The 72089-nt window shown below is 46.2% G+C and overlaps 2 long non-coding RNA genes across 2 annotated transcripts in view; one reads left to right on the plus strand and one right to left on the minus strand.

Annotated features, from left to right (window-relative positions):
- The first annotated feature begins 13884 nt into the window (after positions 1-13884).
- Positions 13885-34981, plus strand: LOC132344120 (uncharacterized). Its single transcript, XR_009493234.1, has 3 exons — positions 13885-19285; positions 19582-30057; positions 32170-34981. It is a non-coding gene; the product is annotated as an uncharacterized lncRNA (long non-coding RNA).
- Positions 34982-66288: 31307 nt separating this feature from the next.
- Positions 66289-72089, minus strand: part of LOC112444737 (uncharacterized) — a 10124-nt gene continuing 4323 nt past the window's right edge. Inside the window, exon 3 of the long non-coding RNA XR_003033084.2 lies at positions 66289-67368. This is a non-coding gene — a long non-coding RNA (uncharacterized lncRNA). The remainder of the gene's footprint in view (positions 67369-72089) is intronic.

Here is a 72089-nt window from a genome sequence, read left to right on the forward strand (position 1 = left end):
AAGGAATTATCGGGATAAATTGAGCAAAAATAAAAAGAAGTAATGGGATTTGGGGACCTTTCCAGCCAAAGCCAGTTCTACCATAAAAGCCACCAGATAATTACTTAAATTTCACTACACTGTGAGAGCAAAAACAGACAGAGGGTATGATGGTTCTAAAGGCCCATGACTATTTCACGCATCTTAGCAGACTTGTGACAGTAAATCAAGCCATTAGTCAAGATGGGAACACACGTAGACTATTGCATATAGGACAGATAAACACCAAGGTCCTAGTGTATAGCCCAGGGAACTGTATTCAGTATCCTGTGATAAACCATAATGGAAAAGAATATTTTAAAAAAGTGTCTATATGTGTATAACTGAGTCTCTTCACTCTACAGCAGAGATTGGTACAGCATTGTAAATCAACCATACTCCAAGAAAAAATTAAATTAGGAACTTCCCTGGTGGTCCAGTGGCTAAGACTCTACACTCCGAATTCATAGGGGGCCAGTTTAATCCCTGGTTGGGGAATTAAGATCTTACATGCTGCACAGCATGGACGAAAATAATAATCAATTTAAGAAGAAAAGAAAAGACCATTCTACCAAAAGGGGGAAAAAATGGGAACACTAACCATGAGCAAATTGTCAATGTTATTACAGGAGAAAAAAGGAGCTGATGAACTGTTCTAGCTACAATTGTCACCCAAATAGTACTACATAGGCTGGTGATTGGAAAGAACCACAGTTCAGGTTTTTCACAGTTTTGTTTGTTTGTGTAGAGATCAGTTGACCATGTTTGTAGGGAAAGGCCTAATATGAAGGGAGAGAGTGAAGATGCTTTATCATTCTAGACATGTACAGAGAGAAAGATCACACAAGTAAGGGCTTGCTTTTGAGAAGATGTGGGAAAAAAAAAAAAAGTCTGACAATGAAGAGAAATTAAAGGTGGAGGACCATGGCAGACCAGGCAATTTTCTCCCAATCTTCCCAAAGAGGACAAACATACTAGTTACACAAATATAAAAATCATCTTTCTAGAGGCATTGGATAGTCTTCACCACAGTTAAGAATTAGCAAGCCAGGAACTGGGGGAAATGAGGGCAGAGGAAACCTGCAGCTGGAATCTGAACCTGCTCTTCCTCTGGACTGTTCTTCAGCTCCAGATCAAGCAGGAAAGAGGCTGAGAGGCCAAGTTGTGCTTTTCACTACATCCTGTGGCTAGAGGATCAGGAATGGAATCCAGGGCCCACTCAGTTGGATTGCTGTTGTTCAGTCACTCAGTCGTGTCTGACTCTTTGTGACCCCATGGACTGCAGCACGCCAGGCTTCCCCTTCACTATCTCCTGGAGTTTGTTCAAACTCATGTCCATTGAGTCGGTAATACCATCCAGCCATTTCATCCTCTGTCGTCCCCTTCTCTTCCTGCCTGCAATCTTTCCCAGCATTAGGGTCTTTTTCAATGAGTCAGCTCTTTGCATTACGTGGCCAAAAAATTGGAGCTTCAGCATGAGTCCTTCCAATGAATATTCAGGGTTGATTTCCTTTAGGATTGACTGGTTTGATCTCCTTGCTGTCCAAGGAACTCTCAAGAGTCTTCTCCAGCACCACAATTTGAAAGCATCTATTATTTGGATCTCAGCCTTCTTTATGGTCCAACTTTCACATCTGTACATGACTACCGGAAAAATCATAGCTTTGACTAGACAGACATTTGCCAGCAAAGTGATGTCTCTGCTTTTTAATACACGGTCTAGGTTTGTCATTGCTTTTCATCCAAGAAGCCAGTGTCTTAATTTCATGGAAACTGCATCCCTAATTTAAAACCTTTCCACAAAGAAAACCCCAGGTCTGGAGGTCATACCCTCAGAAGTGCATGCACTCATGCACCAGTGTATAAACACAAGAAGGATCCCAGCAGCACTATTTGCACAGATAAGCCAATCATGTCACATTTATAAAATGGAATACTATCCAGTGATGAAACGTACAGACTAAAGCTGAACACAACAACACAGCTGAATTTCACAAGTATAATGAATGAAGGGCATCATGTGTAATAGACTTCATACTCTGTACTTACATTTATATGAAGTTGTAAAAACAGGCAAAACAAAACTTTTTTTTTTTTGGACTGCATCGTATTTTGATGGTAAAACAATAAAGAAAAAATCAAGGATGTTTTACCATTAAAGTCAGAATAGATGTTACCTGTAGTGGGGAGGGAGGAGGGGAGGCAAGAAGAGGCAGTGGGGAGAGACTTACCTGGTGGTCCAGTGGTTAAGACTTTGCTTTCCAATGTAGGAGGCAAGGTTTGATCCTCCTGGCAGCTAAGATCCCACATACCTCAAGGCCATAAAACCAAAACATAAAACAGAAGCAATATTGTAACAACTTCAATGAAAACCTTAAAAAAAAATGGTCAACATCCCAAAAAATCTTAAAAAACAACAAAAAAGAGGGAGTGCTTAGAGCTTCCAGAGTATGGCATGGTTATATTTGTTGTCCTGCCTGGTAAGGACACTGATGTTGACTATAATAAATCATTGATCTATTGATCTTGGATTTGAACACTCTTTCAAAGGCACATTTTATTTTCTAATTTTTAAAGTGTTGAAAGAAAGAGAAAGAAAGGATGGAGGGAAGATGGAGGGAGTGATCAGGAAGATTCCAAGGCCTGGAAGAATCAGGCAGGTCCTCCATGAATGAGGTACGTTGGCGGGGAGGAGGCAGAGAGAAGCCCACTGATCATGAGCATCTCATACTCAGTATGTGTGTCCAGAAAGATCCTCACTGTTGTTGCAGAGATGGTGACAAAGTAGAGTGTATGTGCCACATGTCAGGGGAGCCACTGCCTCTCAGTGCCAGAGTTAGCAAAGATCCAGGCCTGCCAGTTCACCAACTTTTCAAGAATAGCAAAATATCTGGATTTTCTTATAATCCCCTGTGTCTTCATTGTTGATAATGAAATCAAACTATTGTAAATATTTTTCAGGTCAAACAAAACCCATTTTCTTTTCAAGATGAGAGCCTTGGGGTTTAAGGCCTCTGGGTGAAGCACTCAGAGTTTGGGGACCAGTCACCCCAGGGGCGTGGCTTTCTCCAGCATGGTTCGGTAGCCACCCATCAGCCGGTGGCAGGCTTGGTGACTAAGAATGCCAGAAAACAGAACAAAAGAGGGACAGGAAATCAAGGGCGGACCTCATTGAAAGGGTTCACACCAAGATCCAGGATGCCAGAAGGGCCTCTGCACTCAGAGTCTCCAGAGAGATCAGAGACTCAAAGTCCCCAGGAGAACAAAGAGCTGAGTTAGAAGAAGTGAGAGAGACGGTTTTGGACTGCAAGCGCTCCAAAAATAAACCTTTGCCTTTTATCACTTTTCTCTTTTTACTTGCTCTCGACTTGCCTTTAAAAAAAAAAAAAAAAAAAACACTAACAATTCTACAAGCAACCAGAAATGGGGAAAAAAAATAAAATAAAGCAACCATAGGTTTTTGTGAAGCTGCTTTGTTCATCCTGGCTTAAGCCCACTGGTTTCCAAGGGAGGCGCACACCAGCTCTTTCCCAATGACCCAGCGGTGGATTCCGACCACAAGCCAAGGCCACAGGCAATAGCGGAGCGCTGCATCTGCCTCAGCCCTGGTGGCTGGCTTCCAAGAAGTGCTGGAACATCGGAAGCAGCTAGCAGGGCGCATAAGAAGTGGTCAGCAGTTGGGAACAGCTGGAGGGAGGAGAGCCAGCAAGCAAATATCAGAATTTGGGAAATATGGCTTTGACTGAACAAAGTTCACTGTTGTTTTCCAAGAAAGCAGGACCTGGTTGAGCCACCCCAGAGAACAGGGCGAGGAGCCCAGGAACTGAAGGCTGGCTCTCCAAGGCCTGGGATGCTTGGCCACCCAACAGTGACCGGGGCCATTGCTGTTCCCCTCTGGGCAGAGGACAGGCTCAGCATAAAAGGGGAAAGATGGACAGGCAGTCAAAGCAAGACCAAACTGCAGAGATAGAGGGCAAGATAAAAGGAAAAACAACAAGGCCGTTGGCGATTTCCATGTGCTCTATGCAAATTCACTTTGATGTATCTCCATTAATTAGTGCACCTTGATTATTTAGAGTTATTCAACCCCACAGGTACCTACCTTTTGTAGTGAGCTTTCTGCTCCTAGCAGAGTTGGAGCAGAAGCCCAGCTATTATCTATCAGAAACTCTGCTACAAGGATGAGAGATTGGACTAGCTCACTTCTCATTCTTCCAACTATAATTTAACAGAACTGGATAATGATGTCCTTATGACAAATGATATTTTTTTTCTGAGTATCCACATGTCATGAGTCTTAAAGGCACTTAGACCAACCAAATTTTTGCCAATAGGTCTGATTATCTGCAAATCAGCTGATTGAAGTTCTCAGATCTGAAGCGCGGCTTATTTTAAGAAATTAAGTTAATTTAGGTAATAGTTTTATTGAAAAGCATTGAATTCCAAATTAATTAGAAATAAGATAGTTCCCTTGTTTAAAATTTTTTACGTTTTTCAAATCATTTGTAATAGACCCTCTGCTAAGAAAAGCGGTTTATACATTAATTAAATATTCTTGGGAGTCGTTATTTTACTCAAAGGAACATTTCTATTTATCTAACAGCAGGAGTTTCTATGCTTTACATGTTTGTAGCCCTGCCTCACCCAGCCCTGCTCCTGGAACATAATAGGTGCTCATTAGATGTTTGTTGAATGAATCAGTTGTAAAGGCAAAACATGTAAATGGTCCATTTCTGCTTAACTGGCAAAAATAAGAGCATTTTGAAGACGTACTGTGTGCTAGAAACCTGGCCAAACAAACTTAACACGTGCTAGTAATTGCTCTCGATTCTAAGACATGATTACTGTGATAATCCCCATTTTACAGAGGACTCAACTGAGGCTGGTGAGGGGCAGAGCCAAGATTCAAGGCCAGGCCTGTCCCACTCCTGAGCCGAAGTTCTCAGCCACCATTTGAAGCTGAATCTCAATCCTCCGCTCCGTGGACACAGTTCTAAGAGCCACGTGTGATGAGTTCAGCAGATGGAAACCACAGCGTCACCCCACGGAGACAGACGGCGGGGCTAAGAAGGCTGACTCCCCCTGGGTAGGCAAACAAACTGCCCCCCCAACTGCTTCTGCACCAGCCATGCAGCCTCCCCTCCCCCAGCCCCTAAATCACTGCCTGGGCCTTTGTTCTTCCCACAGCTGCTCGGCAAATTCCTTGATTTAAAATTATGATCACAGGTTGAAGTGCTACTTAAAATAATTTTGCCAAATGTTCCATCTCTCTGCGTTGATGAATATAATGGATGAAAATTTAAAGAGAAAAAAAAATTTAAGAATTCACTTTGTGGAAGACAAAAAAAAAAAAAAAAACCATAGGCTGCATGTATGGCATTGCTTTGGGCCTAAAGGATTCTCTCCCACAGGAAGTAGCCCAGAGGCTGGGCGTTCAAGAGCCCTCCACTGATGGGGAGAGTGAGCTGCTGGCAGGTCCGGCTGCCCCAGATGCAGGGAGCAAAGGTCAGGGCGGGTGTTGGGTTTGTTTAAGCATGAGTCAGAAGTAGGGTGGGGGTAGACCCTCAGGTTTCCAATTTCCAATTTCCTGTGCAAGTTACTGATGGACACTGCTTCCCACCCGGCCAGCCTTTCATGCTCACCGCTCTGTAGAACAAAGGCGGATCCACGGACACATAAATAACCTGGACAAGCCAGGTCTTCCTTCTCTAATTGCAGATTTCTCTCTCTCCGATTTGGAAGAGTTCAAATCCTGAGGGAGACAGGGCAGGAAGGCAGACCTCTGCCAGCACCTGAATCCCTTGAGGCCTAGGGCATGTGGGCTCTTGGTCTCTTCCTCTTGGCCCAGCCCCGAGCTCTGGTTGAAGCCTGCAGCTGACCCATCCTTCAGACTGGCCCACTGCTGCCCGGGATCCCAAGGACAGGGTGGCCCCTCGGGTGCCTGTGGCTCAAGGGACCTGGTAGATTTGGGCCATGATGAGTCTTGACAAGGGGTCTTGCATTACACCAGGTTATGTCACATTAGCTGGACTCCACTTAAGATTTTTTCCCCATTTCTTTTTTTTTTTTAAGATTTTTTAATATGGACCATTTTTTTAAAGTCTTAACTGAATTTGTTACAATATTGCTTGTGTTTTTACGTTTTGGTTTTTTGGCCTCAAGGCAGATGGGGTCTTAGCACCATGGCCAGGGATTGAACCGGCATCGGCAGGCAAAGTCTTAACCACAGGAACACCAGAGAAGTCCCTTTGTATCCCATATTCTGAGGTTTCCTCTTTGCTTGAGAGGTTGGTGGGCAGAGAGGAGCCAACTTTGAGCTTTGGGGTGGAGGTGAAAGGCTCTTTTAAATCCTCTGGACCAAAAAAACCCAAGGAAGCACTTCAACCCGTGGGTCCCCGCAAGCAGGCTGCCTCTGAGCGAGCAAGGATTCCAGGATCCCACAGAGAACATGTGCCCCAGAGCCACCTTCAAAGCAAACTGGTCTCTAAAATCACAGGTCTGCCATTGATGGGAAACCAGTCACTCTGGAAACAGCTCATGCTCAAGTGGGGCTGCCTGTTTGTTGGGCGCTGTGCCCATCAAGGACTCTCAGAGGTGATGCCTTTTCATTTTGTGGCGCTGCAGTAAGTTTGGCCCACTGAGCTTAAGGGGAACACTGTATATTTCCCCCTGAAAGGGCTTCTGTGGGACACAAGGCCCTGGGAAGAAATGATTGCTCTCAGCCTTTGGGAGCAGGAGGCAGATTCAGGTTCCTGTCCCTTTCTGAGCCTCAGTTTCCTCATCTTTAAAAAGGACATGATTACATGCACTTCACCAGGTGGTTATGGTGGTTTAATGAGCCCATCTGCTGAGTGTAAGCAGGAGTCTTTAGCGCTATTTCCACCAGACAGGGCAGAAGCACAGCCGGGCAGAGCACTTGCTTCCAGGTGGGGGCGGAAGGAGGGGGTCTCTACATGCTGGAACGCTGCCATTCTCTGTCACACCCTCACTCTCCAGGGCCACCTGCTTTGCTGGGAAGCCCATTACCAGATTCTCTCTAAAGTGTTCCCCCATGCCCACTCCCCCAGCCCAGCACCCCCATCATGGGCTCCACTCCCAGGCCCTGCCTCTCGACCTGTCAGGGAGAGAGGAGAACCAGCTGGACCCGTCTCTCTGAGCTAGAGTCACCTCTCTCTCCCTCTCTGTCATTACTCTTTGGATGCCCAGCGTTGCCTGAGCAGTTGGCTCCTCCAGCCCGTTTTAGGGGAAAGAAACATCTCAGGTTCCTTTGAGTTCTGGTTACATTGTCTACTTTCTATGTGCTCACCCAGGGCACACAGAGCAGCAGCAGCTGCCCGAGGAAGGGAGGATTTTATCACTAAGTTTGTGTAGAAAGACTGGTACCCAGCCATCAAAAAATTTTAAAGCAGAAAACTCTAGAGACAGCGCACCCCTCATGACCACACTTGAGGTCTGCCCACCCAGCACTCTCATCTCCTGAATGACACCCTTCTCCCTTTCTCTGCTGATGCTTTTATCACATGTAAACACGCTAAGTTGCTTCAGTCGTGTCCGACTCTCTGTGACCCCATGGACAGTAGCCCGCCATACTCCTCCATCCATGGAATTCTCCAGGCAAGAATACTGGAGTGGGTTGCCATTTCCTCTTCCAGGGGATCATCCCGACGCAGGAATCGAACCCACGTCTCTTGTGCCTCCTGCATTGGCAGGCAGGTTCTTTACCACTAGCGCCATCTGGGAAGCCCTGCTTTTGTTACAAAAGGTACTAAGTCTCCACTCTTGGAGCCATGGGGAGAGAGAACTTCAGAAAAGAAGTTATGCCAGGCCCTTTGGACAAACAATTCCTCCCCAGAGATCACCAGAGATGCCTGAGAAGGGGCCTTGGTGCCACCTTTCCCTTCTTGAGTGTTTTTTTTTCTTCTTCTTTTTCTTTCCTTTTTTGCGGATGGCTGCATTTAATGAGGAAGCGCTGTCAGCAAAAATAGGAAACCTTCACCCTGGCTACTCTCAGGGTCTGCATCCCCTATTGGTGAGGCGAGAGCATCACTGCTCTGCAGGGTAGCTCCATCCACTCAGGTAGAAACAAGTAGGAAAAGCATGGAGGATGCAATCGCGATTTTTACCTTGTACAGGTGACTTCCTGCAGAAACTTCTGGAAAGAGAAAACAGACGTTTTCTCCCACCCAATAAAGTGACTAAAGACCTCTAACCCTGACGTCTTGTAGACTAAGTGAAACACCACCTTCCAGTCTCCCACGTGGCCCTTCACATCTCTTTTTTGAATCCCTTCGGAGGGAGATAGGATTTCCCCCTACCCCCATTTTACAGATGGGGTGATTGAGGCCAAAGAAATGAATCGATTTTCCCCAGTGGAACTGGAAGTGACAGGGTCAAGAATTCAACCTGTAGTCAAGGTCAGTCTTCATTTGGTCACACAGCCCCTCTAGGGTTTCCACAGCGCCACAAGTCACCCGGTTATCACACCTTTCAGCTAAAGATGCCAAAATCCCTCATCAGTAGAGAATTAACACCTTCTTGAAAACTTGGAAACTGACGCTTCTAAAAGCAAATAGATTTCCAAACTTTGGGTTAATGATAAAGCCAGAAAAAAGCAAAAGACTCCTAGTTCCCTCTCTTCCTTTATCAATATATGACTTAGATTTAGGTGCCAAGTCAAATTTCTCCAGCACCATATCCTTCATGGTAACTTATTAAAGAGTAAATCAAAGTTTGCTCTAAGAGAAAAGTAAATACACCCAACTTTCCATACCACGATGGACCAGGAGTCCACTTCCCGGTTCCCCTGCTGACTCAGGCTGTAATTGGAGATAAGTGCCTGAGGTGAGTGTTCCAGCATCCGTGTGCCCCCAGGGATGCTGGAGATGGAACTGTTGTCCCACAGGAGCCTGCTCACTTGGCGAGGAAAATCAGACCAGAGGTGATGCTGTGGGTGCAAAGCTCTGCATGCAGGTAGCAGCTGCTCGTCTTTGTGTCTCACGGAGAGAAAAGAAGTCAACCCTTTGTCACATCACCGATGAAACCCTGCCGTTCTTTGACTCTGAACTCACCCATAATTGCTGGGAGTGAGGTGGGAAGGGCTGCACTTTTGGACTCAGATGGCAGGGAGGATAAGAACAAAGTTGGCAAAGAGTCAACTCTAATCGCAAAGGGAGCATTTTCAAGGAAACAAATAAAAATAGCCAGAAATGGGTCAGACTCAGAGGTTAGAGACAGGAAACTGGGGCAGAGTCCTGAGTAGAAGGATAGAAATTTTACTTTACAGATCCAAAATCAGACAATCTTTCCCATCTGATTCCCTGTCCCCTCCCCACTTTTTTTTCCTTCTCCTGTCCTTTTGGACATACAGGAAACATACACTCAAAACACAATGAAAAAGACCAGCGTGCTATTGAATCCTTGCTCCCTATTCTCAATTCTAAAACTCTCTCCTTTTTCCTTAGGCTGAAGACAACAGGGGTTTAAGTAGAACTCATTTGAGAGGCAGGCAGGCAGGAGAAATGTCATAGATCCTTTGCTTGCCTTTAAGGTTTCTGCGGTCTCCATACATGTTGCTGACAGGAGAAAGGGGAGCAAATTAGAAGAAAAGCACTTTGTACTGAAGTGATTGACCTCTTCCCAAGCAGGCTAACACACCAGCATCCTTCCCGTAACTGCCCCCAGAGGTCTGTGATATTCCATGCGTCACACACAGTGGACATGCACGTGTGTGCAGGTACACAGAGACAATACACACACCCACTCCACGTATGCCCAGCGCTCCTGCAGTTCCACACAACACCCATGCACACTTGCATAACCCAGAAAGCGGTTCTTGCTCTCACTGTAACCTTCGGACCTTGGTGGTTCTCCTGACCTCCCGCTCTTGGCAGGATCACATTTCCCTATGACCTCAGTGACGTGACTGGGGCGACTTATTGGGCTTACCAGAGAGAGAGAAAGAGAGAGGAAGGGCAGAAAATTCTGATGTGCGATAATGCCAGGCAGATCATCGGGCCCACCACAAAGGAATCAGCGAGATGGGTTCACTTGGTAAGGATCGGCATACTTGACTGATAATTTGCTGGAACGCTGGGTGCATACCCTTCTTCCAAATGTTACGTCCTCTGAATTCACCGAAAAATAAAAAGAATTTTGCGGGCTGCGTCCAACAACACAGGTAACACACATACAAGCGTGTATACATACAGACATATACACCTACATACAAGCATACCAAGTATTCACAAGGACTCTGGGAGGAATTGGGGTGTGGAGGTGGCTTCCCCCAGGTTGCCCTCTCTCCCCACTGCAGGCAAAGTACAGAAGCAGCCTTCTAAAAGTAGATTCAGCCCGCCAAACTGTCACACCGGAATCCCCTCCCAGGCAGTCAGGGGAGCAGAAGCCCCATTCTGAAGTTTATTTCTAAAGCAGAATGTCTTTCACGCCAAGATAGCCCCACACGTCCAGCCAACAGAATTGTTTGTGTGGCGGTCAGTTAGCCGTGTGACGCAGGAATGGCACCTGTTTTCATTTATTTCAGGACACAAGCAGGGGTCCTGGGAGCATCTGTTTCTCCAAGCCTCCCACTGGTTGTGAGAGGCTTTGGTTTCCAGAACAGCATAGCATTTACCCAAGGCTTAAAATTCCCAGAAGACTCAGGATATAGAGATGTTCCTGATGGTCTTTTTTTCCAAATCATAAAATGTATTTGAAATCTGCTTGTTATCGGTCTGGCCTCAAAGCTAATTGATCAAACATAGACCCACGGAAAAATCTGCAAGAATAGACCAGACAAATTTTTTTTAGCTTGGGGTTTTCAGGGAGGGATTTTTGGGAAGTGGGAGAGAAGTCACCCAGTTAAACTCCTGAAGAGCTGGGGCAAAATTCCCTTGTCAAGTACCAGTTTTTTTTTTTTTTTTTTTTTTTAATGACAAAGTCGCACAAGAGAGGAAACGAAAAGGGAAATTTTTAGACTTCTCATCCGTCCAGAAAGCCCCGGGCCTGTTTCAGAACCCTGTCAGAGTAACTGTCACCTGCGGTCACAGCACTGCAATCCCAGGAGGCCTTGCGTCACTGGCCATTATATCAATAAGGAACTACAATCACCAAACCACAAGCCAGCTTCTTTTCTGAGCCCACATGTTGCTTTAGAGGGTTTCTGAACAAGAGACTTTCCTGTTTTTGAAACCCGTGAATCCACAGGTCTTACAGGTTACTCAAATGATCTTATCACTTGCAGCAACCACTGGCATGGATTTCAAAACTGCCTCCTCCAGCCCTGCCCTCCCCTCACTCCACCGACATCCACTTATTCACCAGCATCAGTACTTACAGGATCATGCTGCCAACTGCTGACACAGAAGAAAAACACAGTAGTTATACATTAAGCTGAACGGTTAGAGGATCTGTGCCAGGTCCTATCCAAACACCATTTATCCACTGACCAGAAGGAAGATAACCACCCTGAAGAAAACCCAACAGTAACTGCTCTGCAGTCAGATCACTGATCCGTAGCACAGCCATACTGTTTTCCATGCGAACATACACACACGGGGGCAAAGGTAGTGTCAGAAATCATCATGGTTCACGGAAAACGATTATATTCATCCCAGGATGTGCGGCACGTCTCCTGGAAAATGTTAACTACGTCCCAAACCACCAAATGAGGCTGCCGTCCAGATTGCTAGGAAGTAAATGTAGAAAAGCGTGGGGAGCAGCCTCCGAGGAACCTGGGTGAAAGATGTAAACTGGCCAATCTAAATCCTCCATGGTATGCAAGTCAGACTTGTTTTTCTCTGGAGCAAAGAGAAAGACTCAGATTACAGGGTGCACTATAGCGCGATGAGCTAAATCCACAAACAAACGTCGCTCTTTCCTGCTCAGCACGGCAGCTCAAGAGACAAGCGCCAAACCTAACAACTGCCCCTGATAGCCATCTCCTGGTTTAACTCCTACCCTGGCCGGGGGCCACTTGGCGTTGCTCAAGCAATGCCTGCAGAATCCATCCTGCACTACCTTGCTAGAGGCGTCCACCCTCTGGGCGCAGACCTGAAGTTACCAGAGAGCTTCCGGAAGGTGTTGCAAGTCCCTGCTCTCAGCAACTATCCAATCAAAGTGAAGGTAAACCAGAAAAACTTTTATTCTGCTGCTACACCCAGTGACTCTAAGCTGACTCCACAGAATCCACATGGCAATAATGAATCTAGCAGACACTTATCTAACCTCACACTTTTCAGTCTTTTTGGGTTAGAATCAACACTTAGCTCATCAAAAAAACACACATTGTCCAAAAAGAACCCACTCTCAGTTTGAGCATGCTGGTGTTTTGTTGATCTTCTTTTGTTTTTCTGCATTCCAATCAATCTGCTCTTGCTAAAATGTTGAGATAGACGCTGGAAAGCCAAAATGTTGTGATTTTTATGTTTGAGAGAGGATTCCTTCAACATACTAAAAATCCTCTCTCTCTTGAAATGCCGAGTGTAGAGATGTAGAAAGGAGATGTAGAAAAGTGTCAGAGGTGAATCTCTCAACAATGATGACAGGTCTACCGTGGCCTAGCATGATGTATCCTCAGGGGGAAAAACAGTAAAAATTAAAGAATTCTGGAGACTTTCCACCCAGATCAAGAAGATATTTTTAATTATAATCCTCATTGGCAAGTAGTCTACTTCATTTTATGGAAAGCATCCTATTCTTAAAAAATGTTTTCAAAATAATCACTTTTTCTTTCCTCCTCTGGAAAACCCATTGCTATAAAACAAACATAAACGTTGAACAGTTTTCCAGTCCCTTCTGACAGTGGTAGTTTAGGACTCTTAGGCCTAAATGGGCTTCCCTGGTAGTTCAGTCAGTTTAAGAATCTGCCTGCAATACAGGAGACCTAGGTTCTATCCCTGGGTTGGGAAGATGCCCTGGAGAAGGAAATGGCTACCTGGTCCAGTATTCTTGCCTGGAGAATCCCAGGACAGAGGAGCCTGGTGGGCTACAGTCCATGGGGTCGAAAAGAGCCAGAAAGGACTGAGTGACCAGGCATAGGCCTAAACAGTCTTGCCTGACTTGGAACCTGCTGGACAATTACCCAACCAGCCTCTCACTTTGGCTGCATGGACCACAGCTCTGTGCCCTCTCCCCAGGGGATAAATGTTGCCCAATGAAGAAAATGTTGCTTCTCCCCTTTTACATCACCACTGACACCCCATCCCCAGGCAGGTGGCACCAGGCCCGCCTCCAGAACTGTATGTTCCCTACTATCCTGGGCTTTTGAGCTCAGATGCCAAAGAGGGCACTAGGTAATGGGTATTTTGGACAAAGGACACTGCAGGACGTCTTTCCACATCGCTTATGGCAGTTCTCTACTTAGGGTCATTACCAATCCCCATTCACTCAGATCGACAGGGAAAATAACTCACATGAGCAAATGTAAGATGTCACCTTATAAGTGTGTCTATCCAAAGTCCCTCATGTTATAGAGTGCTCACTCAGTTTCTTTATTTTTGAATGACAAAATGCCCTGAAAGGCATTCAATCGATACAAGTTTAAGATGTTCATAGAGGTTGCCTAGAACAGTTGTGGGTGTTTTTGCTTTTTACAATTAAAAAAAATTTTTTTTTATTGGAGTATAATTGCTTTACAGTGTTGTATTAGTTTCTGCTGTACAACGATATGAATCCGCTATAAGTATACATTTATCCCCTCCCTCTTGAGCCTCCCTCCCAACTTCCCTTCATCACACCACTCTAGGTCATTATAGAGCACCAAGCTGAGCTCCCTGTGCTATACGGCAGCTTCCCACTAGCTATCGATTTTCCACATGGTAATGTATATATGTCAATGCTACTTTCTCAATTCGTCCCACCCTCTCCTTCCCCCAAATCCTGTGTCCACAGGTCCGAAGAACAGTTGTATTTTTTTAATTAACTCATGCGAAGAGTTGACTCATTGGAAAAGACTCTGACGCTGGGAGGGATTGGGGGCAGGAGGAGAAGGGGACGACAGAGGATGAGATGGCTGGATGGCATCACTGACTCGACGGATGTGAGTCTGAGTGAACTCCGGGAGTTGGTGATGGACAGGGAGGCCTGGTGTGCTGCGATCCATGGGGTCGCAAAGAGTCGGACACGACCGAGCGACTGAACTGAACTGAAGATAGAAGTTTTTGTAGTTATTCTTGAAGGTGTGCCTCTAACTGCAAGTAACAGATAATGTAACCATGTCTTTTAAAGCTCATTTTTAATAAACTTATTATGAAAATTTGTAAATATACCGAAAGAAGAGCATATAGTATGATGATATACTCTCTTTCCAGATTACTAATTACCCATATGTTTTCCACATTTGCTTCACTGGTCCTTCTTTTTTTTGTCTTTTCTCTTTTTCTCTTTGCTGAATTGTCTCAAGGAAAATCCCAAACCTCACGTCATTTCACACTTTGGTATCTGAGTATGCATCGCTAAAATGCATGAATATTATTTCCTAACATAGGCACAACCCTGTTAAGATCTTTAACAGGGGTTAAGATCTTAACCCTGTTAAGATTTTTAAGCAGGACAAGAAGAAGTTACTTTAGAGATATCATAAATAGTGTGTGGATATTAAGCTTGAGATAACATTTCCAGTGACTGCAAATACAAACTCAAAAATATGTGGGCAGAAGCAAGTTCTGGAAGATGGAGTGAGATCACTCAAAAGGGGGGCTCAAGTGATGACAAAGACAGGTAATGATGAAGAGTCTGGATAATGAGTCCAAAAGGGCAAGATTCTAAATACGTATAAATACACCTATAATTTTAAATAGGCATATAATGAAACCAATAAATTAAATTTTATAACTAGAATTTTGACTATTCCACTTGCATCATTATAAGTGTACATATTCAACCCAGCCAAGAAAAGAAAAACACACCCGGGTGCACACACACACAGAAGACTTTTGTAACTTGCTCGTTGGGAAATGGGGTATTGCCTCATATTTGGAGTTGCATATATGGTGTCCTCAACCCACTGCCTGCCAGCCCTGCCAAGACTACTCTTCCTAAGGAAAGGATTCCTACTAGCCGCTACTACACTCCAAGCACAGTGCCAAGCCCTGAATACATTGCCTGGAGAATCCCAGGGACGGGAGAGCCTGGTGGGCTGCTGTCTATGTGGTCGCACAGAGTCGGACACGACTGAAGCGACTTAGCAGCAGCAGCAGCCCTCCAAGGGCATCCTGCCAGCCCTGTGTTTTCACTGGGAAGAAAACTGAAGCTTCAAGAAAGTGAGTTATTCTCCAAGGAGAAAAAGACGGAACACAGGCGTAGGTCTGACTTAGTTCTTTCTACACCGCTACCTCATAAATTCTTTCTTCTCTCCCTTTCTCTAAGTAACCACTTTAGATCTGAGTTGAACCATGTGGCAATATCAAGATTTCCATTTTATACTCAATGAAGGAAAACTGGGAGGCTGAGAGAAGGGTTCCCTGCCTGCGTGATTCACAGTATAGCCATCACTCCATTTTGTCATCCCTGAAATTGTTTCCGACTATAATAGTTGGTGGATAAACAATAGATGACACCACCAAATGAGCTTGTGAATTCCGCTAAGACAACAAAACCTGTCACGGCATTTGCAGAAAGGCTTGGCTTGTGGGTGACCAGATGCTCACAAGTATTTATCATTGTCTCTCTGAGCTCTCCTTGCTTTTTGCCCATTTAATAAGACATCTTCCCAACCAGAGCATCCTTACCTGGCACCACTTCTCAAATGTGGGGTGATCCCCAGCAAGTCATTTAACCTTTCTCCACTGAAGTTTATTATTAAAAGGCGATATTGGAGGACCATGGCTGAAACAGCCAAATAACATTAACCAATTAAGGTGAAAAGCACCATACAAATGCTGTAGGGGCTAGGACTTAACTAGTCACATATGGTTTCATGTAAAACACTCCAGTACATCAGCTAACAGTAAAAGCATGCGGGAGTGAAATAGACTGGCTGGAAATGAACTGCAAATTGATAAACATTTAGTTGCTAATGCCCTGTTTATTATTTTTACTAGGATAAAAATTAACTTGCCCGGCCTTGGCCAGAAAACAGACTGAACTCTACCATCTGCGTATTGGAAACGGTATTTCTTTAGCCTCGGGTTTCATCCAGGTTACCGCTGCCAGCTCCCATTTTATTTGTCAATAGGCCCTGACTGTCCAGACAACAGAAATGGGGGAGGCTTCTGGGAAGCACAGTCAACGGAGCCAAAAGGGTGACTCTCTGGGGAAGCTTAGGACGTAGGGCCGCCCCACCACCATCCTTGGCGTCTCGCATTTCCCAAGAAAGAGGTTGCCACATGGCCCAGGAAACTGCCTTCCTCCAGCGAGGCCAGCGCGGGCTGGAAGGCGGGGTCTAAGCGCAGACAACACAGCTCAGTTAGGCGCGGGCGCGGACGCGCGCCGGGGTGGGGTGGGAGGGCGCATGCGGGGGGGCGGGGGCGGGCGCGCGCGCCGGGGGGCGGGGAGGGGTCAGAGGATGCAGGCGGGGCGGGGGCGAGCCCGAGTCAGCTCCGCGGACGCCGGCCCGGCCACGTGACCGCGCCCGCTGCGGCCCCAGCTGCAGATGCCGTCCCCTCCCCCGGGCACTTTTCCATCAGGCTGTGAGCAGCTGGATCAATTTACTCAAGCTCCAGCGCCTAGCACCAGCACGGGCTGAATTATTACTCGTGGAAATCCCCTCTGTTTCAGGAAATCAGGTAGCTTTCAAACTCCCAACAATGAATGGCCCTTTGGGTCCAGGGAGAATAGCAAAAAATATAAAACCAAAAAAAAAAAAAGACTAGGCTACAGGTTTCCAAACAGGCTGTTTGGTTTCTAGTAAATTAGAGAGTGGGCGGTTGAGGTACCAAGTAATGTTATGCTGGGGAGTGTGGTCTTCTTTGACGTCACCAAAATGTTTCTCCACTGACCGCCCCCCCACCCCGCCCCCAGCCGCCTTTCCCTGCTTTTCCCTCCTCGGCCCGTTTGCACCCTGGTCTTTTTCCTCCCTCCTCCTTCCCTCTTGCTGTCACGGAGACAGATGACATAGGGAAGCTCTGGAAAATCGCTCAGAGTTGTGCAACGGAGCTCGCAGGCTCAGAAAATTCCCATATTTTCAAAAACAAAGGCCATGAGGTTGGAGGGGCGGCGGGGTGGGGATGGGTATAGATCTTCAGCCACTGTCTCAGCCGGCCAAAAATCCATGCGACTCAGGCCAGGAGGGGAGAGGCTGCTAAAAAAACCAGCAGCCGCCACCACTGGCTGTACGTTCCTCCCATCCTCTCTCCTGATTAGCAGTTCTGTCTGAGGGAACATTCTTCCTGTGGCAAAGAACACATTCTTGCCTCCAGTCGGCTTGAAATAGAATCCTGGAGAGCATGCACCCGCCGCCCTGCTGCTGCATCCGGGGGAGGGGGAGGCAGCCCCCTCTGCTGTGCACTGATTTCTCCAGCACCCTCGCCCCCCCGCACCTCTCCCCACCCAGTTGTTTTTCCTATCCTCACGCAAGGGAGCGACAGCTGCCCCCATGTTGACATTGAACGATCTCGAATGAGCGTTCCACGGCTACATATGTAAGCATTTGTAGCCTGACCCTGCTATCTTTTTATTTCCCCTTTAAGTTGATTTTGGGGCCCAGTTGTTTCAACAAGGACCGCTGTGGTCACTCCACGGCAGGGTCCCGCCCACAGTCACATGATGAGTGTTGGTGGGGCCGGCAATTCTCTGTGTGGCTAGTAATTGTCATGTAGCTCAGCGAGACTGCTTGGTTTCTACAACATTGTAAATCAACTGTACTTCCATTTTAAAAACATAAAATGAAAAAAACGTAGATTCTGATGCAAAAAAAAAAGACTACTTAAGTTTCTAAAGTCACCTGACTCGTATTCTTTACCTAGGCAGCTCTTGAAAAGCAGACATCTGTGTCCAGATGTCACATTAGGGAGTATGGTTCCAGGCAAGGTAGGCTAAGGAGCAGCCCAGGGTACACGTGGGCCTGGTTTTTTCCATCAGTCTCTGGTGGCTCCTCCCTCCTCCCTCATCCTTTCTCTGATCTAGACAGCAAGAACCTCAGAGGACCTTGGAACAGGGAGCGCTTTCTAAATCAGAGCCTCCAGATGCTCTTTGCAGGCACTGAGTTCCCCTGAAAAGTCTACTGGCATTGAAAAAATACGCTCATACAAAAATGGAGGTCACGTGCATCTATTCAGAAATTAGACGTGGAACCAGAAAGACTAAAGAATTCATCGTATGTATTTGCAGAGGGTGGGGTGGTGCAAGGGAGTGTCATAAGTGGGTTGGGTGACACTTCTTCAGCAAGGGCACAGACCACGATCTCTGCTAGCATAAGTGTTGGGAGGACCAACGAATGAGCAAGGGGATGAACGTAAGAAATGAGCCTGGAACACAAAGAAAGCACAAAGGAGCCCAAAGTTTCTGGGAGGTAAGGCCGATGGGCTGGGGCATGTCTGCCAGACATTGGTTTGAAGGAGAACAGACTTGTAAAGTGTAAACGCAGGGATTTCCCTGCCTTCCAGTGGTTAAGACTCCACCCTTCCAATGCAGTGGGCACAGGTTTGATCCCTGGTCAGGGAACTAAGATCCCTCATGCCACACGGCACGGCCAAAAAAATTTAAAAATAAAGTTTTTTTTTAAAAGTGTAAACACAAAACGGAGTCTGACATAATGACAAGTGACAGTAACATTAGATGACACAACACATCCTATATACCAGATATTGCAAGTGTCTTACCTGGCACCACTGGCTTAGTCTCTGTAGCACCCTCCAGAGGTGGAAACTCACTGGAGGACCTGTCAGCTCTTTGGGGCACCAAGGAAGAGATTCCTGTACCTGAAAGATTTAGGAGGACTGGAAGCAGATCCAGTCAATACAGAGCAACCCATGTGTATCTTTAAAGTCTGTCCAACCTGCCTGCCTAGTTTTGCCTCCACTGTAGCTTCTGCCTCCACCGGCCATCGCTGAGAGAGGGTCCCTGCTCCCCTGCTGACTCACGGAGCAGAGATCCCTCAGAAAGGAATGAGTTCTGGTCTCCAGGCAGCCAAAGCCAGCCTCCCTGCCTCCACTCTACTGCTCCTTCCTTCTCTCAGAAACGCCAGGCCTTCCACAGATGCATCTGAGACTCACTGATGCTTCCTCCGGGAACACCCCTTCAACACCCCTTCATCAAGGCCCTGACTTTTCTGGGTGACCTCTGGGCCCTGATGGAAGCACCCTCCCACCTCCTGGGACCTTTAGGGACCCAGGTAAGCAGAAGTGATGGCAAGAGCCCTCTCCTCGGGGGCCTCGGGAGACCTTTCACCTTTGCGAGAGGAACAAGAAACAGGTTTCATCCAGTTGAACTGATCATGCCTAGAAGTTCTTGTTTATGACTTAGAAACAGGCTCTCCATTCAAGTCGTCACAAGGATCCTTTACCTCACATTTCCGCTCAGAAAACACACCTTCTTTATTTGGGGCCACTTCAGGGGAAGTCTCCTTTGTTCATGGTCTGCACACTGCCCTACTAATCGCTTCTCTTTTCTTCCAAACATGCCATATAGTCCTGGTACCAGAGAGACAGCCCTGTGTACGTGTGTGCTCAGTCGCTTCAGTCGTGTCCGACCCTTGGTGACCTCATGGACTGTAGCCTGCCAGGCTCCTCTGTCCATGGGATTCTCCAGGCAAGGATACTGGAGTGGGTCGCCATGCCCTCCTCCAGAAAGCAGCCCTGAGACGGCATAATTTGAAATCTCATCATTTCAGGTAAAATGTTTCCCTGAGGGAAGGGGGTTGGAGGAGGAACTTAAACCATCTGCTTCCTTCTGGTCACCCAGACAAGAAAGGTGACTTTCACTCTGACTTTCCATCTCCTCCAGCATCCTAGAACCCACCACCACCCACCCCCAGCCAAAGGCTAGGATGCCTGTCACCCACCCGTTGACATTCCATTAAAAATTGGGACTAACAACAGGTTCTGGAACACTGCGTCATAACTCAGCAGGTGTGGGATCAACCTGGACAAAAGGACAGAACGCTCAGCCACTGCCAGGTGGTTAAGCAAGGGCTTTGCAGAGCTGTTTGGCTGACAGCACACAGACCGATCTGTGCTCATGTAATGGGGCAAAGATGAAGCAGGTGCCCTAGTGTCCTCCTGACACGGCAAGTTGCCAGCCTCTGCTAAATACACACACCCACACACACAAACACACACTCATGACCTCCAGTGTCCCTGAAAAGATGGCACATCTCACCATCAGTGCAGGCTCCCCGCAGCCAGACACGCATGCATGCACGCTACATTGTTTTAGTCGCGTCCGAGTCTTTGCGATCCTGTGGACCGTAACCTGCCAGGCTCCTCTGTCTGTGGGATTCTCCAGGCAAGAATACTGGAGTGGGTTGCTGTGCCCTCTGCCGGGGGATCTTCCCGACCCAGGGATTGAACCCGCATGTCATGTCTCCTGAATTAGCAGGCAGGCTCTTTACCACTCGCTCCACCTAGGAAGCCCCACAGCCAGAGATGCCTGGCTCCAATTCCAGCAAGCGGTACTCACTCCTGAGCCTCAAGCTCCTCTTCTGTAAAGTGAAGCTAGTAATACCTCCTTGAGGGGCTGAGCCCATGCATATAAAACTTCAGACTCAGAGTAAGCACTTCATAACTTGAATCCAGAACAATCCCAGATTGTCAGCAGCAGCAGTTTTCACATTGGCTTGGTGCTAAAGACAATAATATAGCCACTGCGGACAAAGCAGTTTTTATGAACCAGGTGTGTTCCATGCATTATCTCATCTCGACTCACACTAGGCCTGCGAGTTGGGTAGATATTGGGATCCTCATTTTACAAATAAGGATTCTGAGGCTTAGAGAAGTTAAGACGCTTGCCCAGAGTCACACAGTCAGCGGTAAAGAGATAGCTAACACCGAGGTAATCCGCGCTTCAGTGCCAGCCCTGAAGCATGCTCCCTTCACAGGGCTGTGCCGCCTCTTGATGCAGTTAGCACAAGCCGAGCTCTGCTCTCTTTAAAAGACAATACAGAGTGCCAAGTGATTACGCAGAGGGCTGCAGCCTTGCACGTGTGTGTGTGTGCATGTGTGCGTGCACGTGCCCTTGGCCAAGGGCCACACTTTTAGCCCGCATACTGGTCTGCCAAAAGCCCATGTTCAAATCCCACCTATTGAAAAGCTCATCTCCGCTTTGGCAGGACAGGCCCTGAAAAAATGTCGGAAATAAACAAGGGCCATTCAAAAGAACTGAACTGCATTCAAATGGGAAATTCCTTCACAGGAATAAAACTTCAGAAACCAAACAACCAAAGCCCTCAGAAAACATCGGTAATGATCCATTAATTTTAAGTCATTAGAAACGGAGAGCAAGAAGTAAATCCAGTTTCTGCATGGGTATCCTCACCCCTTCTCTGAGGGAAGTGCTCACAAGCCTGAAAGGGTTGGCTTGAATAGAGAGGTCACCTCCTGGGGAGCCAGTGGGTGAAATACACTGGAAATGTGCCTGAGGGACAAGCATTTTTTAACACACAGGCTCACAATGATGAAAAGCACCCTTCTGGGGACTTCCCTCCTGGTCCAGTGGTTGAGACGCTGAGCTTCCAGTACAGGGGGCACAGGTTCGATCCCTGGTGGGGGAACTAAGATCCCACATGCCTTGAGTTGAGCCAAAATACTTTTTAAAATAAATAAATTTTATTTTTTTAAAAGCACTCTTCTGCTCTTTATCCCTCCACACCCGCTTCAGTTTCTCAAATATGGAGACTCCTTTTGAGCTTTTCCTTCTTGGCAATGCCACACTTGTTAGGAAACCAGTATCCTGGAAACCGAAGTGGCCTTGGATGTTGTTCTCTGCTGTGGCAGACCAAACTTTCCTTGCTGAATCAGACCCCATAATATATCAACTCTGAGTCACACATCAGCAGAGGAGCCACTATTAGGAAGAGAGAGAGTGCCGTGATATTTATCAGTGACTAAATCGGAGCAAATAACGAGTGTTGCCTAATCACAGGGCATGTTCACATACATGACCTTCCTACGAAGTAAGGTCATAGCTTTGCAGCTCTCAGGATGGTTTCTAACTGTCAATATTTATAGAACCAGGCACTTACCAACACACGCCAGGAGAGCTGGATGTCTCCAAGGATGAGTCATGCCAAATGAAGTCTTCTATCTCGGGGTCACTGCTCCATCCTCACTGACTAGTCATGGGATTATTGAAAAGCACATGCAGGATTGCGGGCCCTGTTCAGTTCTCTGGAAGAACCGACATTTATGAAATTGAAGCCTAGGAGGAGAGGATGTGGGTTTAAAAGTATATTCTGTGCTCAGTTGTTCAGGCACGTCTGACTCTTTGAGACCCCATGGACCGTAGCCCACCAGGATTCTGTCCACGGGATTCTCCAGGCAAGAATGCTGGAGTGAGTTGACATGCCCTCCTCCAGGGGATCTTCCCGACCTAGAGATCAAACCTGCATTTCCTGCTTTGGAGGCAGATTCTTTACCACTGAGCCACTGGGGAAGCCCTAAAAACGTAAAGGGCTATCTTTTTTTTTTTTTTTAATCTGCTAGCTAATAAATATAGCTCTGGGTCTAGGGGGAAGTGGCAGAGAGATGGCACCAAGACCCAAGTCAGCCTCCGCTTGCAGCAAGATACGTGATAAGTAGCCTGAGTGGTGTCAAAGCCATGGCTGGAAAAGTCACCTGCATCACGCAAGACACACACCAAGGAAGGTGGTGCCACTTGGCTTCGAGGGAGACTGGCCACAGTCTTGGGTATTTGGGGGTTCTTTAAGGTTATTTATTTATTCATCTTTGCTGCTGTGTGCAGGCTTTCTCTAGTTGCAGTGAGCAAGGGCTGCTCTTGGTTTTGGTTTGCAGGCTTCTCATTGAGGCAGCTTCTCCTGTTGCAGAGCGCAGAGTCTGGAGCACCAGCTCAGTGGTTGTCAGAAGTTGTGGTGCACAGGCTTAGTTGCCCTGCAGCCTGTGGGATCCTTCCAGACCAGGGATCAAACCCAGGTCCCCTGCATCTTAACCACTGGACCACCAATCCCCAGCTTGGATATTTGAGTAAGCAAAGTAGACCTGTGTGCTCAACCAGTCCAGATAGAAACCCTTGGCTCCATTCAAGCAATGGCAGATCATTTCTTTGGGTTTTGAAAGCTTAGTTGTTCATGAATCACTCATTTAAAATGCCAGTAACCTCTGGGACTTCCCTGGAAGTCCAGTGGTTAAGACTTCACCTTTCAACGCAGAGGGTAAGGGTTCAGTTTCCTGGTCAGGGAGCTAAGATCCTATATCCCTCTCAGCCAAAAAAAAAAAACCAAAATGTAAAAGAGAAACAATATTGTAACAACAATAAAGACTTTAAAAAAGACATCAAAAAAATCTGAAATATAGATAACCTCCGGAGTTGCCTCTTGTTTATCAAGTAGGGGGATTATGCTCGGTGAGAAGCAGGAAGCAAGAAAAAGAGGGCAAGGATGGAGGGCAAGCCAAGGAAGGAGGGCACTGCAGGAGGAAGTGGGGTGGGGAGAGCCCAGGACATGCAGGACATGACTATTCTGGAAGATGTTCATTTGTCTGTACACAGAAAAGAAAAGCAGCTTCAACCTAAATGTCCGTCGACAGAGGAATGGATAAAGATGTGGTATGTGTATACAATGGAATATTACCCAGCCGTAAAAAGAATGAAATAATGCCATTTGCAGCAACATGGATGGATCTAAAGAATGTCACACTGAGTCATACTAAGTCAGACCGAGAGGGAGAAGTATTGTGTGGAATCCCTTATTTGTGGAAATGATACAAATGGACTTAAAAAAGAGAGAGAGACCCACAGACTTAGAAAGCAAACTTATGGTTGCCGGCAGGGAATGGCTACGTAGGGAGTTTGGGAAGGTCATGTACACACTGCTGTATTCAAAATGAATAATCAACAAGGACATACTGTATAGCACATGGAAGTCTACCCATAGTATGTGCCAGCCTGGATGGGAAGGGGGTTGGGGGAGAATGGATACATGTATGTGTATGGCTGAGTCCCTTTGCTGTTCACCTGAGACTGCCACAACATTGCTAATCAGCTATACCCCAATACAAAATAACAAGTTTAAAGTTTGAAAAAAAAAAAAGAAAGGAAGCTTCTTTCACATCAACGTTAAATGAAGAAATTGGCACCACGCTTCAGAAACACCATGATCAGTTCAAGTGACCATGTTGCAAACTTCACCCCCAACATGCACACAGAAGCTGATTGCAACCACAGGGGCGGTAACATCTCTGCCAAAGTCCACTGGGGACCCAGCACTACGCAACTTGGGACAGGTTGGTCAACACTGAGCTCCTGGAATTCCAGTTCCCTTTAAAATCGATGAGCTAAGCTAGGATTGCCCAAGAGACCCATGAGGGCACAGGACTATTACTGAGTTGTGTGGTGCAAAATGTCTTTGACTGAAAAGTGGTGGACACCGTGGAAGAACCAGAAGTATCAAGACTTATATCCCAGGCACATTTGCAAATGGACTTAGTTTCTTAATAGACTAGGTCTGAAGGCTCAGAGATGTTGCCAGCGATCACAAGATTATTGCATGATGACAAGAGCTCCTGATTCCTGGAGACAAGGAGGTCACAGCCCCACGACCACTGGCCAGGGCCATAAACCAAAGGACATTTCTCCTGTAGCGGTTGCGTGGAGATACAACATTGGCATCATCATAGTCAAAAAGCACAACAAGGGATGTACTTCATGGTCCTGAGAAAGGTTTGCTTGTGGCCCTTTCCAGCCACCATGTATCATAAAACTGGGGCTGGCAAGCACCCTGGGGAAGGCCCTGCCAGCTGAACGCTCACAATGTGTCCACAACAGCTGTGAACCCTTTCCTGGGCCTTCCTCCGATGCACACACACATTCAGGCTGGCCATGCACATATGCATACATGCACCAAGTAAGGATGGTGGAGAGAGAGGTAGCCAGGAAAAAAAAAATGCACTTCTGCAAATACACATGGAAAAAACTTTTTGGATGAGTGCTTAAAGGGAGTTAACCCAGCAAAGATGACTTATTTACCTGCTTTATCCTTTGTGGCTTGGAATGAGGATATGATGGCTAGAGCTAAAGCAGCCATTTTGGACCATGAGGTGGTCTTTGCAATGGATGCCAAATTCTAAGAATAGAAAGAAAGGAACATGGAATACTGATGAATGTAGAACCACTAAAGCAGTCCTAGGCTATCTACTGCTAGACTTCTTTGATAGGAGACTGAAGTAAACTTCTTTATTGTGTAAAAAACAAAAAGACAAAAGTGCTTCTGATTCTATTTGCATTCTACTACAGGGCTTCTGGAGGATGCCAGTCCTTTTGCTGGGGAACCCTCTGTTTCATTTTCCCCTGTGTTTCCTCTTTCTGTTGGAGGTAGAGGGAAGGAGAGGCAGAGGAGAGAGGGGTTTGGGAGGAGAAAATGTAGAGAGAGGATGGGCCCCTAGCTGTTCCTCTTTCCCTGTATCTGTTTCTCTGCTTTGTCTCCAGACCTCCTAGAACACCTTGCATGTGGTCCCGTGCTCGGTGAATGTGTTGAAAGCTTGTACCAGTTTGCTGGGGCTGCCAGAACAAAGAACCACAGCCTGGTAGCTTAACCAGGAAACATGTATGTTCTCCCAGGGCTGGATGCTGGAAGTCCACGATCGAGGAGTCAGCAAGGTTGGTTCCTTCTGGAGGCCATGAAGGAAGGATCTGTGCCAGGCCTCTCTCCTGGGCTTGTAGACGGCTGTATTCTGTGTCTTCACACCGTCTTTTTGCTGTGTGTGTCTGGGTCTAAATCTCTTCTTTTTTAAAAAAATTTTATTTCTTTTTGGCTGTCAGGTCTCAGTTTCAGTGCATGGGCTCTTCGGGGTCCTCCCTAGCTGTGGCACGTGGGCTTCGTTGCCCTGCAGCACGTGGGATCATACTTTCCCGATCAGGAACTGAACCTGCACCCCCTGCAGTAGAAGGCAGTCTTAACCACTAGACCACCAGGTTATTGTGGCTGTTCAGTCACTCAGTCGTGTCCAGCTCTTTGCAATCCCATGGACTGCAGCACACCAGGCTTCCTTGTCCTTCACTGTCTCCCGGAGTTTGCTCAAACTCATGTCCGTTGAGTCAGTGATGCCATCCAACCACTAGGGGAATCCCTTAATCTCTTCTTCGTATGCAGACACCAACCAGATTGAATCAGAGCCTCATTTTTAACTGAAAGCAGCCTCATTTTAACTTAATCCCCTCTTTAAAGACCCTGAATCCAAATACAGCCACATTCTGAGGTTCCAAAAGTTAGAATTTCCACAAAAGTGAGGCCAGAAAGGAAGTTAGCAAACACACAGAGCTGCTACCATGGGCTTGGAGCCATGCCATACAGCAGGGACCAAAGATAAGAAGATACAGTCTCATTGTGGCTGAATGACTAAATGACAGTCCTAGCGAGTGAGTCAGTGGATGGATCAATGATGAATGAATGGGATGAACAAACATCAAAACTGCTGCTGGAGCCCAGAGAGCTGATTAGACATAACCATACTGAGTCCAGAAGCATAGCTGAGTCCAGAGCCAGCAGCCCACTCCCACCTCCATCTACAAAGGGGTCTCAGAGATCGTTAGAGAAGCAAAGTGGCAAAGGGGCTTCTATTCCCTGTCCAGGGGAGTCTGACCAGCTCTTGGCTAAAACTAAACAGGGTCAGTGTGCTCAGAGATGCTTGCAGATGAAAACCAGACTTTTCTTCATACTTAGCCTACTGCTCCGGGGGAGACCTGGGGAGACACTCCTGCTATGATTCCAATGGCCCCAGGGCCACAAATCAGATGGAAAGCCCCCAGGAGCAGCATCTCAGGTTAGCCAGGGCGGGAAGGAGGACCACCTGCCCACCAGCTGCCATGCAGTGACAGGTGGGGTACCATCCCTGGGATGTTGACACCCGTGAAATGAGAGTGAAAGTCTCCATACCCTCAACTCCATCCCCTGCAAATACTCTCTGAGGCCAGAACTGAGACCAGGAGCCAGGAGGTCAATGGAGAGGAACAGAAAGGCAAGATTCCTGTCCCAGTCATTATTAACATGTGTTTCTCCTGACTGCAAGCACACCGGCCACGTCACACAATTATTATTGTCTGCACTGTGGCTGTGTACTTAATCAGTCTTCAGAGAGATTTCTAAACAGGTCTTTTTGTGGCCTAGCAGAGGTCAGAGTTCCCAGGACCATCAGTCAGAGCCTGCAGGGGGCAGGCCAGCTGTCCATCATCCGCTCGAGGCCGCTGCAAGCAGACTTTGAACCGGTTCCTGTGACCTGTCTGTCAGGCTCCCCATGAACCCTGGTCATCAGTCAGTTCCTGAATTACAGCACACAGCAGTCCTCCCCTGCTCGGATGATTCCCTTTTATTGTGTTCCAATACATTCTCCCTCTGGCCCCAATGGGATCGCCTCTGAGTGGCCTGTCCTTCAATTTTTACTACCGAATCTGTGGCTCAGAAGCCTTGGGTTGGTATTTCCTCTGCCCTCGGAGGGATTTTTATGGGGTTTTTATTTGGTTTCATTTTTGCCATGCTTCTCAGAACGTTTCCTTTGTTCTTCTCACTCTGCTCTGAGCCTCCAAGGCCGTCCCCTCAGAAGATCACACACAGCTGTGGCCTCAAACATGTATCCCCCCCAAAAAAAGGTGGTTGAGGAAACCCCCATCTTTTATGGATTTTCAAGCAGTAAAATGATGGTTTCTGAGGGTTCAAAAGGCACCTCCTCCCCTTGGCCAGGCCACTCACTGCAGCCCCCACAAGCAGAGGTGAGGCGGCCCAGGACCCCCGCCTACAGTGCCCAGGGTTAGTGGATCTACTGTTTGTCTACCTAGGATGGGCGCCCCCTTCTTTGAAAAATACTGCCACCCCTGAACTGATCATAGCAACCAAATGTGGGCAGCCTCCTGCTCAAAGATCCACCCCCGACCACAGAGATGGAACTGGGAACTATCATCTGACCCCTGCAAAGGCCATCAGGTGGAACTTTTGAACTCTCGGCCCCCTCTCTAGCAGTGAAGCTGGGAGGCGCGATAAGCAGAAGCTACTGTTGTGTACATTCCCTGTCATGTAGAGAAAGCTTATCAAAGAGATTGAAATCCATATTGGGGTAGAAGATGAGACCAAGATTGAGAAAGAGATGAGAGTGCCTGGCAGGGTCAGGTCCCATTTCAGGCATTCTTAGAGTCCCTTTTTGAAGCCCTGAGTGATCTGGGTCGAATTTCTCTTTCGTGTGGCTAATAATAGCTTCCCCATGAAACTCACCAGGGAGTGGACGCTGGCCATCCTGCCCAAGCAAGACCAGCTGTCCTCAGCTTCGGCCATGGGAACAGGAGGGAAAGGAGAGGAGGAGAAGGGACCATCATCCAAGGTTGTTTAGGACACTGAAATACAGAACCCCTGTCACAACTCTGGGAGGATTTCCACGTCTTTGTCAAGTCAGTACTTTCAGGATTGGACGCTCTCAGGCAGAGGTCATTATCTGGATAGTCAGTGTTTCTTACAACAGGATTCAGTGATGGTGGTGATGGCGGGTAAGCAGCACACAGAGCATGGAGGTGATTATGACTCTGCTCATGGGAAGGGAGCAGCGGGGCCCCTGGGTATTACTGATGGACAGATGGACTCCATGCAAACTAGTTCAACACGTCTGATACCTGCCAAAGCCGAGCGCCTCAGAGCCCAAATGTTCTTCCAGATATGACCCCCAAATCAAGGAAACCCCCTAGATGGCCAAGGATCTAGAGAGGCTTCTGCTCCCCAGCTCACTGTGTCTCTCTCAGCTGGAAGCACAGGCAGGCCTCAAGTCAGAAGGGCTTACCCAACAAGGAGGGAGGCAGAGAGTTCAGCTAATCCCCTGACCCATCCCAAAGGGTGGGAGGAAAGCCAGCAACCACAGGGGTCAGCGCCTCCATTCTGACTCCAAAGATTCTAGCTAAAGCGGCCCAGGGCCCCTGGCACCACCCTAAAAAACGGATCCAATCTTGAGTCAGAGAGGAAGCCGACAGTCACTGAATCACCCGTCCACTTCCTTCTACCCACAGCCGCTGGGCCAAGACCAGCAGCCGCTTCCAAGGGGCAGCTCGGTGACCAGTGCTCGGAAAAGCTGAGGCTCTGCAGAAGGGCTAGCAGGACCGAACCACCAAGACCCACTTCCCCGAGGTGCCCCACCCCCTGCATTTTCCAAAGTAAAGCTTCACGTCTTGTGACAGCCCCGTTCCTGTCCTGTGCTGCCCTTGGCTGGGTTATTTTTCACTTCCCTGTTCAGAACACAGCCACACTTTCCAAATGCCATGAATCATCACCACGAAGCAACGGCCATTCAGCCAGGCAGGAAACCACGGAGGAGCAGACCTAGGAGGAACAGCAATCCTGCAGCTGACTCTGGTGCGGCTGGGCATCCTGAGGCCACCATAGAGACTGGATGGAGCTGCCACTCTCGGGACCCATTCTCCTCCATCGTCTGCCACGGCTGTCCTCCACTCTCTGATCCACCCTTGCACTGAGTTCCAGGCAGCATTTCTGACTTTGTTCTTACGGCTTTCTTGGTTGTGTTGGCTAACGTGAAGCTGTCATCTTCCAGTCCTGGGAGGGAGAGAAATGGGCAGATCCATTCAAGACCCAGGAAGCTGGGACTTCCCTGGTGGTCCAGTAGTTAAGAATCCACCCTCCAGTGCAGGGGACCCGGATTCAATCCCTGGTCTGGAAACAGGGATCCCACATGCTGCAGGGCAACTAAGCCTGCGCGCTGCAACTGACAAAGTCCTTGGGCTCAAACAAAGTGGCTGAGCAGCCTGCAAGCAGTACTGCAAGAATGTTACAAAGGTCATCCCTGTCATCCAAGCCTCTTGATGACCGAAACCATGTGGCCTTCCAGATGCCATTCAGTAAGCACCCGAAAGTAGTCACCAGGGAGCCTATGAATAAATCAATCAACGAAAGAGTCTCGTCCTCAAAGAGCTTCAAACTGTCCTGTGCTAGGCAACTGGCTCCTCTGAATAGTAAGTCTGCTTTTGTGCCAGAGCTGGGTTCTTGTGTAATAAGGAGAACCTAATTTGAAGTCATTATTTTTGCCTCTGTTCAATCACAGACAATGCCATTTGCAAGTAAAGCAATCTTAGGACTTCCCTGGAGATCGTTCTGAGCTTCCACTGTAGGGAGTGCAGGTTCGGTCCCTGGTCAGGGAACTAACATCCAGAGTGCCGAGAGGCATGGCCAAAAAAAATGTAAAACAACCGAGGAAGTGCAAGTCAATATGACAATATTGTGTCAGTTTTAACCTATCAGATTGACTACAACCTTAAATATTAACAGTGGCCAGAGAGTGAGAAACGAGCACTGCCCTATACTGTTGGTGGATGTGGAGTGTTACACATTTTCTGGAGGCAGTTTGATCCTGTGTATTACGATTATTAATGAGTAACATTGACTCCTTCATTTCAAGACTAGACATTTAGCCTCAGCTGAACAATCAGGAAAATACACAAAAATGTAAGTACAAAGAAAGTCACACCACTGTGTGGTAAATAAATACAAAACAAAGCCAAAAAAAACCAGGAAACAACCTAGATGTGATTGAGCCAGTGAATTATACCACACTGAATAAACTACTAATGCTATGTAATTGTTGGGACCTCCCAACGGGAGACTGACACTAAGATGCTAAGACTCCATGCTCCCAAAGCCGGGAGCCTGGATTCAGTCCCTGGTCAGGGAACTAGATCCCACATGCCACAGCTGAAAGAGTCCGTGTGCCGCAACTAAGACCAGCAAAGCCAAATAAATAAATATTTATTTAAAAAAATAAAAAATAAATAAAAGTACGATGCAACTTTGGTGCTGGAAATGTACATGCAAAGCCATAGAAGAATATTCGCATGGATCATCAGTCTTGTCTGACTCTGTGTGACCCTATGGACTCCCCAGCCTCCTCTGTCATAGGATAGGCAAGAATACCGGAGTGGGTTGCCATGCCCTCCTCCAGGGGATCTTCCTGACCCAGGGATCAAACCCAGGTCTCTGCCTGGGTCTCTTAAGTTTACCTGCATTGGCAGGCAGGTTCTTTGCCACTAGCACCACCTGGGAAGCCCCTAATAATAATAATATTTGCCTGGATGATTTTGATAGAGGTAGGAGACAGAATATGTGCAGCCCATCTATGGACTTGTTGATGGCGTGTAGGCCTAAAAGAGACACTTGAAAGATTTATCAAGTTGTTAGCACTGCTCATCTCTGTGGAGGTGGATTTCAAGGTGATTTTTACCTTCTCCATACTTTCTGTACTTCTTAAAATTGTTGATAAGAAACACGAAGCATTTGTATCATCAGAGAAAATTATATATCTGTTTTCATTTTAAAACTGAAAGTAAGACAAAAGTAAGTAAGCCCAAAAGTAAGCCTGTGTCCCTGACAGGCTGTATCTGGCCAAGATAAACTTCGTGTCCTCTTTCTGGTAGAAGGTAGACTGTGGACCATTCTGCCAGGAGGCTTTGGGCTCTGAATTGTTTCTCTTAAGTTCTGAAGAGTTGAATTGGGTCCCCCGTGTTACTTTTTTTCTTTTTGGCCATGCCATGCAGTATGAGGGATCTGAGTTCCCCACCAGGGATCGAACCATGCCCTCTGCAGTGGAAGCACAGAGTCCCAACCACTGACCACCAGAGAAGTCCTACATCTAGGTATTTTTAACCAAGAGATCATGTATTAATATTTTTCTAAAATGGGATTATAGAACTTTCATGTATTTCCAAAGCGACCCATTGCAGATCAAAAAGTAAGAGCCAGTGAATGGTGGGGAGGGGGTGGCTGGAAGAACCAGTGAACTAGAACATGGGTTGTAAACTAGCTTTACAAAAAGTAAATATTTTGACTCAGCAGACTGTATGATCTCTGTCCCAGCTACTCAACTCTGCCCTTGTACTATGAAACTAATCACAGATTATCTACCAACAAATGGGTGAAGGTGAGTTCCAATAAAACTTTATTGACAAACACAGGCTGTGGGACAGATTTGGCCCAGGCAGTAGGGTACCAACACCATGCCTACCCAGCCCCACCCCCACCCCACCCCTCTCCCAACAGAAGCCAAGTAGTCAATGACCTTTCCTTTATTTCAGATTCTGCTTCTGGTCAGGAACCAAATGATTCCTGCAGTGGGATCCTGCTCTTCAACAGAGACCACCAAGGAAGTTGGGAAACACATAAAAGGAATTTGCTTCACTTTTTCATTGAACAACAAGTCCTTTGAATTCCTAATTGGAAACTTTCACACATGAATTGAGGTGGTTGCAACTCATTTCCTGCAGTCCTGCTCCCCTCCTTCATTTGGAGCAAAATAATTGTTGATGTGTGGGGCGTGACCTTTGACCTCTGATGGCTGCCTGCAATCTACTTTCCTAGCTCATTTGCATAAAGGGCGTTAGAAACCCTCTGGCACCTTCTTCTCTTCTCACATAAAATTCTGACTTCCTTGATCTACTAGGGAGTAAAACAAGATCTCAAGACAAAACAAGCCCAGGCGGGAACCGGAGATTCCCCATCTCCTCCTGTCTTGGCCAAAAAAAAACACAAAACTCTTCAACTCAAATCAACATCTCCCTTGCGGTGCTAAGTGGGGCCCTTCGAGGACCACTGCCCAGAGGACAGAGTCTGGATGCAGGACATCCCTGCTCTTGTACAAAAGATGAGATTTACTGACAGCGAGAGACATTTTCTCTATTGGAGCCTCACCCAAGATGGGTCATTCCCCTGCCCCACAGACCCTCGCCCCTTGACTTCTGAGAAGGCAGAGATGGAGAGAGAGCCAGGTCTAAGAAGCCTGCTTCTGCCCTGATTAGGGAGGAAGGGAAGGGCAGAGTTCAAGATGAAAAGGACAGCAGACAGCACCTCCCCTCCCCCGACATCACATAGCCTCTTCTAAATCTGGTAGCAAAAGGCCTGAGTAATTTAGTCCTAATAGCAACAGGCAGGTAACATATATGTTTTTCCATCTGTGTGCCAAATATCCTTTGGGAATGCTTGTTTAGAGGTGAGGATGTGCTTCTGGGTTATTCTAGACTGTTTTCACACTTCGTTAGGACACACAGGAACAGCTCTAAGGAACTCAAGAGGTGAAGAAGTCTCCTTAGAAGAGAAGAACAAAGGCAGTCAGAGACCTGATGAAATGCCAAGGATGAGCCAGTGCTGAGTCTAGGGCTCTGGCTTCCCATCTGGTGTCCTGATGGCTGTCTGTGCCTCCATCAAGCTGTGGTCTGCTGAAAACCCAATTTCCCAACATCTCAAGTGGCTTCCAGGAGATTCAGAGGTGCCCTTTTTCTTCCTTTTTCTCTTATATCCGGATATGCTTCCTAGCCTTCCATGGAAAATCCCTGAGTCGGCCACTTCCTGTTTTTGTTTTGTTCTCTAACCAACCCCCCTTTTGGCCTTTTGGCCTTTGTCTTGATCTTCATCTCAAACTAAGAATCTCCAGCTCCAAGCAGTTCCCTGGCAACTAATGTTTTCTATCTCAGCCCTGCTCGCTCCCTGTAGGTGCTTCTATAAATCCTCACTCTTACTGGTCCTCACCCAAAAAGGGGATGCTAAAAAGATTCAGAGATCTGTTTGGGGAGATGCTTGCCCAATATAAATGCAAACTGTACTAACAATTGTTTTTTAGTTCCCATACACTTTTATTTGGGGTGAGGCGCATCCTTTCCCTTTGTTTGGACAGCTACACAAGGAGCTGGGAGGGTGCCCTTGGTGATGGGCTGTGCTTTTTCCTTCTTTCCACTGTTTTGTCCCCTTCCTCCGGGCCCTGCATTCCTGGCATATTTGGAGAGAGTAGGAGCTGGCCTGAAGCCACTTTTCTAAGTATCTTCTCAACTCTGCAGTCCAGTTTCCAAGGCAGTCTCTTTGTTTATTCTTTGTGTCCCACTTCTGGGCAAGTACCAGATGCTACCAGATACAACTCCAGCCGTGGACAGCATGCCCTGGCCAATGGCTCCAGTTCAGGCTGGCTGGAAACTCCCGGCCACCAGCTCCAGAGGGGGAACGTGTGAAACAGTCAAAGGGTGTGTGAACCATGCGCCAGTCTTGGGGGGAGTTTCCCCAAACACATCTAACACATACAAAGAAAAAAGGAAGAAAGAACCAAACAGTAAACCACTACTGCCTTCACGAATTTTCTGTGGGAGCAGGTGTCCACTGTAGCCTCATGAAAGGCTCTGGGCTGAGATATCTCCCTGGGTGACCTTTGCTAACAAAGTGACAGTCTCTGTGTGCTCCCTGGGGATGCTGTAAGAGGCTGTACTAGTGTTGAGAGCCAGGTGGTGCCAGTTGAAAAGAACCATCCAGTTGGAATGTAACATGGTAACACCTGGTTCCATCACTGTCTGTCAAGCCCAGCTAGGTCCACCTTAAATCTTACCTCGAGGAAAGGTCCACCCAATTCATATCACAGGAAATCTGAAGTTTACTCTCTTCTCCAAATTGTTTTCAATTTCCCAGGAGGGAAAGAGACTGATTCATTCTGTTAATAAGCAAAGGTCTTATTTTTCCACCTTTGGTCATATAGACGTCAAAGGAAAAAGAAAGAAAGAAAAGCTTCATGTTCAATCAAAAAACTGTTCCAGCATTTTAAAAAAGTCAAGTGGAGATAAAACAGATGATTTTTCAGGAAAAAAAAAAAAGTAACCGTGTCTCCCAAACCATAAAACCATAAGTTATCTAATGTTTAACTCCCTCAACAAAAACCTTGTGGAATTGTTTTTTTTTTTAATAGTTTAAAACATAGACTGTGCAGGAACAACAGCTTAGATGATTTCAGGTTTCTTATAGCTTTAGATGAATCAACCACTGGACAAAGAAAACCAAGCATGCTGAGAGAATGAATGTGAGTCAATTCAGAGTTCTGATAGCACATCCATATTCATAGCAGAATTATTCTTATTAGCCAAGGAGTAGAAGCAACTCATGGAGAAGGGTGTGGCAACCCACTCCAGAATTCTCGCCTGGAGAATCCCATGAACAGAGGAGCCTGGAGGGCTACAGTCCTTAGGGTCACAAAGAGTAGGACAGGACTGAAGCGACTTAGCACGCACACACGCAGAAGCAACCCAAGTGTCCATCAGTAGGTGAAAAGATAAAAGGCCTGTGGCATGTCCACACAATGGAATATTATTCAACCTTTAAAACAAGGAAAGTTCTGACGCAGCCTACAACATGGGTGAATTCTGAGGACATTACGTAGATGAGGGCTTCCCTGTGACTCAGATGGTATAGAATCTTGCTGTAGTGCAGGAGACCTGAGTTCAATCCCTGGGTCGGGAAAGATCCCCTGGAGAAGGGAATGGCAACTCACTCCAGTATTCTTGCCTGGAGAATTCCACAGACAGAGGAACTTGGTGGGCTACAGACAATCAGGTCACAGAGAGTCAGCAAGATACAACAAAGCAAATAAACAACTTAGCAAATAAACAACAATAACAAATGCTGCATGAGCTAAACAGAACAGTACTGTTTAGAAAAAGTCAACAGAAGAACAAGTACTGTCCTCGAGTTCCCTGCTGCTGCTGCCGCTAAGTCGCTGCAGTCATGTCCAACTCTGTGCGACCCCATAGATGGCAGCCCACTAGGCTCCCCCGTCCCTGGGATTCTCCAGGCAAGAACACTGGAGTGGGTTGCCATTTCCTTCTCCAATGCATGAAAGTGAAAAGTGAAAGGGAAGTCGCTCAGTTGTGTCCGACTCTTCACGATCTCATGGACTGCAGCCCACCAGGCTCCTCCGTCCATGGGACTTTCCAGGCAAGAGTACTGGAGTGGGGTGCCATTGCCTTCTCTGATACGTGTGTATATACATATATATATAAAGCTGGATCACTTTGCTGAACAACAGAAATTAATACACTATTGTAAATCAACTATATTTCAATTTAAAAAGTCAGCAAACCCACCAAAAAAAGAGAAATGGCTAAGATGGTAAATTTATGTTATGTATATTTTGCCACAACCTAAGCATGTGAAAGTTGCTCAGTCATGTCCGACTCTGCAACCCCATAGACCTGCCAGGCTTCACTGTCCATGGGAATTCCCAGGCAAGAATACTAAAGTAGGTTGCCATTCCCTCCTCCAGAGGATCTTCCCAACCCAGGGATTGAACCCAGATCTCCTGCCTCAGAGGCAGGTTTTTTGCCATCTGAGCCACAACTTAAGCATACTTTTCATTAAATTTTTTTTAAATTCACAATTCTGAATAAAGATTATTGACAGACTAAATCTGCCCCCTCCATATACACATACTAACCAGCTCTTCTCTGAGAACCTCATTGATTGTGCCTTTATTTTGGAGCCCATATAGAGTCATGAATCCACACACCCATGTTTCTGCTTCAGAACTGAGCAGGAGATACCACATATCCATGAGGCAGAAAAAGAGCAGCTCTTTGACTGATGTAAAAACCAAGGGTCGTGGAGGTTCCATAGCTTGCTTGAGGTTACACAGCTCATAGGGTCTGACCCCGATTAAAACTCCTGGTGACATATCTCCAGATAACAGTGTTGAATAAACAAGAGACAAAACTGACATTGGTCTGTGGAGAGATGGGAGCATGCCAGGACTGAGTTTCTAAAATGGGTTCTGAAACCAGTGCCATGGCAGACAAAAACAATCCAGGAGGACTTGGCATTCATTTGTTTAAAGCATGTTCACAGAGCCCCTCCATGGCTGTGCTCCCTTCTGGCTCATCATCCCAAATCCTGATCCCTCCCATGCCCTGGGGTTGCAAGATGCAGGCATTCCAGGAGCAATCCCAAAACAGGGTGAAAAGTGCACAGACAGCAGAAGTTGTGAGCGTGGGTGGAGCAGGGAGGGAAGCCCCAGTGCCCCCACGCTCAGAGAGGCAGTGCATCCAGCTGAGTTCTGGGCAGGTAGGTGGGGTCTGGAGCCGGGGAGAAAGCATTTCTCTGCTTTCCCTTTTTTTTCAGTTAAAGTGTGGTTGATTAACAATACTGTATTAGTTTCAAGCATACAACATAGTGATTCAATATTTTTACAGATTATACTCCATTTAAAGTTGTTGTTCAATCGCTCAGTCGTGTCCAACTCTTTGCGATGCCGTGGACTGCAACACACCAGGCTTCTCTGTCCTTCACCATCTCCATTTGAAGTTATTACAAATTGATGGCTATATTTCCCCGTGCTGTACATTATATCCTTGATGCTTATTTAATACATACTAATTTGTAAATCTTAATCCTTTACCCCTTTTTGTCCCGCCCATCTTCTCTCTCCCCACTGGTAACCACTAGCTCGTTCTCTATATCTGGGAATCTGTTTCTGTTTTATTCATTCGTTTTATTTTTTAGATTCCACATATAAGTGATAAAATAGAGTATTTATCTTTCTCTAACCTATTTCTCCAAGCATAATATTCTCTGGATCCCCCACATTGCCACAGATGGTGGTATTTCCTTCTTTTTCATGGTTGTGTAATATTCCATTGTGTATCTCTACCATGTCTTCTTAATCCACTTGTCTGTTGATGGGTACTTAATTGCTCACATGTCTTTCCCACTGTAAATAATGCTGCTATGAACACTGAAGTCCGTGTATCTTTTCCAATCTTTTTCTTTTCAGATATATCCCCTGTGGTAGAATTGCTGGATCATATGGTAGTTCTATTTTTTTAGTTTTTTGAGCTCCATCCATACAGTTCTTCACAGTAGCTACAGCAATTTACATTCACATCAGCCGCCCACAAGGGTTCCCATTTCTCCTGCTCCTTGACAACATTTGTTATTTGCAGTCTTTTTTGATGATAGCCCTTCTGACAGGTGTGAGGTAATATCTCACCGTGGTTTGATTTGCATTTCCCTGACGATTAGCAATGTTGAATCAGCTTGCCTTTGTAGCAAAAGCCCTCAAGTGAGCCTTGGGAGCAATCTTGGGGCTACATGCTTTCACTCTGGGGTCTTAAATGTGATGTTTCCCTGATGATCGTCAAGTTTGTCTCTCCAGCCTCAACCTCACCCCCAGAGCTTCAGACTCAGACACCCCCATTCCTCACTTGAGTAAATGAGTCTCCTCTTCAGGGAAAAGCAGACCCGTCATCATGGACCGGTTTCCTCCCCTTCATGCCTGATGTCACCTAGGGTGGCTCCAGCAGCTTCAGCAGCTTCTGCCTATGCACCCCATCACCTCTCCCCTGGAGCATAGGCGGACCCTCCTAACCACCCTCCCCCACACCCGTGTCCACATTCCCCACACGGAAGCCTGGGGTGATGGGCACAGCTGTGAATTCATGCCATCAAAATCGTCCATGATGTGAGCAAGGGGGCACCCACTGAATCCACTCTCCAAAGGGCTGCTTCCCTTCAGAGCATGGCCCTGTGTCAGCATACGCTGTGTTTCTCTAAACAGCCCCTGCGGATACTGAGATTAGCTCCAGACTAAGTCGCTGCCCCTTTATCTTACTGCCTCATTTGGAGGGCTCCTCAGGAGCTGTGCCACCGGCCTGTCTCTGGCGGCCCTTCCAGAGGCCCAGAAAATGGGTGAGATGTGCCCTTGTACACAACACCTTTCCGAGACATGAGCCCACTGTGTTGGCCCTGCCTCTCTGTAGCCTCGTCCCCCAGCCCCCACCGCCAACGCTTCCCACTCCCAGTGTGTGAGCCACGGGTGGTCAATGCCACCTGCTCCTCAGTCTGCATGTGCTGTCCCTGGTCTGCCTTTCTCCCTCCTGGGACCATGAGTTTTATCTGGAATGGGCCCTGGAAGCCTTCAAAGCTGGGCCTACCAGTTCCCAAGGTGAACTGAACCACAGACAAAGACCCTTTCAGCCCTACATCCCCTTTCTGGCCTCAGCCCCACGCCACGCAGCACCTGTCCCATGTCCCAGGCCATCACAGGTGTGCTGGACAGAGAACAGATGCACGGGAACAGTCCCATGCACAGGGACTGGCATGCATGTCTCATGCCTGTTGATCATAAACCTAGAGAACTATGGTTTTTTATTTATTTTCAATTGGAGGATAATTTCTTTACAATGTGGTTTAGGTTTCTGCCATACAACTATGTGATTCAGCTATAGGTATGTATATATATGTCCCTTCCCTCTTGAGCTTCCCTCCCACACATACCTCACCCCACCCCTCTAGGTCGTAACAGAGCCCCTGGCTGAGCTCCCTGTGTTATACAGAATCTTCCCACTGGCTGTCTATTTCACACATGGTCATGTGTATGCTTCAACGCTACTCTCTCACTTTGTCCCAACTTCTCCTTCCCCTGCGGTGTCCACAAGTCTGTTCCCTAAGTTTGTGTCTCTATTCCTGCCCTGCAAATAGGAGAACTATGTTTTTGTATACACACAGGCATATGCCTGCATGCACACATGTACACGATCACATGTGTACATGCGTGCACACACATGCACGTAAGCAGGTTCGATGCCTGGGTTGGGAAGATCCCCTGGAGAAGGAAATGGTAACCCACTCCAGTACTCTTGCCTGGAGAATCCCAAGGACAGAGAAGCCTGGTGGGCTACAGTCCACGGGGTCGCAAAGAGTCGGACACAACTGAGCGACTTCACCTTCACCTTTGTACACGTGCGTGCACACATGTACATGCACACACAGGCGTGTGTGTGTATATATTGTTGTTCAGTCACCCAGTCGTGTCCAACTCTTTGCGACCCCATCGACTGCAGCGCGCCAGGCCTCCCTGTCCCTCACCGTCTCCCTAAGTTTGCCCAAGTTCATGTCCGTTGCATCCGTGATGCCATCCAGCATTAGGGACTTTTCCAATGAGTCTGCTATTCGCATCAGATGACCAAAATACTGAGGAGCTGAGGTTGAGGAGCTTCAACCTCAGCATCAGTCCTTCCAATGAGTATTCAGGGTTGATTTCCCTTAAGATTGACTGGTTTGATCTCCTTGCTATCCAAAGGACTTTCAGGGGTCTTCTCCAGCACCACAATTCAGAGGCATCAATTCTTTTGCATTCTGCCTTCTTTACAGTACAGCTCTCACACCACTTGGAAGATCACATAGCTTTGACTATATGGACCTTTGTCGGCAGAGTAATGTCTCTGCTTTTCAACACACTATCTAAGTTTGTGTGTGTATATATATACCTGTGTATATATGTGTGTGTGTGTGTACAAATATATATGTACCTCTGGATTTTGTGTGCATATATGTGCGTGCATGCATGCACATGCCAAAACCAGCCCAGGACCTGGCTGTTTTTGTCAATAAAGTTTTATTGGAACATAGCCATTTCATTTATAAATTTTACATATTATCTTTGACCACTTGAGACCCCTAATTGCAGACTTGAGTAGTTGCAACAGAGCCCATCTGGTCTACAAGACCAAAAATATGTATTGTCCAGTCCTTTCCAGAAAGTTTACTGACCCCTAGGTTAAATTATGATTCTTCTATATGCAGTTATATGCAACTATTAAAATGACTACATAAATCTATAATTATGGCTCTGGAAAATTGTTATGATATATGACTAAGTAAGAAAATCAGTTGGCAAAGGTTGATTTCACCCCATTCTTATAAAAGGAAAATATGTTCAACTTATTGTGCATATTTGTGTAGAAAAATACATACATTTCCTCTAGAAAGTTATGGAAAGAGGGAGATAATAGGTGATGTCTTCATTTCTTCTTTCTACTTTTATTTTTATGCTTGATTTTAAAAAAATAATGAATACACCTTACTTTTTCATTTAAAAACTAATAATAGTGTCTTTTCATCTTGGGTAAAGCTGCTTTACCCCCACCCCCGCTGAGAGCTGAAAAGGAGCATTGGTGCTTGGTGGTGCCCATGCCATGGGTCAGCCTGGCTTCTGGGAGGGGGTGCTCCTAGGAGAGGCCCAGAGAGACAGCCCCTGGGGAGAGCAGACCCCACTGATAACCTTGGAGGGGCTCAGGCCTGAGCATATTCCACGGGTTCCATCCGTCACACCCAACTTGGCAGAAAAATAGACCAGAGCACCTCCTTCCCAACTCAGTCCTGGCCTCCACTGGCACATAGCATCACAGGGCACGTAGCCTGGCACTGCATGTCTGGTTGCTGTGGAAACAGAAGCACAGCGTCCAAACATGAATGGCTTGTTTTTAGAAAAGTCCCCCTCATGTCCTGGCCACACTCCAGGGTGAGCAATGCCATTCCCTCTGACTCAGCTCCCCAAATCGACTCAGTTCAGAGGATCATGGGGTTGCCCCTCACTGCAGGAGCTGCAGGCAGTCCTTTGGGAAAAGCTCTAGAGAAAGTCCAAACCCTTACAAGCCCTGTTTCTGAAAAGAGTGCAACCATCCCCTTCACAGTCTGTTCTGTGGAACAGACCTCAGAACCCTCTGCACCAAATCTCTTGGGTGCCAAGGTTCCCAGCAAATGCATAAATGATGCTCGCTCCTCCTGGCGCCCTGGTCTCGCCTGCCACCTGTGTCACACTCATTTCTCCGTCTTTCTGCATCAGGCCCATGCCACACCCAGTGGACTAGAGAAACAAAGAGAGAAATGCTTTTCTCCCAGTGAAGACACTAGAACCCCTGCCCTGCTGTCATTTATCCTGTAGGTTTCACCACATCATCAGTGTCGAGGAAAAGAGAGCGAATACAGACTTCTTGCTAGAGTGGATCATGAGCCTGGCAGGTTTTGAAGGAAGGGGGAGATAGAGAAAAGGAGAGCGTGGGAGACTGTTTCACTTCCCCAGGCAGTGTTTCCAGCATCCCAGAGGTAGCAATGTCGCACCCGTCCCTCCTCCGTTTCCCTGTGTGATTAGAGTTGCAGAGGTTGGTTGTCTCAAAGCAAAGATTGCCCTGGGCCCCGCCTGTATGCAAATCTCTGTAAAGAAGAGGGCTGTGTTCTCCTGGACTGGCGCCTGGGTTTCTCCTTTGCTCCCATGTTCTGCCTTCCCCATTTTGAGTGAACCAGCGGCCCTGGCCCCAGAGAGCAAGTCAAGGCCTCTCTGGGTGTGGTCAAGAGCTTACACGGCCCCTTATTTTGTTAGTCGGCATCATGCATCAACCTTTATTCATGCCCTATAAAGCTGTAGCCTTTAACGTTACTCTCGTCCACACCTACGATTCTCCATCAGAGCAATTTGCTGTGGAGAAAGAGCCCTCGAGGAAGCAGCCATGAGTCACAGCTTCTCCTGGCCCTGCCCACCCAAAAGGGACCTCAGTGAACAGGTGTGTTTGATTCTGTGGGATGTGGGAGAGGTGACTGAGCTTACCCATGTTCCTAAGGTCAAGGGACTTTTCACAATGAATGGAAGCAGTAGAACTTTCTGTCACTGGGAATGGATAGAGGAGATGTGGTCCATAAATACAATGGAATATTACTCAGCCGTGAAAAAGAATGAAATAAGGCCATTTGCAGCAACAAAGATGGAGCCAGACATGATCATGCTAAGTGAAGTAAGTCAGACAGAGAAAGACATATCATATGATATCACTCATCAGTGGAATCCAATTTTTAAGAGTATAGAAAGGAACTTATTTACAAAACAGAAAAGACTTACTGAAAACAAATTTATGGCTACCAAAGGCTACCCCCCTATGGCTACCGTAGCGGGGAAGGGATAAATCAGGAGCTTCAGTTTAACAGAGACACACTACTAAATATAAAACAGAAAGCCGACAAGGACCTACTGTATAGCACAGAGAATACTACTCAATATTCTGTGATAACCTGTATGAGGAAAGAATCTGAAAAAGAATGAATATATGTACAACTTAATCACTTTGCTGTACACCTGTAAATCACTTCAATAAAACTATACTTCAGTAAAATTGTTTTAAAGAAAATATTAAAAAACAAAACAAAAACCCTTTGGTTCTTGCCTTGATCATGCCCTTGGCCTTTGTTCATTATGTAGGGTTAGTCCTACGTCTGTCTTTCAGATCATCAGTTCTACTATTTGAATAGGCAAGACTCTCCATGGCCTTGGCCTGGTGAGGTGCTCCTCATCTAGGAATTGTTAAGACTCCCTGGGACCCTAGAAGTATTTCACTGGGTGGGATGTGGTATGGCTATGGAGTACAGATCTCGCCAGGGACCTCTGAGGCTATTCAAATGGCCCAAGAAAACCCTCCCAGTGATTCTTTATCTCTAAGATTCAGTTTTCTTATCTGTCCAGTGGAAGAGCTAGAGGAAATATTTGCTCCATTCGCATCCAGCTCTAACTTATTAAAAGTCTATGGTTAGCTAGACCTACACATTTCCAGACCAGACCTTGTCCTACTCAGCTCTTCATACCACAGCCTCAGAACCAACCTCACACTTGCATGTGGTTGGTCTTCATTACCAGTCCCATCCTCACTCAACCAGGTCTTCCCCAGGGGCTCAGATGGTAAAAAATCTGCCTGCAATGCAGGAGGCCTGGGCTTGATCCCTGGATCAGGAAGATCCACTGGAGAAGGGAATGGCTACACACTCAAGTATTCTTGTCTGGAGAATCCCACAGACAGAGGAACCTAGCAGGCTACAGTTTGTGGGGTTGCAAAGAGTCGGACCAGAGAAGGCAACGGCACCCGACTCCAGTGCTCTTGTCTGGAAAATCCCATGGACGGAGGAGCCTGGTGGGCTGCAGTCCATGGGGTCGCTAAGAGTCGGGCATGACTGAGCGATTTCACTTTCACTTTTCACTTTCACCCATTGGAGAAGGAAATGGCAACCCGCTCCAGTGTTCTTGCCTGGAGAATCCCAGGGACAGAGGAGCCTAGTGGGCTGCCGTCTATGGGGTCGCACAGAGTCGGATACGACTGAAGCGACTTAGCAGCAGCAGCAGCAAAGAGTCGGACTTGACTGAGCACCTAACACTTTCACTTTCACTTTCATCCTCACTCGAACCTCTCCACATCTCAATGACAGGTCTCCATATGACAACCAGCCCTAGAAGAAAACAAACAGCTTTCTAGAGGCCACAGGACTAACAAGTAGCTGAACTGGACCCAGTCTCCTGATACTAAGCCTGGGGGTCCATTCAGCAGCTCCACCCTTCCCACAAGGTGCAGCTACAGGGCTGTGAATAACATCGGCCACGGGTAGAATTTCAACCTGCTGGTGTCAGTGAGTCCTAACGTATACATGCTACTGTATATAAAATAGATAACCAACAAGGACCTGCAGTAGAATATAGCACAGGGAACTCTACTCAATACCCTGTAATGACCTGTATAGGAAAAGAAGCCAAAAAAGAGTGGATGCAAGGATCTGTATAACTGAATCACTTTGTTGTACACCCGAAATGAACACAACATTGTAAATTAACTGTACTTCAAAAAAGAGAGAGAAAGAAAGGCAGGAAGCCCTTGTTTTCCCCTTTTCCTGTTTTTATTGAAGTGTAGTTGATTTAAATGTTGTGTTCATTTCAGGTGTACAGCACAGTGATTTGGTTATAAAGAAGTACTGTTTCTCCTCCATTGTGCTGAACAGGGGTTCAGCCAGACTGCATTAACATCCAACACAGGGCAGCCACATTTCCGCTCAGTTCTTCCTTCCTAGTCTCAGGCATCTGATGGCCGCAGGGCTCTGTCCTGAGGACACTTCCAGGCTGCCCACTGGGGTCAGACACAGGGTTTGAAATTCACAAAGCAGCCTGGATCAGCTCCAGTGCTCCCCATCTCCACTTGAAAAGGGCAAAGGAATAATCATGGTATAAACCATGGTTTGGGTTTAAATTGGGGGTCTCCTTAGCCCTCATCCTCTTGTCATAATGGGCCCAAATCTGGAAGAAGGGACCATTCTCTTCACAGTCCCAAACCCGAGTGTCTACTGAAGGTGACAGGAGATGTGGGGGTAGGGGAGTGAGAGAGGGACCTGTATCTTGTCAGAGATAGAAATTGCCCAGAACACCAGCCTACATCATCCATCCTTCATCCGCAGGTCCCTCAGCATCTGCAGGGGCTCAAACTTGCAAAGACGCAGCCTTCTCAAAACATTTACATTTCTGCCAGGCAAAGATTCATGGGACTTTGAATCTCAAAGTACACAGGTTTTCACGAGAAGCTTCAAAAGGGATCCTGGTCATTTTGTGACAAATGAACCAGGCTTGCCAAAGTGTCACTTCAAGAATCTTTGCTTTACCCACATGGATTTTCTTTCTGGAATCCTACCTGTATCAGTTTTATAACCTCACTGACAACTCTTGAATGGTGCTTAATTGAAAGGAAACAGAGAGCAATGTCAACCGTGGCCCCCTGTTTCTGCAGAGTGCAGAAAGAGGTCACCCAGGGCGTGAAACTGACCTGCAGAAGAACTTCACAGTAGGACCAAGACAGGTGAAAGGGTGTTATGAAGACAAATCAAGCCAATGTCATCTGAAGATACCAAGAAAGGTTCATCCACATGATTTCAGTTTCAGAAGTACTCTCTAATCATCCAGAAAACACACACGCACACGCCCCAGTACCCTGCCCCCAAGGGGATTACTTATTCTGTCCTTCACGTGCTGAAAGAACAATCCTTAGTGTTTCTACCCTTTAAATACTTTGCCAGCAGCCTGAATTCATGAAAAGCATATTTATCTATTCACAGTTTTACCCATTTTGTTAAATTTGAAAGTCAGAACAAAGCATGTACATTCAATGCATGCGTACACATTAACGAATACAGTACTTCTGTACTATTAGCCCTGACCTTGAAACATCATTAGAGTTTTTTTTTTTTTAACCAGAGGGAAGATCTGAGAAATTCTATTTGGGTTTTGATTGTTGTTCGTCACAGATGTGATAATGGTAACGACCTACAATAAGATGGGTCTCATCTGACTGCTGGGCAAGGGATGCGGAGAGGAGGCTGGGATGGGAGCAGAGGGTGGGAGTGGGGTTGAGGGGATGAGATGCTGTGAGCCAATCACACAGCATGGCAACTCAAGACCTCATCGCCCTACAGCTGGAGTCAATATTTAGTGAAGATTTTATGTGATAATATGTCAATTCAGGGGCTTCCCAGGTGTCATTAATGGTAAAGAACCTACCTGCCAATGCAGGAGATATAAGAAATGCTCGTTTGATTCCTGAGTCAGGAGATCCCCTGGAGGAGGGCATGGCAACCCACTCCAGTATTCTGGCCTGGAAAAGCCCATGGACAGAGGAGCCTGGTGGGCTACAGTCCACAGAGCTGCAAAGAGTCGGACACGACTGAAGCGAATTAGCACAGACACACACTTGTCAATTCAGAGTTGCAAAATGTTGTTTAATCCTGAATTAGTATAGGCTACCGGTATTTCTCAAGACCTACCAGGAATTGATGTTCCATCTGCAAATGTGAATAATGACTATTTTCGTGGTCCCTGGGAAGAGGAGAGAGGTGTCTTTAAATAGATTTAAGAGGGTTCAAGACACAGCTCAAGCTACAGTCCTGCTCCATGGATGGAGCCATCATCCCATCAGTTGTTTTTAATATCCTCAATGGCATTTTGAGGGCATTTTTAAAAAATATCCTTGATGATGGACGGAAAAATAAATGCTTATTCTTTAATGATGGATATATGCATAGAGGCAACCAAGAAAAGGCAGTAGAGTGTCGAGGTTAAGGACGGGGCTCTTTCTGAGTGGAGGTTGGCTTCACTGGAATAAAGTACACTCTGTATACGGCAGTATCACTCCCTCCACTTAATGGAGGGACAGGCCATGCACCAGAGGAGAAGAGGGGAACAGATATTCACAAACACAACCGAAGGAGGGGATCACTCCTGCCCGGGCTGCAGCCCATCCCCCAGATGGGACCAAGAGACCAGGGAGTAATGCAGGGAAACCCATGATACTTCCAAAGCCAGAATGTCCACATGGTCAACTGATTGAAAACCGCAGCGCCCCAGATGCCCAAATACGCATTCTTGAATTTCTGCATTTATCCAAATACCATCCCTCCCATCATCTTCACTCTGTTGAGTCTGCCCCCAAATCCTACTCAAGATCTCCTTTAGGGGTCCTGGACCACTCCCACCCGCACACAGGCCATGGCCCTACCTTGGTGATGGCTCTGATGCAAACTGCTTTCCTTCCAGATGTGTGCAGCCTACCTTGTGCATCTGTGACCCAAATCATGCAAAGAGCCAGGTGGTTGCTTTACATTATATCTCATGAGCTCAGCTGGCATTAAGCAAACCTATCTGATTTTTCCCTGTGTGTGTACTTTCAGTTCTGTTTTTGGTGCCAACCTGTTATTACTTTTATATTTCATGCTTCACTTTACCTCTCATCAATTTGCTCTCCCATATTTATGTGTATAAAATATCTCCAAATGTATATTCAAGAAAGTAACACACGGGTGGTCTCTGGGTGGAAAGGAACTGGGTGGCTATGGGATTGTCTGGAAGGGAGACTTTTGAATGTTTAATGTTGAACCACATGAGGAAATACCTAATCAAGAAGCACAGAGGACTTCTGGGCCATGAAAATACTCTGTATGACGTTATAATGATGGATACATGTCATTTTATATTTGTTCAAATCCAGGAGAAGGAAATGGCAACCTACTCCAGTATTCTTGCCTGGAGAATCCCATGAACAGAGGAGCCTGGCGGGCTATAGACCATGGGGTCACAAAGAGTCGGACGTGACTAAAGCAACTTAGCATGAGCATAGCGTGATAAAATACACACAACGCCATGAGTGTCAACTATGAACTCGGGGATTGTGCTAAGTCACTGTAGGTTCATCCCTTGTAACAAACGTACCATCTGGTGGGGCATGTTGATAATGAGGCAGGCTGTGGGGGGCGGGGGCTGTGGGCAGGAGAATCTGTACATTCTTCACAATTTTGCCATGAACCTCAAATTGCTCTTAAAAAAAAGTCTTTTTTAAGTCAGAAGAAAATACTTGGAAAAGTAAATAATGAAAAGAATGATAAGACTTCAGGAGGCAGTTGCAACTAGTGAGGAAGAGAGCAGTGGAAGAGGAGCCATCTGCCACCAGGAGGAGAATCCCAGGGAAAGAGGGAGATGCTTAAAGAGCATTTTGAGACTGCTGCTGCTGCTGCTAAATTGCTTCAGTTGTGTCCGACTCTGTGCAACCCCATAGACGGCAGCCCACGAGGCTCCCCCGTCCTTGGGATTCTCCAGGCAAGAACACTGGAGTGGGTTGCCATTTCCTTCTCCAATGCATGAAAGTGAAAAGTGAAAGTGAAGTCGCTCAGTCGTGTCCAACTCTTAACGACCCCATGGACTGTAGCCTACCAGGCCCCTCCATCCATGGGATTTTCCAGGCAAGAGTACTGGAGTGGGGTGCCATTGCCTTCTCTGATTTTGAGACTACTGTATATAAAATAGATAACTAATAGGAATCTACTGTATAGTACCAAGAGTTCTACCCAATACTCTGTAATGATCTATATGGGAAAAGAATATAAGAATGAGTACATATATGTATACATGTAACTGATTCCCTTTGCTGTATAGCAGAAACTAACACAACATTGCAAACAATCATACTCTGATAAAAATTAATTTTAAAAGAGAAAACTCTTAGAAGCATTTGTGGTATACTATGGAATGCAACCACCTTCCTCCAATCTGCAATTCTGAAACAGGTCAGTAAAAGTCTACAAAATGTATCAAAATGTGGGGATATTGGGAACCCTTGTTCCCTTGTGTTGGGAATATAAAGTGGTGTTGCTGTTATGGAAAACACTATGACAACTTTTCAAAAAACTGAACAAGGAGTTACCTTATGGTCCAGCTATTCCACTGCTACATACTAAAGGGATTGAAAACAGAGTCAAAAGGAGATGTTTGCACACCCATGTCCATAGCACATGGCCAAAAGGTGGAAACAACATGAATGTCCCTCCATAGGCGAACAGAGAAGCAAAATGCGGTCTATCCATATGCTGGACTATTATTCAGTCTTAAAAAAGAAAGAAATTCTAACACATGCCGAAACACGGATGAAGCTGAAGGATGTCATGGTAAGTGAAATGAGGCAGTCACAAGACAAATATTGTATAATTCCACTTATATGAGGTACCTAGAATATTCAAATCCATAGAAACAGAAAGTAGATTGGTGGTTGCCAGAGGTTAAAGTGGAGGTGGGGGAAGAATGGGGAGTCATTGTTTAAAGGGTACACAGAGTTTCAGTTTCACAAGATAAAAAAAGAGCTCTGGACATGGAACAACAACGCAGAGTTGCACAACGGGGACGTGCTTACCATCCCTGACCTGGACACTGTTATGCTAAGGTTTACATTACGTGTATTTCACCGCTATTTAAACAAATTTTAATTTCTTTTTAAATGCTTTGTAAGTCAAGGTTGTGTGTGTGTGTGTGTGTCGTGCTGCATGGGGGATGGGAGAGGCAAGGGTGGGTGGCAGTGTGCTAAGCCTAGATTCGAGGCAAGGGCAAGATGGAGCAGCATCCTCCGTGCGGCATCTCTAGGGCAGACTCCTCACCAGTGATGAGCAATGCTCAGGTGGCTTATCTGGCCCTAGATTGTATCCCAATTCTCCTCCAGCAGTGGTGCCACCTGGAAGCTGAGCCTGGATCTGACCCAAGCACTCTGACTCCAGAGTCTGCACTCTTAGGTAATACTCTGTGCTGCCTCTCTTTTCTTAACAAAGCGTCCTCCCCAAACCAGCTCCAAAGCCAAGAGCAAAGACTCCAATAATTCATTCAGCTGAAGTAAGTTTTTTACTGAAAATGGGTCAGGTGACAGGTAATGGCCTGGGTGAGGCTTCTGGTAAGCACTGAGATACAGAGTCTCAGGGATCAAGACCCTCTCTGTATCTGTGACCATTTGCCTCACGATGCACCTGACTGATGAGCAGAGGTGAGCGAGGACAAGGAAATGGCAGACGATTGATCAGATCCCTGCCTAAGCCACCAAAGTTCCATTCCACAGTCTCATTACCTTCCAGGGAGAGGAGGAAACCCAGCAGGAATGGCAGCCAATCCACAGGTGCTGGGAAACGTCCTAGAAAGTCTCCTGGTGAAGAAGCAGATGGAAGCAAGTGGGTTGACTTGACATTTGGGTCACCATCCTCATCACTTCCTCCTCTGATGGATCTCATCTCCAAGGGCTTCTGGCACCCAGGCTCTCTTAACAATGGAAATAGGTGTGGGATTGGGAGTAATGCTCAGGGTGGCTTCCACAGAAGTGGGTTGAATCATGATAAAGGAGGGAAGCTGGGGACGAATGAGTTCAGGCCTCAGGCCAGAGCAGGCAAGGGGAGCTGCAGACACAGGGCTCAGGCATAGGATGGGGAGAGGGACAATGAGAAGAGATGAGGCAAAGAGGTGAAGACTGTGGTGATGCTCCCATAAGGAGCTGGGCATTTGCACCACTGAGAATGGAAGGACCAGGAGGAAGGGGCTGGGGGACCAGGCCAAACCATAAATGCCGAATAACAAAGCTTATCCCCGACGATGGCCAAGCCATCTGGGATGAAACATCCACCTTCCCACTCCAAGCCACCTTGAGCCTTACTCCCCATCTCACACCTATTTCCACTGTTAAAAGAGCCTGAGTATCAGGAACCCTCCATCAGAGCAGGAAGTGATAGGGATGGTGAGCAGAATGTCAAGCCACACTTCCCCTGGACTTGGAAGGGAAAGTCTTCGTGAAACGAAACTTCAGAATGACAACAAAAATTGATGAAGAAAGAAAAATGGCTGAGATAAAATGGTGATTTCTGAGAGCAGCTGAGACCTTCAGTGTTGGGGAGGGGGTCCTCTGGACTGTCGCCCAGGTCAGACTCAACTGCACCTTATCAGGGTCTTTCCCACTGAAGTTTCCAGCATCACTAAGGTGCACAGAATGCTCACTAAACCATTTCGGGGTTTTATCTTTTTTCACCAAGGAAATAGGGGATGCCCAAGTTTGGGTCCCCAAACCAGAAAGACTGTGGGTGCCTCAAATAAAGCAGGGGGTTTCAGGGCAGTCCCCACAGGGACTCTGGGGGCCCACTTCGTCCCCCACCCTCGGTGCTGCCTCTCCCGCCTCCACCCCCTCCCCACCCTAGCCTTTTCCTCTCTCCCTTCACTCCCCCATTTGCAGAGAGGGCTGCCCACAGGGAGGTCTCATCTCTCTCACACATTGCTCTCAACCTTACTCGGCCTAAAAGTCTCTGGAGGAATCTGTAGAGCCCCTCCCCCATCCCCCACTCAGAGGTGGAGGATGAAGCCCAGGAATCTGCATTTTTAATGAGCATCCCAAGCTGTACTGATACTCTGGAGTAGAACCTGCTGGAGGGCAGACACGCTGTCTTTCACGGATCACCCGTGCACTCAGCACACACATTCCCACCCATGCCCACACTGACACGCACACACTCAGGGCTGCAGGATACACTGCAGCTAGCTGACACTCTGTCAGTCAATTCCCGAGCAGCTGGAGCCTGGGAAGGCGTATGTCATGGTGTTCTCGCCCCTCTGAACCCCTCACCTGCTATCTGACAGCTTCCCATCCAGAAACCACCCGGTACAGTAAAAAGCAGAAAAAAGAAAGCCGTTAGACCCCAGTGAATGTTATTTTTAATGAAAGTGGTGCGTTTTGAGTCACTATGTTGAAACCAGATTATAAATGAGTCATCAGGGAATCAACCACAAAGAGCATCTGTGAAGGTGATCTACAGGAGTGCTCTGACGCCTGCTGTCCCTTCACACACTTCGCAGAGACGCTGTCAGCCTTGGAGCTGGTCTGGAGCATCTGCTGCCGCGTCAGCTCAAAAGGCTGCTATGTTGTCACCAACGGGATTCCCCCTCCAGCCGGCAGCGTGGTCCCACCCACAGAGCAAAGGCAGCCATCGCTGAAGGATGCTGTGGTTACATCATAGCTGCTGGCTTTCAGGTAGTGACTGGAGACGGTCACAGGCCATCTGCTCCTCCCATGCTCCCATACTCCATCCTCCCCCCAGTCCTCGAAAGGTAGCCTGGTCCTAGGGCAGAAAAGAGGGACTTAAAGTGGGCTCGAGTGCCCAGTCTAATGGGGTGGCCGCTAAGAGGCAGGTAACAGCTTCCTGTTTCTCATGTCTGAAATGTAAATGGTATCACTCGCCTGCCTCCCTCACAGGAAGGTTGCAAGGTTCTCGTGGGACTGTGTTTGACATGATCACAGGTCATTCCAAGTCGTCGGTGAAAGAGGTCAAACCTACTGTCTGGAATAAGCTTTCACCCACCAGCAACCTCCACCCAGAACGGAACCAGGTACGCAGATCCGTATGGACTGGCGGAGCAGTGTGAGGTTAAATGCTCCTTCATCTCCCACCCGGAAAGGAGACACCACTGTTCACCTTGCCCCTGAGAAAACAGGAGGTGGAGGCCAGCCAGTGGGGAGACTGTCCCAGGTCTCCACACACGACCTCGGGAAGGACTCGCAGACCATCTGGGGAGTGCCGCTGGGCTCCTGGGCAAAACTATGGTCCATGTACAGCAGCCACTCAGTAAAACTGTCAACTGTTGAGCATGTGACCAAATTAAAAAAAAAAAAAATCTTCAAAGAAGGTGAGGAATTCATTAAATCTGCTCAAAAGAGAGGGAGGGCAGAGGAAGAAAGAAAAAAGCTGTTTTGCAGAGCCAACTGAATGCCTCTTCCATGCCTTGCAGACTGATGACTAGAATCAGCATTAAAGTGGAAGAGAGAAAAAAAAAAGAGGTTTTTAGGGACAGGCAAATCTATACTAGCAGGCTAGCATCTTCCTGGTTCCGGGTCCTTGCAGAGGCTATGCACTGTCGCTGGGCCTGTTTTCCAGTACCCTTTCTCCCAGGATGGCTGTGAGAATTAAGCAGAATCATATATGTGTTGTACCTACAAAGCGCCTGGAACATATTTAACAATGCACTTTGGTCTCTTTCTGTGGACAGTTGCAAAATACAGCCGCAAATTCTTCCTATCTTGGCAAGCAAGCCTCTTGGCAATGACTAGGCGTCTCTTCACATCAAGAGTTAAAGTCTGTTTGCCTTCTCCCTTGAATCTGAGTTCGCTTTAGCCTGAAGCATTTAGCAGAAGTAACAATGTGTGGCTTCCAAGGCAAGTCCTTACAGCATTCACACTTGCCCTCTGGAAATGCTGCCCTGGGAGCACCGTGTTAAGGAATCTGGTTTAGCCTACAGATGAGAAGAGGCCATACGGAAAAGTGAGGTCCCCATCTTGACTGCCAGCACCAGCTGCCAGAGCGGTCACTGATGCCATCCTGAGATGACCTTCCAGCCCAGCTGAGCCTCTGGCTACTGAAGCCACATGAGTGAGCCCAGACAAAATCAGCAGAGAAACTGTCTAACTCACCCAAAAAATCACGAAAAATAATAAATCCTTGTTGTGTGAAGTCCCTGAGCCTTAGGCTGATCTATTATGCAGCACATTTTACTGAAACACATTTCCTCTCCTCCACCTCCAAAACCTCTTCTCCCTTGGCCACTCTTGAATTTCCCCAAGCCATGCCTGGCAGACTATTCAATGAAATACTAACAGAGAATTTACCAGGACCAGGAGCTGTGATCATGAAGTCATTTTCACAGATACATGTTAGAATAATTCATCAATCAATTAAACAGCATCTACCAAGCTAAGTTGATAGTCAGCAGGTAAGCCTGTTCTACACTGAAAATAGGTCACAAATTCAGCTCTGCATACCCACCTCCACCACAGTCCCCATGGACTGTAGCTGACCAGGCTCCTCTGTCCATGGGATTCTCCAGGCAAGAATACTGGAATGGGTTGCCATGCCCTCCCGAGAGGATCTTCCCTACCCAGGGATCAAGCCCGAGCCTCTCCTGCACTGGCATATGGGTTCTTTACCACTAGTGCCAGCTGGGAAGCCCAACAGTGATATCCTCCTAACGGGTATCTCCCTTTGAATTCCGTCACCCCACTCATTGCCATTCTCCACAGAGGGGTTTTTGAAATATATTCAGTCATTCAACACAAATTTAGTTTTGAGCACAGATATCAACCTCCATAGGGTTTACTTCCTAGTTGACATTTTGATATTTAATAAGTAAATTAGTAAATAAAATATGTGGTGATAAGTAAATTAATAAACTATGTGGGGTTGAGTGTCAAGGAAAAATTAAGTGGGAAAAGTGAAGAGGGTTCGGTAATGTTGGAAAGGGCTGCGACTTTATATAGGATAGCCAGGGAAGGTTTCAACGAGACAGTGACATTTGAATAAAGACCAGTGGTTTCAATGAGATAGTGACATTTGAATAAAGACCAGTGGAAATACCAAGAGTAAGGACCCCAAAGCATAACCATTCCTGGTAAACTTCAGGAATAGTAAGGTCAGTGCGACTATAGTATAATAAGCAAGGATATGAGCAATATGAGATGAGTTCAGAGAGGTAACATGGAAGAAAGGTAGAGAAAAATCAGACTACATAACACCTTATAAGTCAATGTAAGAACTTAGGCTTTTGCTCTAGAGACACAGAGAGCCACAACAGCATTTTTTTATTTTTGGCCACACTCTGCCATAGGTAGGATCTTAGTTCCCTGACCAGGGTCAAACCTGGGCCCCTTGCTTTGGAAAGTGGGGTCTTAACCACTGGACCACCAAGGAAATTCCAAGAAAGCATTTTTACCAGATCATAGTGACGTGGTCTGATGTACTTTTTTTTTTTTTTTTTTTTTGCTGCACTGGGTTTTCATTAGGTTATTTTTGTGCGGGCTTTCTCTAGCTGTAGTGAGTGGAGGCTACTCTCCATTGTGGTACCCAGGCTTCTCACTGCAGTGGCTTCTCTTGTCTCAGGGCTTAGTTGCCCCCTGGCACATAGAATCCTTCCAGACCAGGGATCAAACCCATGTCCCCGGCACTGGCAGGTGGGTAGTCCTTCCATTGCACCACCATCTTAATAGTAGTATTCTGAATACTGTATTGACTATAGACTGAAGAAGGTGCTGGGATGATCCCTATAGCATAATTTTTTAATCTTTCTAAATTTCACCATGAAAAAAAGAGTATAGGTAGTACAGAATAGCGAAAACAAAAATTTACAGATGATACGTACCACAAACTGACAAAGCACCTCCCTGATCTCCAAAAGGTAAGTGGATAGGAACAAACAGCCAACAGCTACAAGACCTGAGTAGGATTAACATCTGTACAAGAGAAAACAAAGGAGAGAATCAAGGATCTGACAAACCTGGAAATCCCCAAATCCTCACGTACTCCCAGGTACCTGAAGAAATACTCAGGAAATCCCAGGTACTCAATGGGGAGCTGAGAAAGTCAATTTGAAACTGGAAGAGTTTTCCCCACTCAATTAATGGGTGAGTTCAAAGTTCCTGCAGCAGGAAAGGTCGTAAAGGGTTAGAGGTGTCTGGGAAAAAGAAAGGGAATAAGTGAAAGCCCATTCAAAGGGGCGGGGGGAGGGTTCCCTGGCGGCCTCGTGGTTAGGATTCTGGGCTTTCACCGCCATGACCCAGGTTCAGTCCCTTGTTGGGGAACCAAGATCCTGCAAGCCACGTGGTGCTGCTAAATAAATAAATAAAGGATAAGGGGAGCAGAGCCTGGAGACTTCTGAAAGTAAACCAACAGATTCCTGAACACTACACACAAACAGAAGAGGAAACTCTACAGCAATGAAGTTAGAGAAGCCAAGTGGAACTATGTCAATGAGAGATTCAGAAAAACTAATTTCATATAAAATTTTTCAACAACAACAAAAATACAAATTTATTTTAGGAAACATGTAAAAGTCATAGAATCACACACCCTTGAAGAACATAAAAATGCCAGAAAGACAGAGACACAAAATAAGTGAAATCTACAACATATTTCCAAAAAGGCTAAAAGAAAAACATAAATTAGAGCTATAACTACTCAGAATTAAAATGATAGAATGCAGGAAGGTATTAGGCATATTTTATTTTTCCACCCAGGGAAATCTTTTTTTTAATTATTTTTAATTGGAGGATGATTGTTTTACAATATTATGTTAGTTTCTGCCATACATCATCATAAATCAGGCATAGGTATACATATATCCCCTTCATCTTTTTTTTTTAAATCATTTTTAATTGAAGGGCAATTGCTTTAAAATATTGTGTTGGTTTCTGCCATACATCAACATTAATCAGCCATAAGTATGCATATGCCCACTCCCCTTAGGAATGTTTTAAGTCATATCAGAAATCAGATTAAATTTAACAGAAGACAATTGTAGTAATGTTGTGATATAATAAGAAATATATATTTGGTCTTTGTCCCCAGTTCCTCACAAAGAGCTCCTAAAGCCTTTGTAAGTTCCTGAGTGACAGGGGTGAGAAGGGATGTTATTCATAATGAGGTCCTATCAACCATACTCAAATTTATGCTAATGAGGTGACTCTCTGTGGACCCCTAGATAACTTCAGGATGGGCCTGGTTGCCAGAGGAAACAACCACGCAATAAGAGCATTAAAACTTGCAGCCCCACTCCTTGACCTCAGTGGAAGAAAGGGAGACGGGGGATTGAATTAACCACCAGTGGCTGCTGATTTAATCACTCAAGCTTATGCTGTGGAACCTCCACAAAAACCTAAACAAATGAACATCCAGATTTGTGAAAACATCCGTGTTCCATGAGGGTGATGCACCACTAACTCCTCAAAGACAGAAGCTCCTGTACTTGGGACCCTTCCAGACCTTACCTTTGTAACTCTTCATCTGGCTGTTCAGTGTTCCCCTTGGTTCCATAAACCATTACAGAAAATCATAGAATCTGAGGAGGTACTCAGAGAAATCCTCAATTTGTAGCCAAATCAGATAGAAGTGCGGATAATCTGGGGACCCACAACCTGTGACTGACAGCGGAAGTGGGAAGCAGTCATGTGGGACTGAGCCCTTAACCTGTGGGGCCTGCACTAACTCCAGGTAGTTAGTGTCAAGACGAATTAAATTATAAGACACCTGGTTGATGTCCATGGAGAAATGGAGAATTTTTTGGTGTGGAAAACCCATATGTGTGGTCAGAAGTCTTGTGAGCAGAAACAGATTATAATAGTACAAAGAGTGCATAAATCCAGCAGATAATGGAAACAGAAAATTTTAAGGAAAAAATTATGTCAAAAGAAATGAAGAAAAAATGAAAAGGATTCAAGAGAAAGTAACAAGTATAGAAGACAGGCAAAGAAGATCCAACATAATCTAACAGAAGTCCCTAATTCAGACAACCAAAGCAAGGAACAGAATCAAAATGAAAATCTATAATTCAAGAACAATTTTAAATGTTAAAAATTAAATATCCAAAGCTTGCAACTACAAATATAAAGTCAAAATGAACCCAGAACAAGTAATACCAAAACATATTCTGGTAAAATTTCTAGACTTTAAAAATCTGGGTCCCGAAATTATATTTTATACATATAAAATCTCTTAGAAATCCAAGAGGGGAAAATAAAACCAAAACTACTAACAAGGAAAGGAGAATCAGATTGTTTCAGGTTTTTCAACAGCCACACATTATGCCAGCAGGATATATGGAAAGAAGGTGAGGATGGAAGAAGGGAAAACTGACTGGAAACAGAACCAGTGGAGTTTACTGATGGATCAGACAGGAATGTGAGAGAAAGAACAGAGTCAAGGATGACCTGAGCAACTAGAAGGATGGAGTTGCCATTTGATGACATTGACTGTGGGAGGAAGAGGTTTGGGACAGGAAATAAGCTCAATAGTTTGTACATATGACATTTTAATTATCTATTAATAATCTATGTGGAGAGCTGAGCAGGCAGCCATACAGAGAATCTGGAATTCAAAACTGAGGTCTGGGTTAGAAATAAATATTTCAAAATCAGTAGCATATAGGAGCTATTTGAAGTCACAAGACTGGACACAATCAATGAGGGAGTGAGTGTAGAGAATATTCCCCTGTTCAAAACCTCACACTGGCTTACCATAAAACCCAAACCTTTCATTATGGCCAGCAAAGCCCTACGTGTGGCTCCCTCTCATTTCCTATGGCTCGCCTCACTCTCTCAGCTCTCTGAGGCCATGGTGCTGTCCCTAGTGAAATCTCATTCCCAACCAGGGCCTTTGCACTTGCTGTGCCCTAGGACCAGACTCTGTTCCCCCAGCTGTGAACCTGCATACGCACATCATTCCACTCTCTGCTTAAATGTCAGCTCCTCATAGACGTGTTCTGACATCCTATCCAAAATATCTGCCTCCCACAGGCCTTCCTTGGTGGTCCAGTGGCTAAGAATCCACCTTCAAATGCAGGTTTGATCTCTGGTCAGGGAACAAAGATCCCACATGCCACGGGGCAACTCAGCCTGTGTACCACACCTACTGAGCCCTTGTGCTCTAGGGCCTGCATCCTTTAGTCCGCTTTATTTTTCTCCCATTTGCAGGTTGCCTATTATAGTTTCTATTACTGCATTAACAAGTTACCCCAAAACTTAGTGGCTTTGTGTAACTATCTTATTATGCGCATGGATTCTGTGGGTTGGAATTTGGACAGCACACAGAGAAGATGGCTTGTCTATGCTCTACAATGTCTGGAGCCTCAACAAGGAAGACTCGAAGGCTGATGGTGACTCAACAACCAGGCTTTAAAATCAACTGAATGCTTCACTAATATATCTGGCATCTGAGCTCAGTCCATCTCAAAGACTGGGACTGTGGACCAGAAGGTCTGTGTGTTGTGTGTGTGTGTTCAGGGACTAAGTAACGTCCAACTCTTTGCAACCCCGTGGACAACAGCATGCCAGTCTCCCCTGTTCTCCACTATCTCCCGGAGTTTGCTCAAGTTTATGTCCATTGAGTCAGTGATGCTGTCTAACCATCTCATCCTCTGCCATCCCTTATCCATTTGGCCTTCAATCTTTGCCACCATCAGGATCTTTTCCAATGAGTTGGCTCTTCACATGAGGTGGGCAAAGAATTGGAGCTTCAGGTGCAGCATCAGTCCTTCCAATGAATATTCAGGATTGATTTCCTTTAGGATTGACTGGTTTGATCTCCTTGCAGTCCAAGAAACTCTTGAGAGTCTTCTCCAGCACCACAGTTTGAAAACATCAGTTCTTTGGCACTCAGCCTTCTTTATGGTCTACATGTGTCCGCATGGAAGCCATCTCTGTGTGGCTTGGCTTCCTCACATCATGGCAGCCATGGAAGAGTCAGACTTCTCACTTGGTTACAGAGATGCAAAAGCATCGTCCCAGCAGACAAAACAGAGCTTCATCACATTTTGTGACCCAGCTTCAGAAGTCGTACAGTGTCACTTACCCTATGCCTTCCTGGTTAAAGCAGTCTCAAGTCTGTCAAGAAGAGGGACATAGACTTCATCTCCTAAGAATCTAAAGAATCTTGAGCCTGGGTACTGCCATATTGTCCGAGATGTATTCTCAGAGCTGAGCTATTCTTCCCAAGCTTGCTGCCAGCTGCCTGTTGAAAGAATTGTCTCCTGAATGTTCCTCTGTTGACCTGTGAATATCTTGCTCTATCTCTGCCTACCCCTAGCTATCTGAATTCTCAGCTGCTCCACTATTTATCAAGAAGTCTTTACCAGATATAAGACTCTGACTCCACAAAAAAGAGCACCCCGTGTTTCCCTCTTTACAAGAGGGCTTCTAAATCTGTCAACAGCCCCTCCTCCATGATGGATGTTCCATCTCCAATTTACAACCTGGTCCCTGTTAATCCTCCGAAAATTCTTGTCGGGACTCCTTACAAGGATGAAATACTTCTCTGAACATTGAAAAAAATCACAGAGACACAACAGAAGAGTTATTAAACAAGTTTACAGTGGTTTCTTCACAAGGCCATTTGATTGAAAATAATTGGACAGGAAAAATTAATTCCAGACTGAACTGAGTAGTTATTTTCCGAAATGGAAAGAAATGCTTCTCCTTCCATCATCAAAGCCCCTAAAAATGCCACCAAGATTGTTGAATACCACTGACTTGAAACAGGAAGCCAAATGACTGGAAATCCAGCTGCCCCTGGTTTATTCCTATTTACGCCCACAGATTCACCCTTTGGCCTGAGCACACTTGACTCAGAGAAGGGTTACATGTGCCTGAACACCTAGCACTGGCTTTGAAACTCTTTGCATGGCAATGACCAACAAGAATTTTGGTTGGTGTAAACGTGAGGCTGGGCGCAGAGTTATGTGAAATAATGGGACAGAAAGAGACAAGGGACCACATCCCAGAGGGGGATGGAATGAAGCAAAACAAAGGAAGAGAAGGACCAGATCCAAACCCAGACCCCACACATAGGCTAGGACATGGCTTGGGGTGTCTGGAAGCAGTTCCCAGACAGAAACCTCAGTGTGATGAATCAGTTTCCTTGGACATTGAGGGGATAAAGAGTCCACTGTAGAGACAGAGCATATTTATCCAAGGAATGGCTGTGAGAACTGGGCATGGGCAGGGGGCGGGGAATGGAGTGTGGAGTATGCGGTGGGGAAAAGCCACCATGAATCCCCAGTCTAGACACTGAGCCCATAACACCCAGGGAGAAGCAAACTATCTAAAAAAAGGGTGTGTTTGCAAGAAGCCAGTTGAGACCGGCTCTGAAATGGCTGGTGGTGATACCAGAATCAGATTTTGCAGACAAGCCTTTAAAAATCAGAGTGGAGAAAATAGAGATGAATTTAAGACAGATTTTAATAGGAGCACAAGTCTTCTTTCCTAGCCTGTAAATCACATTCCATTGTAAACAATGCCATAAAAAATGTCTACAACTCTAAACAGCACAAATTTCCACGTATTAGAAAAAGGCTCCCTTATGTGAACCAACACAATTACATTAAGCACAAAAGCAATGTTCAGACAACCTTTCATAATTCAGGACTACTGTCACTCACAAGGGTGTTGAGACCAATACTGTACATTCCACACCCAGACAAATCCCACCGAGACCAGCAGAGACCTACGTTATGCACTTTGGAAAAAATGGTACTTTTCCTCTTTTACCACCGCTCAAAAGAAGGTCCCAATTCTTTAGTGACCAGCCCTACAAATGCCTGATAAATTCCAGACTGCTGTTAGCTGCAGGACCCAGGGCTCGAGGCTACTTTTAAGTGTCTTTGTACTGAAGAAATAACAGCAACTCATATTTGTGTCATTTTTTTGTGTGTGCTTAAGAGGCATTTTTACATACATTATCTCAGCTGAGTCTCACAAAAACCATGTGAGGTCAGTGTGGCATATACATTCCCTTAGCCCAAAGCCCTTCTGTCTCTCCTTGGAGACAGGGAGGCATTTGGAAGGAATGAAAACAGTCTCCCTCCCTGACTTTACTGTGCACCAGGGCCTTCTCATCCTCCAAGAAAATAAACAAGCTTTTATAGTCCCAGGGTGTAGGTGCCACTTTGGTGGGCAGTGGGCGCCATTCAACATGCTTTTGTTGTGGGAGACGTGGAAAGGGAGGGAGCTAGGGTGGAGTAAGGGGAGTCAGTTACCAGGTTTGGGGGACCAGAGATAGTTGAGGATCGTGGAAGTTCTGAAGACAGTGCCAGGGGACAAGGAGCAGGATGAGGTCAAGTGTCTGAGGCGTGTTCTAGTGGCCATCCTAAAGGAAATCAGTCCTGAATATTCATTGGAAGGACTGATGCTGAAGCTGAAGCTCCAATACTCTGGTCACCTGATACGAAGAACTGACTCATTAGAAAAGACCCTGATGCTGGGAAAGATTGAAGGCAAGAGAAGAAGGAGACAACAGAGGATGAGATGGTTGGATGGCATGCCTGACTCAATGGACGAGAGTTTGAGCAAGCTCTGAGAGTTGGTGATGGACAGGGAAGCCGGGTGTGCTGCATCCATGGAGTCACAAAGAGTCAGACACAACTGAGTGACTGAGCTGAACTGAACTGAACCAGTGGTCAGGCGAGACCAGAGAGCCAAGCTCAGCTCTGAGAAGCGAAGGCAGTCGGATCTAGTAGGAAGCCCACCAGGATGGAGTGTGAGACCCCTTGCCTTCCCCTGAGCTGGACCAACTTCCTCCTAGGACTTCCAGCGCCCCCACCTCAGTGCCAAATTGCTAAGCTATCCAAAACATCCCATAGACATTTGTAAGCCCTCGTGGGACCTGGAAACCCCAGCGAGGATGGAAAAGGAACGCTAAGTCTTGTTCTTTGGGGCCAGATGGGCACACTTGAGACCACTACAAGCCAAGGAGAGATGGGAGTGGACATCACTTTTCCACTGGATTTATTGAACCATCATCACCACCATCATCATCAATATTTGCCCATCCTTTCTGGTAAGTCATTAAGGCGCAGTGAAGACAAAGGACTTGCCAGGATCTCATAGCTAGTGAGTAACACCACCACCTTACTCTGACCCTAAGGCCCTGATTACTTTATTAAACCTGCTCTAAGGGTAAAGAACCCCAACCACTGTGTGCACTTGTCAAATGAGGAGAGGCCCTGGGAATTCCCTGGTGGTACAGTGGTTAGGACTTGGCGTTGTTACTGCTGGGGCACAAGTTTGATTCCTGGTAGGGGGACTGAGGGGCTTCCCAGGTGGTGCTAAGGGTAAAGAACACACCTGCCGATGCAGGAGATGTAAGAGATGCAGGTTTGATCTCTGGGCAGAAAGATCTCCTGGAGAAGGACACAAAAACCCACTCCAGCATTCTTGCCTGGAGAATCCCATGGACTCAGGAGCCTGTCGGGCTACAGTCCTTAGGGTCTCAAAGAGTTGGACATGGCTGAGCGACTTAGCACACACGCAGGGGAACTAAGATCCTACAAGCCAGATCGCATAACAACAACAAAAAAAGAGGGCGGCCCTATGTTCTCCCTGTCCCTGGCTGCCCTGGCCCCATGGTTCTAGCCCTGGGGCCCTGACTTGGAGGAGATGTCTCTTGCAGAATGACCACTATCACGCCCTTGGCTTTCTCTCAACAGTGTTTCCTCTGTCCCTGTCCTGGGCCTGCTTTATAAGGTGCGTGCTCAGTAGCTCAGTCATGTCCAAGTCTTTGTGACCCCATGGACCGTATCCCGCCAGGCTCCTCTATGCATGGAGTCTTCCAGGCAAGAACACTGGAGTGGGTTGCCATTTCCTCCTCCAGGGATCAAACCCGCACATCTTGTGTCTCCTGCATTAACAGGCGGATACTTTACCACGGAGCCACCTTTGCATAATGAAGCCCTTTTTAATACTGGGGGGAAAAAATGTAAAACCTTGGCTTGGAAAGAATCCCAGACAGACCCAGCGGACACAGTTCCCCGGAAGCTGGGAGCATTTCTGCTCAGCTCCAGGTGCAGTCACCCAGGACGTGCTTCGGAGGGGCTATTTTGTGACCAGACAGAAGAGCCCTCTTCTCTACTATGCCTGTGAAAGTAGCAGCTGTGCTGTGTTCTTCTGTCCAGGAAACTAGCAAACGACTCAGAGAAAATTCCCAAGAAAAGCAACAAAGATGATTAATGAGCTAGACGAGCAAGTGAGGGCCTTGGCAGGTCACACTGGCAGAGCCGGGTGGGTACCGCTCATGGGAGAAGGAGCTGGCCCCATAGAGAGGAAATAGTCGGCGATGGCCCCAGGGAGTAGTAATTCTATAAGCGTCATGGGAATGAGATGGAAAGAAAAGGAGGATGTCAGCTGAATATCAGGAACAAATTCCTCATGCGGGGCACCCCCGGGGTGGGGATGGAAAGCACATTGCTTTGGTTGCGTCATGGAAGGCCAAGATGGAGATTTGGGCCAGGCTGGCAAAGCCCCAGAGAAATGGAGAACCCCAGAAGAGCAGCAGCTGGATATTCCAGGTGGGGAGGCTGGCTAAAAGGGCCCCCAGCACCTCCCTGGCTCCAGGCCCCTCCACTGCTCCTGAGTCTGCTCCCCTCAGGGGCCAGAGCTCCTGCGGCTCACGGCCCTGGACGGTCACTGAGATTTATGTGACCACGGCCTCCCCGACGAAGACCAGGGATCTTGGGAGCAAGTCTCCCTTTCTTGATGTACTGAAGTCACTGGAACCCATTAGTGAAGTTTTATCCCTGTCGGTAAATCACCGCCTTAGTCATGCAACGTAACTCTCCAACAACTGGGGAGGTTTGTTTTTAATTCTCTTAGACGATGAGGCAGAGATGCAAACACTGGCCTGAAAGCCGCCTTTGTTCCTGTTGTCCTTGTACACAAGCACCTCCCAGCCTCTGCACTCCTGTGGGAGGCGGCCAGGCCAGAGGGCTCTCTGGGGCATTGCAGTCAAAGGGGAAGAAGGGGTGCTGAGGGACCTGGAGCTGTCAATCACCTGGGTCCAGCTGCAGAGTATTTTTGCAGCATCCTCTGGCCCCAGACTGGAGGAGGAAATGGCAACCCACTCCAGTATTCTGGCCTGGAGAATCCCATGGACCGAAGAACCTGGTGGGCCACAGTCCATGGGGTAGCAAAGAGTCAGACATGACTGAGCGACTAAGTATCAGGCTGACCCCAGATGCCCTGCTCCCTCCTCTTACACACACATTTCCACTTACACACTCATTTCCACAGCCACAGCTTCCAACTGTGGCCTTTTCTCATCATCAACCTCGGAAATGTCTGCTCTGTAGGACCCAACCTTGGGCAGGTGATTTCACCTGTGATTTCACATCTCCCTGAGAGCCCAGAGGAAAGACACTTCAGGAAGAGCCTTGGGTTGGGTCTCATTGAACCAGTTTTCAACATGCTCAGCCCTTACAGGGTTCAGGGGATCAGAATATGCTGAGTGGCCAGTTCTGGACACTCAGGTTGCCCTAGCACCTGAGGAAGGTGATACTGTTAAAGGTGATACAGAAGAATGGGATAGACACAGAGGAGATCAAAACAGTCAAGGACTAACCGATGGCCCTGGTAAAAGGCTGCCAGGTACAATGTTGGACACAGGCTGGCCTGTGCTGGAGAGGTGGTGGTGAAAGGGGAACCCTTCTTTGCTGTTCGTGGGATGTTAACTGGTAACATCCACTAGAGAGAATAGAAAGGAGATGGGTTTAAAAGGTAAATATCATACTGAGCTACCATATGATCCTGCAATCCTGCAACTGGGCATATGTCTGAAGAAGACCAGAATTCGAAAAGACACAGGCACCCAAATGTGCACTGCAGCAATATTTACAATAGCCAAGACATGGGAGCAACCAAAAAGTCCATCAACAGACGAATGGGGAAAGAAGTGGTACATGTACACAATGGAATATTACTCAGCCATGGGAAAAAATGAAATAATGTCACTTGCAGTAACGTAGATAGTCTAGTGATAACTTCTCCTGACTTTACCTCAGCCCCTTCCCCCAAAATCATACCCTCTCCCATCCTCCTATTATCTTCCAGTTCCTACCTGTCCTTCTCCACCAAACCATCTCTGACCTCCATGGTAGGAAAGAAGAGACCCTCCTTTGCATTCTGGCTGTGTCCTAGGATGTCCATGACTTGTCTCATCACCAACTTACTTGTCTGTTTGCCCCATGAGACTGACTTTCTTGAGGGTAAGATCATGTCACAGTATTTATTGCATAATAAGTGCTCAATACACGAGTGTAAAGGAAAACAGGCCCTTTGGGAAATGAAAGAAATAATCTCATATGAAGTCCACTGATTATTTTCCATGAATTACAGGAAAATGAATACGTTAATGACTGCCTAACTTGAGTTTCAAAATAAGGTTTTCAGTAGAGATCTGTTTATGATAACCAACCGCAAAGAAGGACTATTCCAAAGTCTATTTGATTGCAGCTCTGATACACTATTCCTTTAACTTCTTACTCAACTGGTACATTTTTAAAAATAACAGTAAAAGGAGACTTCCCTGGTGATCCAGTGGCTAAGACCCTGTACTCCCAAAGCAGGGGGCCTGGGTTCAATCCCTAGTCAGGGAATGAGACCCCACGTGCCACAAGCATTGCATGCTGCGGTGAAAATCAAGATCCCCTGTGCCACAACGAAGACCCGGTGCAATCAAATAAATAAATAAATATTTTTAATTAAAAAATAAAATTAAAATAACAGTAATAAATAGTTTGGGATTGGTGTGAAGATTACATTGATCACATCAGGTTTTACCCTAGTTGGATGCTAATATTTTTAGCAGTTATTTGAAAAGGAAATGTTAACCAAATGAAAGTCTGCTTTAAAATGTGTCTCCAAATAACAGACCTCAAGGGGGTCTCTTGCATGCTGGGTGCCAACTCAATTCTATCACATTAGTTTGGAAGGAACCCCCGAACACACACACACAGGCACACACTTGCATGCACACAGGCACACACCCCCCTACCCAATCCACCACCATCCCTTTGTTCTCATGCTCTCAATCCAACAAATATTGTTCACGAGCATCTTAGACATCAAGACTTGTGTCTTGGTTTCTCCATTCAGCGTTTACGGAAAATGGTTGGGCTGAATCATGTTCCCCCAAACTTCATACGTTGAAGTCCTAAGCCAAAGCACCTCAAAATATGATCACATTGGGAGTAGGGTCTTAAGAGACATAACTAAGTTATAAGGTCATGAGATCTGGCCCTAATATACTATGAGCCATGTTCTTAAAAGAAGAGGTGGACACAGACAGCACAGAGGGAAAGCAATGTGAGGACACTGAGAGAAGATGGCCGTTGGCCAGCCGAGGAGAGAGGCCCCAGAAGAAACCAAACCTGCAGACACCCTGATTTTGGACTTCTGACCTCCTGAACTGGGAGACAATTTCTGTTGTCTAAGCCACTATCTGGTATTCTGTTCAGGCAGTGAGCAGACTGACACAGTTGTGCTCGTGAAGACAAGGATTCACCTATGTGTACCTGGGGTCAGTGGCCACAGGGAAGTCTTCCTCCAGCTCAAAATGCCCACCCATCTGCCTCAATCAGCATGGCTGTAACAGAACGCTACACACCAAGGGGCTTACATATTTATTCCTCACAGTTCTAGAGGCTGGACCTTTCCAAGATCCTGATACCAGCATGGTCAGGTTCTGGTGAGGGCTCTCTTTCTGGCTTATAGACAGCCACCTTCTCTCTGTGTCTTTACATGGCAAAGTGAAATATCTCTATAGAATATAAGAAAGGATATTTCTTATATGGACTCTAATCCCATCATGGTGACTCTACCCTCAAGACCAAATCACCTCCCTAAAGCCCCATTTCCTAATACTATCACACTGGGAGTTAGGGTTTCATTGTGTGAATTGTGGGGGAGGGGGGAAGGGCACAAGCATTCAGTCCACAACACCAGCTGACCTCTAAAACTTGAAATTCTTTTAAAGGGAAGCCAGCCTTTAATGTCACAGTTAAATATAGGACTTAAATACAAATGAACCTACACAAGGTAAGGACTGTCTCTGAATATCAAGGAGCAGAAGTCCAGCGGGAGGGCTTGCTTGCGAAGAGGAGCCTGTAGAAGGAAGGGGAGGCAGGAGGCCCAGAGTGCAGAACTGCAGGACCCTGGGGATGCGTGAAGTTCTTCTTGCTTCACAGATGTCTCCAACCCCATCTAAGGATGCAGACCCAATGACATGGAATCAATAAATAAATTTTTCAGATTTGGGAAATGATATCGGAAGGCAACTTGGAATATCAAAAATGAATGAAGAGCAACAGAAATGGCAAATATATGGATAAAGAGACTTTTTTTCTTCTTGAAATTATGCTGATGGTTGAAAGCAAATATTTAATATTTTTGCACTCCAATGTACATTAGGTATTTGACTCCACTTATACAAGATACCTAGAACAGTCAAAGTCATAGAGTCAGAAGGTGCATTGGTAGATGCCAGGGGACAGAGGGTGAGTGGGTAGGGAGAGATGTGGAGCTACGGTTTAATGGGGACAGTTTCAATTTAGGAAGGTGAAAATTTGGGGAGATGGATGATGGTAAAAGTTGCACAACAGTACTTAGTGCCACTAAACTGTACACTTAACTATGGTTAAAGTAGCATGTTTTATATTATGTGACTTTTACCACAGTAAAAGCACATTTAAAAAATTACAATATTTTTGTTAATTGTTTTCTGGTTGTTTTGTAGTTCTCTTTCATTCCTTTCTTCTTCTTTTGCTCTTTTCTCTCATAATTTGATAACTGTCTTTTGTGCTACATTGGATTCCTTTCTCTTTTGTGTATGTGTGTGTGTGTGTGTATAAATCTCACTGACTTCAGACTTCCCTGGTGGCTCAGGCGGTAAAGCGTCTGTCTATATATATATTACCGTTTTTAGTTTGGGGTTATTATGAGGTGTATATATACCAACATGTTTTTGATTATCTTGGTTTTCCCAGGTGCTAGTGGTAAAGAATCCACCTGCCAAAGCAGGAGATACAAGCGACATGGGTTCGATCCCTGAGTCGGGAAGATTCCCTGGTAAAGGAAATGGCAAACCACTCCAGTATTCTTGCCTGGAGAATCCCATGGACAGAGGAGCCTGGCAGGGCTATAGTCCATGGGGTGTCAAAGAGTCGGACATGACGGAGCACACCCACATTATACAATTATTTTAGGTTGATAATCTGTTAAATTTGAATGCATTCTAACCACCCTGCATTTTCACTCCCCCACCGCGTGTTTAACGTTTGTGACCTCACCCTTGTTTACCCCTTACCTACTTACTGGAAGTAGGGGTGATTTTGACTACTTTTGTCTTTTACCCTTCCCACTAGCTTTATGAGTGGTTCATCCACCACTCTTACTGTATATTTGCCTTTACCAATGAGATTTTTCCTTTCATAATTTTCACATTTCTCGTTGCATCTTTTCTGCTTAGAGAAATCTCTTTAACATTTCTTGAAAAGCCAGATTAGAGGTGCTGAACTCTTTTAGCTTTTGCTTGTCTGTAGAACTCTTTATCTCTCTTTCAAATCTGAATAATAGGCTTGCCAGGTAGGGTATTCTTGGTTGTAGCTTTTTTCCTGTCATCATTTTGAATATTGTGCCACTTCTTTCTGGCCTGCAAGGCTTCTGCCGAAATGTCAGCTTGCAGTCTGATGGAAGTTCCCTTGTATGTAACTAGTTGCTTTTTCCTTGAAAAAAAAGAGTCTATTTTTAATTGTTGCCCTTTTTTTTTTTTATTTTGCCACACTGCATGGCATGGCAGGGCTTCCCTAGTGGCTCAGACAGTAAAGAATCCATCTGCAATGTGGGAGACCCTGGGTTCGATCCCTGGGTTCGGAAGATTCCCTGGAGGAGAGCATGGCAACCCACTTCATTATTCTTGCCTGGAGAATCCCCATGGACAGAGGATCCTGGCAGGCTACAGTCCATGCGGTTGCAAAAAACGACTAAGCACAGCATGGCATGCAGGATCTTAAGTTCCCCAACCAGGGATCAAACTCTCGCCCCCTGCAATGGAAGCAGGGAGTCTTAACCACTGCATCTGCAGTGAAGTCCCAATTGTTGCCATTTTAAATCATTATCTTTCTTGATGTGGACCTCTTGATCAGGACTCTCTCTGCTTCCTGGGCCTCAATGTCTGTTTCCTTTCCCAGATTAGGGACGTTTTCAGCTATTATTCTTCGAATAATTTCTCTGTCCCTTTCTCTCACTTCTCCTGGGACCCTTATAATGTGAATGTTAGTATGTTTGATGTGGTCCCAGAGGTCTCTTAAATTCTTTTTCATTTTTCTGTTGGGCTTGGGTGATTTCCACCACTCTGCTGAGTGTGACCAGGTCCCAGTGCAGCTGGCTGTGTAGCTCACTGCTGATGCCAGCCCACTGGTGGGCAGGGCTAGGTCCCAGAGCAACTGGCTATGGGGTCCTGGGGGCGGAGTGGATGTCTGAGACTGGTTTCAGCCTTCTGGTGGATGGGGTTGGGTCCCAGGATGGCTGGTAGTAGAGCCTGGGGATCTCAGTACTAGTACCAGCTCAGTGGTGAGCAAGCTCACATCCTGGGCCTGCTGGTGGGTAGGGCTGGGTCCCCACACAGCTGACCTCTTGACCTAAGAGGTCCCAGGATTGGTAATTGGTGCTACTCAACTGGAGGAAAGATAAGACTCTGGTGCTAATAGGCTAGAGGGAAGTGTGTGTGTGTGTTAAGATAGAGCTGTGTCCGACTCTTTGCAACCCCAGGGACTGTAGCCCTCCAGGCTCCTCTATCCATGGGATTCCCCATGCAAGAATACTGGTGTGGGTTGCCAGTCCCTTCTCCAGGGGATCTTCCCAACCCAGAGATCGAACCCGGGTCTCCTGCATTGCAGGTGGACTCCTTTCCATCGGAGTCACCAAGGAAGCCCAATAGGCAAGTGGGAAGACTCCAAACAACTGTTTGCCGGCGCCAGTTTCCTTGTGGTAGAACAAGCTCCCCAGAGTGGCTGCTGCCAGCACGTGTCCCCCGGGGGAGTCCTGGTTGCCTCCTGACTCTCCAGGAGGTTCTCCAAGGTGGTCTGACCCAGGCTCATCTCAAAGTACTGCCTCTGTGCTAGGTTCTGGAGCATGAGAGATTTTGCATGTGCCCTTTAAGAGTGAGTTTCTGTTTCCCACAGCCCTCCACCCCTCCTGTCCTCATGCTCTGCTGGCCTTCAAAGCCAGATGTTCTGGGGGCTTGTCCGCTCAGTGCCAGGCCCCGGGGCTGGGGGTGCTGATGTGGGGCGCATACCCCTTTCTCCTCAGGGAGAACTGTGCCATTGCGATGATCCTCCCATTTGTGGGTCACCCACCCAGGACGTGGGGTTTGACCATATTGCATCTCCCACCCCTCTTGTTGTAGTTCCTTCTTTATATTTTTAGTCGTGGAAAATATTTTCTGCTAGTCTTCAGGTCATTCTCATCAATAGTTGCTCTGTAAAGAGTTGTAATTTTGGTGTGCATGTGGGAGGAGATGAGCTCAGGGTCTGCCATCTTGGTCACTGCCTTCTAAAATTACTAACTTCTGCTCATAAACCTTTAAGATGGAAATAACAAGTTACACACAGAGAAGGTGGGTAAAGCCTTGTCATAACGTGATAAGCAGGGTCTAAAAAATTCAACTGCATAAAGTGCAGGATTGCACTTTTGCAACAATTGTGAAAAAATATTTGTGAAAAAAATTTTCAATCAGTATTTCAGTTATTGTTCGAAAAAAATGAGGAAAATGTATTTATGAGTTGTGTAGGAAATAGACATTTAAATGCTGACCTAGAAAATCCCAAACAGATAAAGAACAATTGTTTCCAAATGCCATTCCTCTGTCAACAGAGGGAAAGAAATTTAACCCACTCCTGTTTGTATGCCCAACCAAAATGGAAAATATTTTTCAAGAAGAGGGAAAAAGAGCATTTTTAGACAATTCAAATCAAGCAGACTCTCAGTCACTTCAGAAAGAAGTAAAATGATCCCAGAAGAGGAAGATCTGAATGCAAGAATAAATGAACAACAAACATGCATGGGTAAATCTAAATAGAAAGGGATGATGTAAAACAATGATAATTATGTTCCATTTGTGCAATTAAAGTAAAACAAGTCAGAACTAAAATACTTGACAATAATACCACATACATCTGGAGAGAATGATGGGAATTTAGGTATTCTAAGATTTCACATTATTCCAGAGGAAGGAAAAGATAATAATTAACTTCACATGTTAAACGTGTAAGGTTAACTACTAACACAATAGAAATGAGAAATAGAGCATCCAAACCTGTATGGGAAAATAAATGGAATAAGAAAAAATATTCATTCAATCAAAAAAAAGGTCAAGAAATATAGAAAAATCAAAGAAAAATGCAAGACAAACATGAATCACAAAAGGATGGTAAAAAATAATTCTAAAATTATAATTACAATAAATAAAAACAACTAAATGCTGCCATTAAATGACAAAGATCGTCAGATTGAGTAGTAGAAACTGAATTCAGCTTTATGATGTTTAAGAGAGATACAACTGAAATATAATAATACAGAAAGAGTGAAAATAGATAGAATGCAATATTCCAGGCATGCCTAATATAGGCTAATGTATTAATAATTAATATGAATTAAAATAGACTTTAAGACCAAAAAATAATTGCTAGAGATAGATTCAGTACACAAAGATAAAAGGTGCAGATCTGAATTTGTAACTAGTTAACAAGAGACTCAAAATGTATAAAGGAAAAATGGAAAGAACTATAACAAGAAAGAGACAAAACCTCCAACACAGTAGGAAGGTTTAGCACATCCTTTCATAGAATAAAAAAGTGAGAAGTCAGAAAACATAACATGTATTTTAACAGCACAATTAACAAGCTTGATCTAAAGGATCTGTAAAG

Source organism: Bos taurus, chromosome 28 (genome assembly GCF_002263795.3).
Source record: "Bos taurus isolate L1 Dominette 01449 registration number 42190680 breed Hereford chromosome 28, ARS-UCD2.0, whole genome shotgun sequence".
Lineage (NCBI taxonomy): Eukaryota > Metazoa > Chordata > Mammalia > Artiodactyla > Bovidae > Bos > Bos taurus.